The 72,089-nt window shown below is 47.2% G+C and overlaps 1 protein-coding gene across 1 annotated transcript; it reads right to left on the bottom strand.

Moving 5' to 3' along the window:
* Positions 1-30,152: 30,152 nt before the first annotated feature.
* BMP4 (bone morphogenetic protein 4) lies at positions 30,153-35,690 on the bottom strand. Its single transcript, XM_063147684.1, has 3 exons — positions 35,400-35,690; positions 33,754-34,181; positions 30,153-31,056 (listed from the first exon to the last, which is right to left on the bottom strand). The coding sequence occupies exons 2-3, from the start codon at positions 34,172-34,174 to the stop codon at positions 30,176-30,178; spliced, it is 1,302 nt and encodes a 433-aa protein (XP_063003754.1). The 5' UTR covers positions 34,175-34,181; positions 35,400-35,690; the 3' UTR covers positions 30,153-30,175.
* Positions 35,691-72,089: the final 36,399 nt, after the last annotated feature.

The raw sequence follows: 72,089 nt of genomic DNA, 5'->3' as shown, positions 1-72,089 counted from the left end.
AATAGGGCATATAGCTCTCCTAAAGAAATCCACACAAAAGTTAAGGATAGCACGAGGATAATTAAAGGAAGACCAGTTTGATTGTGTATGGGAGAAATTCACTGAATTTGTAAGTACAGTAGAACATGGGAGAATGCACATGCATGGTTATGGAGACCATAGACCAGCCTTCCTCAACCTGGGGCGCTCCAGATGTGTTGGACTGCATCTCCCAGAATGCCCCAGGCTGGGGCATTCTGGGAGTTGTAGTCCAACACATCTGGAGCACCCCTGGTTGAGGAAGGCTGCCATAGACCCAGGGAAACAAGTCTTCCTTTCCAACATGTTTGAAAGAAAACTTGGTCTATAAATAGGTGATCTAGGGATTAAGAGTTGTGAGTAATGAATAATAATAATAATAATAATAATTTATTTGATATCCGCTTCTCCCTCCGAATCGAGATAAATGCAAATGCCATAAAATACATATAATTAAAACATTTAAAACTAATACATTATTAAAAGCAGCACATTATTAAAAAGGCATCTAAAAATTCAACTGGGTAGGCCTGCTGGAAGAGGTCTTTAAGCTTTCTTAAAATCCAGAAGACTGTTAAGTTGATGAATCTCTCCCGGTGAGCCATTTCACAAACGGGGAGAGGCAGAAGAAAATGTCCTCTGGGTAATGGTTGTCAGCCTTGTTTTTGTTGACTGGAGTAAATTCTTCCCAGAGGACCTGAGTGTGTGGGGCAGATTGAATGGGAGAAGGTGATCCCGCAGGTAGCCTGGACCCAAGCCATGTAGGGCTTTAAAAGAAGAGTCAGAAGCGAGTGAACGAATAAACAACAACAAGGTGCCTTAAGCTAGCAAACGAGTGATGGATATAAAAACTAGGCAGAAATTGAAATTGAATGTCAATGAATGACAATATTATTTGACCAGAACTAAAGAGAAATAAAATTATTTTCAAAAACAACATCCAAAGGATTGTGATAGCATGGGATGCTGCAAACTTGAGGAAGCTAAGCAGGTCTAGGCCTGGTCAGTTTCTGGAAGGGTGAGTTTCAGCAATACTACACACGAGAAGGATCTTGGAATTGTTGTAGATCGCAAGCTGAATAGGAGCCAACAGTGCGATATGGCTGCAAGAAAGGCCAATGCTATTTTGGGCTGCATTAATAGAAGTATAGCTAGGGTGACCATATTTGGGAAACCAAAAAAGAGGACACCTAGTGTGTGTGTGGGGAAGCAGCTTTCTGCGTCCTGCAGAAAGTACGTTATTCCCCCGCCACCTTAAAGAATCCGATTGGAGTGGAGGAGGGGAAAGGATTTCATTCTGCACCACCACCATCCACTCCAATTGGGGCCTTTTCTATAATGTCCATGAATGACCCACTTTCCCCTTTAAGACCTCAATTGGAGCTCGGGGTGGGGGAATGATGTGCCTCAAGAAAACATGTCACTCCCTCCTGCCATGCTAATGGCAGCCTTAAAGGGGAAGGTATGTCATTCCAGGACATTATTGAAAATTATAGAAAATCCCCCCTGACACCATGGAAAGAACAAAAACCAGGACAAATCCGGGCAAATCCTGACAGTTGGTCACCCTAAGTATAGCTTCCAAATCACGTGAGGTACTGGTTCCTCTCTATTTGGCCCTGGTTAGGCCTCATCTAGAGTATTGCGTCCAGTTCTGGGCTCCACAATTCAAGAAGGATGCAGACAAGCTGGAGCATGTTCAGAGGAGGGCGACCAGGATGATCAGGGGTCTGGAAACAAAGCCCTATGAAGAGAAACTGAAAGAACTGGGCCTGTTTAGCCTGGAGAAGAGAAGATGGAGGGGAGACATGAGAGCACTCTTCAAAAACTTAAAAGGTTGTCACACAGAGGAGGGCCAGGATCTCTTCTCAATCCTCCCAGAGTGCAGGACACGGAATAATGGGCTCAAGTGACAGGAAGTCAGATTCCAGCTGGACATCAGGAAAAACTTCCTGACTGTTAGAGCAGTACGACAATGGAATCAGTTACCTAGGGAGGTTGTGGCGTCTCCCACACTAGAGGCATTCAAGAGGCAGCTGGACAACTATCTGTCAGGGATGCTTTAGGGTGGATTCTTGCATTGAGCAGGGGGTTGGACTTGATGGCCTTATGGGCCCCTTCCAACTCTGCTATTCTATGATTCTATGATTCTATAAGGAAGCCCCACTAAGGACATAGGCACACTGGAAACTGCCAGACTGAGTCAGACCATTGCTTTATGTAACCCAGGATTGTCAACACTGACTGGCAGAAATGGCTCTCTGGGGTTTCAGCCAGGATTCTTTCTTAGCCCTACTGGGAGAAACTGGAAACCATCTGTCAGTGATGCTTTAGGGTGGATTCCTGCATTGAGCAGGGGGTTTATTTATTTATTATTTATTTATTTATTTATTTATTACATTTTTATACCGCCCAATAGCCGAAGCTCTCTGGGCGGTTCACAAAAATTAAAACCACAGTAAAACACCCAACAGTTTAAAACACAATTACGAAATACAGTATAAAAAGCGCAACCAGGATAAAACCACACAGCAAAGTTGATATAGGATTAAAATACAGAGTTAAAACAGTAAAATTTAAATTTAAGTTAAAATTAAGTGTTAAAATATTGAGTGAATAAAAAGGTCTTCAGCTGGCGACGAAAGCAGTACAGTGTAGGCGCCAAGCGGACCTCTCTGGGGAGCTCGTTCCACAACCGGGGTGCCACAGCGGAGAAAGCCCTCCTCCTAGTTGGGTTGGACTCGATGGCCTTGTAGGCCCCTTCCAACTCTGCTATTCTATGATTCTATGACTACCAGGGAATCATATGTACATTGTATGATGTACATATCCCATGTACATTGATTCCTACCTTGGGCAGGGGGTTGGACTCGATGGCCTTGTTAGGCCCCTTCCAATTCTATGATTCTATGAAATCTATAATTTGAACAACAAAACCCAACCCTCGTTATTGTTGCATATATTGTTTTCTAAGCTCCTGATTTTAATGCCAATTTGAGGCAGCAAAGGCAAAGCGCCCGGCGCTTGTAATGGGTTGGGTTTTTTTAAAAAAATCATTTACCAACCTACAGGGAAACAGGATTTTAGGAATTTTCCACTCTTTGGCAGGCTGCTAATTAAGGTAATGGGGGAAAAAAATCTGAACACTAAATCTCCTGGAGTGAAGATACCTTGATATCAGCCAGTGTTGCCTTTAAGCAATGGAGAATCACCGTGCAACCGGCTGATCTGTGGACTGATGAAATTATCTACAAATGGATGAATGGGTAAATAAGACAGGAAGGAGAGATAGAAGATACGTCATAATTAATATTATTGTTATTATTATTATTATTATTATTACTACAATAAATCAACTTAAATAGGGATTAAAGGGGGAAATTAATAATCATCATCATCATCATCATCATCATCATCTCCCTTTAATCTCCCTTTAAACTATTTTATTTTTATTTATCAAATTTTTACTTTGCCGCCCCTAAGCTGTGGAGTGACCTGCTGGTTGAAATGGGCCTGCTGACTCCTTTGTATGGGCTCATCTACAACAAGCAGATATTCCACTATGAAAGTGGTATGGAAATGGTATATAAAATGCAGGAGCCGCACTACTGCTTTATAGTGGTATTGAAGTGCACTGACAACTGTTGGGCCCCATTGACACATATCATATACTGCTTTCATACCACTTTCACAGTGCTATGTCCTGCTTGGTGTAGTTGTGTCACGGGCCCCACCAGTTGTTAGTGCATTTCATTATCACTATAAAGCAGTAGTGTAGATCATAGAATCATAGAATCGTAGAATAGCAGAGTTGGAAGGGGCCTACAAGGCCATCGAGTCCAACCCCCTGCTCAATGCAGGAATCCACCCTAAAACATCCCTGACAGATGCTTGTCCAGCTGCCTCTTGAAGGCCTCTAGTGTGGGAGAGCCCACGACCTCCCTAGGTAACTGGTTCCATTGTCATACTGCTATAACAGTCAGGAAGTTTTTCCTGATGTCCAGCTGGAATCTGGACTTCAATACCGCTATGAAGCAGTCGTGTGGCTCCTGCCTTTTATATACTGCTTTCATACCACTTTCATAGTAGAATATCCTGCTTGGTGTAGATGAGCCCAGTGTCTTTAAGCAGGCATTAAACCATTTATTTATTAATTTATTTATTATTACATTTTTATACTGCCCATCAGCCAAAGCTCTCTAGGCAGTGCACAATTAAAAAACCATTAAAAATATAACAAGAACAGATAAATTTAAAACTTTAAAAGTTAAAAAAGCAATATAAAAACCAGCTAAGGTACAGCCCAGGGAAAGCCTTTACGAAAAGGTATGTTTTCAGGAGGCGTTTAAAAGACGTTAACGTCTTCTGTTTCCTGAACCGCACAAGGGAGAGTTTTCCAGAGGGTGGACAGACACTACTCCAGAGAAGGCGTCACCACCGAGGTTCTTCATCCGTTCGTTTCATTTTTAAAAAAATTATTTTTCTATTGAAAATATACAAGAGGTACAATGATAATAATCAACAAAACAAGAAACAAAAAGAGAAAAAACAGAAGAAAAAAAAGCGGGGGAAGGAAAAAAGAAAAGAAAACAATATTCCACTATAATTCAGACAGCATATGGCGATTTAGTACGGAACATTTCAGAATGGCCATACGTATTCCGGAAGGCCTTCCCTTTTTAGAATCTCATTGCAGACCGTTATATGTTGTTTTTATGCTGTATGGTTTTATTAATTGTTTTATCTTTTAAAATTGTTTTTAGCATGTTTATGCCAGCTGTTGTATTTTGTTGATCGTTTTTATCCTGTTTAAATTGTTTTAGCTTTGTATGCCACCTAGGGTATTTTGTAGATGGGCAGGGAATAATAATAATAATAATAATAATAATAATAATAATAATAATAATAATAATAATATACACCACTGGCTATGGATTTTAAAGAACTACTGCAACCTTCTTCTCTCTGGCCTTCCCTCGTCTCACATCAGTCCGCTGGTCTCTGTCCACCACTCTGCCGCTAAGATCATCTTCTTGGCCCGCCGCTCTGACCATGTCACTCCACTTCTGAAATCTCTTCATTGGCTTCCAATTCACTCCAGAATCCAATATAAACTTCTCCTGCTGACCTTCAAAGCTTTTCACGGTCTAGCTCCTGTCTATCTCTCCTCTCTCATCTCACACTATCGCCCCGCTCGTGCTCTTCGCTCCTCTGATGCCATGCTTCTCGCCTGCCCAAGGACCTCCACTTCCCTTACTCGGCTTCGTCCTTTTTCTTCTGCTGCCCCTTACGCCTGGAACGCTCTTCCAGAACACTTGAGAACTACCAACTCAATCACAGCTTTTAAAACTCAGCTAAAAACTTTTCTTTTCCCTATAGCTTTTAAATGTTGAGTTTGTTCTGACTCTATACTGTTAGCCTCACCCTACCCGGTGCCTGTTTACACTTCCCTGTGCCTGTTTGCATTCTCTTTCCCTCCTTATTGTTTACTACAACTTTATTAGATTGTAAGCCTATGCAGCAGGGTCTTGCTATTTACTGTGTAATCTGTACAGCACCATGTACATTGATGGTGCTATATAAATAAATAAATAAATAAATAAATAATAATAATAATAATAATAATAATAATAACTATGGCAACATGAAAAAGTCACAATTATTCCGTTAGTCACATCAGTCACTGGCATCCCATCAAAACACTATACAGAAAACCTTCAGAAACTGGGGCAGGATCTACACTACTGCTAAGCACTTTAAAGCAATAGTGTAGATCCGGCCTGGGTCTACCAAAATACATCCACACCAACATCCAGAAAGCAGTCACACTCAAAACAGGTTCAATAGTCAAAACAGGTTCAATTTTTTGTGAACCGCCCAGAGAGCTTCGGCTATTGGGCGGTATAGAAATGCAATAAATAAATAAATAATAGTCAGGAAATTCCTGAATCAGTAAAAGACAGCATGACTTGGCAAAGCCCATCATATCCATCTAGAAAAATGAGCGAGAAAAGAGAGGAGAAGAAGGAGGAGGAGGAGGAGGTTATATATTGCAGCTTTCCACCCAAAATTGTTCCCAAGGCAGCTAACATTAGTACACGACAACACAGAAAGCTGCCTTGTACTGAGTCAGAGACCCTTGGGCCATCTGACCCAGTATTACAGGCGCTGACCAGCAACAATGTCTCCCCAGGGTTTCAAGCCGGCACCTAAACCTGGGACCTTCTCCTTGTGAAGCAGGTACTCTGCCACTAAGCTGGGGTTCTTCCCTACTTACAACCACTAGTAAAATGTAGGGGTAAACACAGAATCTCAATTAAAACATGAAAACAAATCCATTAAAACCGTAAGAACAAGTCAACTGCTTCAAGAGACATAAATGAGTAAATAAATCTAACAACTGAGATCTAGGCAGGATCCTTCTCAGGAGCAAAATGAAACACACACCCTGACCCGACCCCTAGTGCCTCTGAGCATGCCAGAATTTCTCCACGAGGAGATCGCCCAGGGTGAGCAGGTTCACTTGAAGATCCCCAACCCAGTACCCTCAGATTACAACTCCCATCCTCCCTAACCATTGCTGTGGGTGATGGGAGTTGTAGTCGAACACGTCGTTGGGGCAGCAGGTTGGGAAAGGCTGGCGTCGATTCTCAGGCTCGGACCGGAGAGACCCAAGTTTGAACCCCCGCTCAGCCGCAAAGCTCACTGGGTGATCCCGGGTCTGTCGCTTTCTCTCAGTCTAACCTACCTAGCAGGGTTGTTGTAGGGAGAACCAGAGGGAGGGAATGAGCCATGTGCTGCACTACCAGGAGCATCTCCAGGGGCGTAAACTTCTCAGTTCCGCGGGAGGGAGCGGGGCCTGGAGCTAAAGCTGGGAAAAGGGGAGTGGTAGGCTTATTTGTTTACATTTACGTACATATTTCTATTTCTGGAAACCATCCTTCATCAATGGATCCTAGAGTGTTTAAAGCCACATGTTAAAATAACCAGTACTCAACGAAAATATTTCCTTTTATTTATAATATTATGATCGTTTTCACACTACCCCCACCATCCATAGTCTTTATATTGTATAAAAATCAACGAACACTTTTTATGAATTACAGCTAACCCGAGGGAGCACTGAAGGGTAGATAACTAAACAAAGCACTGCGGAGAATCATAGAATCATAGAATAGCAGAGTTGGAAGGGGCCTACAAGGCCATCGAGTCCAACCCCCTGCTCAATGCAGGAATCCACCCTAAAGCATCCCTGACAGATGGTTGTCCAGCTGCCTCTTGAAAGCCTCTAGTGTGGGAGAGCCCACAACCTCCCCAGGTAACTGATTCCATTGTTGTACTGCTCTAACAGTCAGGAAGTTTTACCTGATGTCCAGCTGGAATCTGGCTTCCTTTAACTTGAGCCCGTTATTCCGTGTCCTGCACTCTGGGAGGATCGAGAAGAGATCTTGGCCCTCCTCTGTGTGATAGCCAGTCCTTCTTTCCATAGGGTCACCCTAGGCAGTGAGGCCCAAGTGCCCTGGCCAACGGGCCAAGTGAATTGGGCTGTGCCCTAGAACACGTCCCAGAATGCTCTGCGGCACCCAGGGCTTCCCCGGGTTCCTTGGCAGATCATTGAGTATGGAAAGATTCCCCTGCAGGCAGAAACGTTGAAAAACACTGGAAATTTTTCCCCCCCTTCCCCCCCCCCCCTGTTGCAATCTAAAGCTCTTAAGTCCCGATCTGGTCCTAAAGTGAATCCCGTTGCAGCAGCACCATCAGCGACCCACCGACTTTAGGGTTATCAGTGGAAATGTGTGTAATTGCCCTGTCAAACAGCTGAAAAGCTCTCCCCTTTGGCTTCTACCACTTCAAAATGAAATTCTTTCTTTGGCATGGTTATGCCTGAAATGCAGGCATCAAAGGAGAGAGAAGAAGGTCACTGCTGCTGCCCCAGGTGATACATCTACCTTCTAAAGAGAGGGAGGAATGAGTGGGTGGGTGATGGGGGGAGATCCAGAGACAAAGAGCAAACAGCGGGAGAGGGGGCCGAAAGAGAGAGAGAGAGAGAGAGAGAGAGAGAGAGAGAGAGAGAGAGAGAGAGAGAGGAATCCTTGAGAATGGCAAACCTGGAGAGTAGCGTTTTCTTCCTGGTGCTCACTCAAGTATTAGCACGGAGAGGCTGCTAGGCCAGCTGGCCAAATTTTCAAGAGTGATGGTGACCTGCAAGACTAAATTACAGAACTGGCGTAAAGCGGTGGATCTTATATACTCCTGCCCTGCACTTCTGTTTGACTGCCTGTTCTAGAATGACCCTATGAAAAGGAGGACAGGGCTCCTGTATCTTTAACAGTTGCATAGAAAAGAGAATTTCAGCAGGTGTCATTGGTATATATGGGGAACCTGGTGAAATTTCCTCTTCATTACAACATTTAAAGGTGCAGGAGTTATACTAGAGTGACCAGATTTAAAAGAGGGCAGGGCACCTGCAGCTTTAACTGGTGTGATGAAGAGGGAATTTCACCAGGTTCCCTATATATACAAATGACACCTGCTGAAATTCTCTTTTCAATACAACAAAGATACAGGAGCCCTGTCCTCCTTTTCATTGGGTCACCCTAGCCTGTTCTCATCCTGAATTGTCTCCTCTTCTGCAAGCAGGAGAAGAGAAGAACTCCCTGAAAGCTGAGAAGGAGGTGACCTGGCTGTCTTTAGGAAACATCCTATTAGAGAGAAATCCTCCTTTCTGCCTATCTCCCAGACTGGGGAACCACTCACCCACAGGGCTTCCATCTTGCCAGGATTCAGTTTCAGTTTATTGGCCCTCATCCAGCCCATTATTAAGCATAGGTCCAGGATTTACAGAGCCTAACCGGATTCAGATGTCACACGGAGATAGAGCTGCGTGTCATTAGCATTTGGCTCCAAGTCCCCTAATGACCACTCCCAGCATCTTCATATAGATGTTAAACAACACTGGGGACAAGATGGTGCCCTGTGGAACCCCATAACTCAATTGCCAGGGGCACAAGGAACAACTTCTCTGACAACAACCCTGTAGGTAGGACTAGAACCACTGCAGCGCAGTGCCTCCAAGGCCCATCCCACGGAGTCAATCGAGGCGGATTCCATGATCGATGGTAACAAAAGCCGACGAGCGAACGAGCAGAATTAACAGGGTCGCACTCCCCTTGACCCTCTCTCAATAAAGGTCATCCATCAGGGCAACCAAGGCTGATTCAGTCCTGTAACCAGATTGAAACCCAGACCAGAATGGGTCTAGATAATCAATATGCTTCAAGGGTACCTGCAGTTGCTCCTCCACGACCTTCTCAAGTACGTTCCCTAGAAAGGGGGAGTTTGCAACTGGGCAATAGTTGCCTAGTACCATTGGGTATAGGGTCGGCTTCTTCAGAAGTGGTCACACTACTGCCTCCTTAAGGACAGCAGGGACCACCCCTTATTTATTTATTTATTTATTTATTTATTTATTACATTTCTATACCGCCCAATAGCCGGAGCTCTCTGGGCGGTTCACCCCTTCCCAAAGGGAAGCATTTATCACTTGCAGGACCCAAGATAAATGAAATTCAGTAGCTATGTGAACAGACGATGAGCTAGAAAATCCAGTATAGTCAGATTTCATCCTACACAGGAGCTGTTGTTATGGTGTTATTGTTGTTGTTTTAAGAGAATTGGTTTAAAAGAAGTTGAAGGATACAGTGAGGAGGGCGAGGTCACTTCAGGAAGCTTCAGGTTTACACAACCACGGAAGCTACGGTGCGGCACAGGTGTAAAACAGCCTGCCCGTATTGGGTGCCTTTCAGATACGTCGTACTACATCTCCAATCATCTCCTAGCCAGCATGGTCAATGGGAGCTGTAGTAGGGTGCCGGGTTGGGGAAGGCTGGATCGTCCCCTCCCGCATGGACTTGCTCCTGCACCGTGTTCTGCGACCTTCAGAGGTGCGCTTGTTGGGTATATATTTATACAGCAGCAGCACTATGCATGGCATTTTAGGATGTGCAAAAGAATAGGTCCCTGCCCCAAGGAGGTCCGCCTGGCGCCTACACTGTACTCCTTTCGTCGCCAGCTGAAGACCTTTTTATTCACTCAGTATTTTAACACTTAATTTTAACTTAAATTTAAATTATACTGTTTTAACTCTGTATTTTAACCTATATCAATTTTGCTGCGTGGTTTTATCCTGGTTGTGCTTTTTATATTGTATTTTGTATTTGTATTTTTAACTTGTTGGTTGTTTTATGATGGTTTTAATTTTTGTGAACCGCCCAGAGAGCTTCGGCTATTGGGCGGTATAAAAATGTAATAAATAAATAAATAAATAAGGAGCATACAGTCTAAAATTCATAGAAACATAGAATCACAGAATAGCAGAGTTGGAAGGGGCCTACAAGGCCAATGAGTCCAACCCCCTGCTCAATGCAGGAATCCACCTTAAAGCATCCCTGACAGATGGTTGTCCAGCTGTCACCACCGCTGGACAACCATCAGATTCACACCGATGGCAATGGGATTAAGTAACATGCTTTTGGAAGGACTGGAGAAATGGATTATGCAGCCCTGACCAGCCCTTCTCAAGGTGGCCATCTGTCAAAGAAAGTTGCTCTCCTAAGTGGTACAGCTAAGTGGTAAAAAAATACATTCTTTTAACCTTTTCAGCACCTGGCATAACCAATCCGTGATGGAACCTCCAGATGAGCTGCCAGATGTTTTGGACCTACAATTCCCACCTAAAACAGGCTGGGAGGGAGTAGGGTGGCCATATCAAAAGGAGGGCAGGGCTCCTGTATCTTTAACATTTGGATAGAAACGGGAATTTCATTGGTATGAATGCAGCACCTGGTGAAATTCCCTCTTCATCACCACAGTTAAAGCTGCAGGGACCCTGTCCTCCTTTCCATATGGTCACCCTAGGAAGGAGTATCTATGTGAGTCTCCCGGAGCAATGGATCCCACCTAGAAAGCTCTAGAAAGCACCCATCTAGAATACTTCTGACAGTGGTGGGAATGGGGAAAAGTCTCACCAGAGCATCTCAGCATGCAGGTAAGTCAATATGGGAGGAGGGGGTTCTTCAGGCAGATATGACATAAGGCCATCTCCAGAGGCCCTTCTCCAAATGAGGAGACGTGGATGACCTTTTCTGTGGTGGAACCTCAGTTGTAGAATCGCATCCCAACCCCCAAGAGGCCCACCTGGAACTGACACTGTGAGCATTTCAGCACCAGGAGAGAGAGAAAATATTTCCCCATGCTTTTTAATGTCAGGATTTTTAAACTTGTTTGCACAAGAGTTGTATACTGTTGCTGGTTTCATTCTAGTTTTATTCTGATGCTGTTTTCGCTGTTTGAGATTCTATCTCTATATTTTATCTTTATGCTTTATGGGGTTTTAAAACATTTATTTGTGAACCTCCTTTTGTTGATGAGGGGGTATTAAAATGTGGTAGGTAAGTAAAGTACATGCGGTACAAAAATATATTATGAAATTTTACTCCTTCCTTCTTCTAGACCAACAGCCACATAGTTACATAAAAAACATGCATGCACCTAATATAGTCTATCCATGTGCACACGCATATGTTTCCACAGAACATTATTATTATTATTTATTTATTTATATAGCACCATCAATGTACATGGTGCTGTACAGATTACACAGTAAATAGCAAGACCCTGCCGCATAGGCTTACAATCTAATAAAGTTGTAGTAAACAATAAGGAGGGAAAGAGAATGCAAACAGGCACAGGGAAGTGTAAACAGGCACCGGGTAGGGTGAGGCTAACAGTATAGGGTCAGAACAAACTCAACATTTAAAAGCTATAGGGAAAAGAAAAGTTTTTAGCTGAGTTTTAAAAGCTGTGATTGAGTTGGTAGTTCTCAAGTGTTCTGGAAGAGCGTTCCAGGCGTAAGGGGCAGCAGAAGAAAAAGGACAAAGCCAAGTAAGGGAAGTGGAGGTCCTTGGGCAGGCGAGAAGCATGGCATCAGAGGAGCGGAGAGCACGAGCGGGGCAATAGTGTAAGATGAGAGAGGAGAGATAGACAGGAGCTAGACCGTGAAAAGCTTTGAAGGTCAGCAGGAGAAGTTTATATTGGATTCTGGAGTGAATTGGAAGCCAATGAAGAGATTTCAGAAGTGGAGTGACATGGTCAGAGCGGCGGGCCAAGAAGATGATCTTAGCGGCAGAGTGGTGGACAGAGACCAGCGGACTGATGTGAGACGAAGGAAGGCCAGAGAGAAGAAGGTTGCAGTAGTCCAACCGAGAGATAACCAGTGCGTGAACGAGAGTCTTGGCAGAAGAGACAGACAAAAATGGTCGAATCCTGGCAATATAATATAATATATATTATATTATACATTATAATATTATACAATATTATAACATGACTCCATCATGGTGCCCAAAGTCCATAGGAAAAAGGGAAATTCTTTTGTTTGCTGGAGGCCTCTTAAGCCCTATTTTTTTAGCTAGGTAAATGCAATTTACAGAATGTCATAGTAAATCCTCCAGACCAAATATCTGGCTGAATAAATAAACAATATAAGCTATCCCTTGAAAGATGCTGTACAAACCAGAGATCACCCCCTGTGGGAGCACAGTGCAGACGGAGAGGCTGACAAGCTAAACCACGGTGTTGAAGCATTTTGAACTAAGCATTATGGCTTAGCGTGTTGTGCGAACTATTCCTAACCATGGTGGCATAATAATAATAATAATAATAATAATAATAATAATAATAATAATAATAATAATAATATCATCTTACCCGCCTCTCCCTTTGGATAGAGGCGAGGAACAACATTAGTACAGGAATCAACACATCTTAAAAATTCTTGATTTTACATTGATCTGGGAAGGCCTGCCGGAAAAGGCTAGTCTTCAAAGCTGCCTTAAAATCACAGAGTTAATTTTACGAATCTCCTCCGGCAGGCCGTTCCATAATTCAGGGGCGACAGAAGAAAAGGTCCTCTGGGAAACTGATGTCAGCCTAGTTTTGGCTGACTGAAGTAAGTTCTCCCCAGAGGACCTGAATGTGCAGGCAGACTGTACGGGAGAAGGCGATTCCGCAGGTAGAATCATAGAATCATAGAATAGTAGAGTTGGAAGGGGCCTAAAAGGCCATTGAGTCCAAACCCCTGCTCAATGCAGGAATCCACCTTCAAGCATCCCTGACAGATGGTTGTCCAGCTGCCTCTTGAATGTGGAAGAGACCACAACTGGTTCCATTGTCGTACTGCTCTAACAGTCAGGAAGTTTTTCCTGATCTCCAGCCAGAATCTGACTCCCCGTAACTTGAGCCCGTTATTCCGTGTCCTGCACTCTGGGATGATTGAGAAGAGATCCTGGCCCTCTTCTGTATGACAACCTTTTAAGTATTTGAAGAACCTGGACCCAAACCATTTAGGGCTTTAAAGGTAACGACCAACACTTTGTACTTCGCCCGGAAACTAATTGGCAGCCAGTGGAGTGACCTTAATGTTGGGGTAATATGCTCACCCCTAGATGTACTGGTGACCAACCTGGCTGCCATATTTTGAACTAGTTGAAGTTTCCGAACTAGGTACAATGGTAGCCCTGTGTAGAGCGCATTGCAGAAGTCAAGCCTTGAGGTTACCAGCGTGTGCACTACTATCTTTAGGTCTTCCAACTCTAGAAAAGGTCGCAGACCTTTAAACTGTATATAGGAAAGGAAAGGAACCTCTCGTGCAAGCACTGAGTCATTACTGACTCTTGGAGGGATGCCAGCTTTCGCTGATGTTTTCTTGGCAGGCCTTATAGCGGGGTGGTTTGCCGTTGCCTTCCCCGGCCATTATTACCTTTCCCCCAGCTAACTGGGTACTCATTTTACCGATGAGTAAAATGATGGAAGGCTGAGTCGACCTGAGCCGGCTGCCTGAAACCAGCTTCCACTGGGATCGAACTCAGGCCTTGGGGAGAGTTTCGGCTGCAGAAACTGCTGCTTTACCGCTCTGTGCCACACAAGGCTCTTAAAGTTATATACACACTCACTAACCATTTGCTGCAAAGGGGTTAGTGGCCTAATGGCCCACTGACAATACGTGAGAGTTGGTTCCAGTGATATGTCCAAGGCTGATTTGCCCAAATCCACTGCTCAGCCTCCAAGTGGTCAACTCTTGTAAACAGTGCAATGTGGGAGCAGCAAACCTACATAAGATTTTTAAAAAAACTCCTCTTCAGTAAATGCGATGAGGGGGATGTACAGAGTTTGTTCAGCCCATCCGTCTGTGTTTCCTGGCTTGTCAGGCTTCTTTTATTCCATCATCCACTTATTGATTGAATTAGAAACTGGGGTGGGGGGGATGTACATGAATGAGCATGTAGGATAATGCGCAAATGCTCACTGGCAAACAGGAACAAATCCCGCCCCCCAAAGCAAAAAAACAACAACCCTGGCCCACAAGTCCACGTGACTCCGACAGCGCGCTGTTGTATCTGCAAGCCAAATTCACAGAAATTCAAACTTGTTTGGTTCCATGGGGAAACATCTCAAGCTGCAATTTTGCCAGTCACGGAAGGAAAGGATCAGTTCACACGAGTTGATCGGTCAGATATTACATTGCTCATGCAAAAAAGGCTAGTTGGTATAAGCTACCAACTTGTGGCTCTCCAGATGTTTTGGCATAGCCAACAGGGAAGGAAAAAAAAGGAACCTCTCATGCAAGCACTTGAGTCATTGCTGACTCCTAGAGGGACGCCTGCTTTCGCTGACGTTTTCTTGGCAGACTTTGTAGTGGGGTGGTTCGCCATTGCCTTCCCCAGTCACGGTTACCTTTCCCCCAGCTAGCTGGGTACTCATTTTACTGACCTCAGAAGGATGGAAGGCTGAGTCTACCTGAGCCGGCTGCCTGAGAACCAGCTTCCGCTGGGATCGAACTCAGGCCGTGGGGGGAGTTTTGACTGCAGTAACTGCTACTTACCACTCTGTGCCACACGAGGCTCAGCCAACAGGGAGGGAATATTTTTTATTTATTTATTTGTTTATGTTTTGGGGGCCTCTGTGGAAGAGGTAGACATTTTCCATTGGTGTACTGACTCTGATAGCAAGGGTAAGATGTATGCGTATTTTAAGAATTCTTGTGTAAGGACGTCACTGCACATCCATTGACTATTAAGCTAAGCCATGCAACCATCAGTCATGCAACTGATACACAGCTTACTCCCTCTGCTACTGGGGGTAGCACATAGCCATCAGGACAAATAGCCATTGATAGCCTTCTCCTCCAGGAATATATCTAACCCCCCATTTAAAGCCATCCAAATTTGTGTTTTAACTAATTTGTTTAACTCTGCGCTGCATTAAGAAGTCCTTCATTTATCTGTCCACAACCTCCTACCACTCAGCTTCATGGGACTGACCCCACTGGGTCCTAATATTATGGGAGAGAGAGAGAAATGTCTCCCTATCTATATTCTCCACACACCATGCATGACTTTGTACACCTTTTTATGTTCTGTGTCTTTTGAAGGAACAACAACAGAGTTCTGGGGCACCTTAAAGACTCATAAATACACCACAGCACAAGCTTTCAGTCTATATTTTGAGTTTGGGGGTCTGCTTTGTCAGCTGCAGAGACGCGAGTTCAAATCCCTACTCAGCAGTGGAATTCCCTGGGTGGCCTTGAGGCAAGTCTAATCTACACCAAGCAGGATATTGCACTATAGAAGTGGTATGAAGGCGGTATATAAAAGGCAGGAGCCACACCAAGCAAGATATAGTGGTATGAAAGCGGGATCTGGTATGTGTAGGGTGACCATATGAAAAGGAGGACAGGGCTGAAAAGGGAATTTCAGCAGGTGTCATTTGTATATATGGAGAACCTGGTGAAATTTCCTCTTCATCACTACAGTTAAACCCACTTTTAAATCTGGTCACTCTAGTATAGCTCCTGCGGCTTTAACTGTTGTGATGAAGAGGGAATTTCACCAGGTTCTCCATATGTACAAATGACACCTACTGAAATGCCCTTTTCTATGCAACTGTTAAAGATACAGGAGCCCTGTCCTCCTTTTCTTGTGGTCACCCTAACTTGTCTTGATGGCTATGTGCTGCCTCCAGTATCTGAGGCAGTAAGCCTATATACACCAGTTGCTGGGGAACATGGGTGGGAGGGTGCTGGTGCTCCCATATCCTGCTTGTGGGTTCCTGGTCAACTAGGGTGACCATATGAAAAGGAGGACAGGGCTCCTGTATCTTTAACAGTTGTATTGAAAAGGGAATTTCAGCAGGTGTCATTGGTATATATGGAGAACCTGGTGAAATTCCCTCTTCATCACAACAGTTAAAGCTGCAGGTGCCCTGCCCTCTTTTAAATCTGGTCACTCTAGTATAGCTCCTGCAGCTTTAATTGTTGTGATGAAGAGGGAATTCCACCAGGTTCTCCATACATACAAACGACACCTGCTGAAATTCCCTTTTCTATGCAACTGTTAAAGATACAGGAGCCCTGTCCTCCTTTTCATGTGGTCACCCTAGGTATGTGTCAATGGGCCCCAACAGTTGTCAGTGCACTTCAATACCGCTGTAAAGCAATAGTGTGGCTCCTGCCTTATATACCACTTTCACACCGCTTTCATAGTGCAATATCCTGCTTGGTGTAGATTAGGCCCCTCTCTCAGCCTAACCAAGTCACAGGATCCTTGTGAGCATGACAGGCAGACAGTGGTGTAGCGTGGGGGGGGGCCTCAGGGGCAGTTGCCTTGAGCACAGAATTCTTAGGGGCGCAAAAAAAAATTTAAAAAAGAAATTAGTAATAGTAAATAAAAAAATTAAAATCTGTGTAGATCCAACTGTGTAGACGGGGCGAATAAACGTTGCCACGTAACATTTTACAGCATTTTTTCTTGTTGCACACGCCTTGCAGGCTGCATTTCCTCCCAAACGGGCCTCTCTAGCACACGCGTTGCTGCTCTGGCTACCTTCTAAGTCAGTGGTTCCCAAAGTGGGCGGCACTGCTCCCTTGGGGGCGGTGGGATTGCATAGGGGGGCGTTAAGAGGCAAGGAGGCGGCAGGGGGGCGTTCGAGGTGGTCTTTTCCGAGAAGCGCTTCTCCAGAAGATCTTAAAAACCAGGGACATTTTTATGGGAGAAGGTAGTTTGGTCCCAAGCCATATAGGGGAAGAATCCACACATGTATTAATACCGTTTAAGAAGAGTCCTTTTAATGGTGAATTGAAATGTTTCAAAAGCACCAAAACGTTAATGAAGAGACATAACCTGCTTGGTGTGCCACGCCACGCCGGCTGCAAAACAGAGGCGTTCGCTCTGTTTTCCCTCCGTCCCTCGGCAAGCCTGCGGCAGCTGCTTCAAATTTTGAATAAATATTCAATTAATTTTTACTGTTTTGAATTTTATTGTTGTTATCTTCCTTAGTGAGTCGTTGAAAACGGCTATTCTGAATAATGATTTTTATAGGGTAGGGTAAGGGGCACTGGGCATGAGTTTGTGGAACCAAGGGGGCGGTGACCTGAAAAAGTTTGGGAACCACTGTTCTAAGTCATCCAGAAGGAGGACAGAGCAGCGATGACACCTGTGCTAGAGAGGCCCGTTTGGGAGGAAATGCAGCCTGCAAGGTGTTCGGTTATCATATCAAGGTCATCATATCAGCCGTGATGCTCAATAAAAAAGAATCAGGTGCACAATGCATGAAGAGGAGGAATACTGTCAATTGAGAGAGCTTCAGCTATTGGGCGGTATAAAAATGTAACAAATAAATAAATAAATAAATAAATAAATTTCAATGTAAATTTCAATACTGTTATTGAAAAAAATTGAACATATTAAAACCAGGTACCGGTATACTAGTATTAAATTAATTTTACTTTAAATAGATCAGTGTTTTCTTAAAATATAATACATGTGCTTGGGGGGTGGGGTAAAGGGTTCAATACCGGACTGGTGGAAGGGACTCAGGGAGTGCGAAAGGTCCATGGATTGGGGCGCAATACTTGCCTTGCCCTGGGCGCTGGCAACCCACGCTACGCTCACTGGAGGCAGATTCTTGATGCGTGCTCCCCAGTCTCACTGGAGACAGGGAGGGTAGTCCAACACACTTTGGGGGGGTGGAACCAGGTTGCGGGAGGCTGCATTTTTTAACGCAGTAACAACAGGAAAGGATTTAGAAATCAGATGAAACAAAAGGCAGGCTAGGGGACGTATTGCCCCGCTCGTGCTCTTCGCTCCTCTGATGCCATGTTTCTTTTTGCAGCATGGGACTCACACAACGTCGTAACTGTCCTGAGTTCATCTCGCCTCTTCCCCTCCCTTTTCCGTCTTATTTTGGAGCAGGGAAAGTCCAGTCCCACTCCCACCCACCCCGTGCACACTAAAGCTGCTTCTCTAACCATGTTTGATAACCCCTCTGACCATGTTACTCCACTTCTGAAATCTCTTCGTTGGCTTCCAATTCACCTCAGAATCCAATATAAACTTCTCCTGTTGACCTGCAAAGCTTTTCACAGTCTAGCTCCTTCCTATCTCTCCTCTCTCATCTCACACTATTGCCCCGCTCGTGCTCTTCACTCCTCTGATGCCATGTTTCTCGCCTGCCCAAGGGTCTCTACTTCCCTTGCTCAGCTTCGTCCATCTTCTTCTGCTGCCCCTTACGCCTGGAACGCTCTTCCAGAACATTTGCGAACTACAAGTTCAATCGCAGTTTTTAAAGCTCAGCTAAAAACTTCTCTTTTTTTCTAAAGCTTTTAAAACTTGATTTTGATCTTACTTTTATACTGTTAGTTTTACTCTACCCTGTGCCTGTTTGGTGCATTCTCTTCCCCTTCTTATTGTTTTATTATGATTCTATTAGAATGTACGCCTCTGCGGCAGGGTGTTGCTATTTTATTGTTTTACTCTGTACAGCACCATGTACACTGATGGTGCTAAATAAATAAATAAATAAATAAATAATAAAGGAAGCGCCTTACTCCTTGTAGAAGGAGAGCTTTGGCTTCATCCAGAGAACTTCAGCTATGGGATGTTTAATAATAATAATAATAATAATAATAATAATAATAATAATAATAATAAAAATAGGACTTCTCCCAGTTCCATGCAATGGGAACTGAGTGGGGTGGGAATAGGAGAGAGCCAACCAGCCTCTTTTTTCCCCCTTTCCACAGGGAGGTTTTACAAAAGAAATGCAAAGGGGTGTGTGTGTGCGCGCGTGTGTGTGTGTGTGTGTGTGTGTGTGTGTGTGTGTGTGTGTGTGTTTTGCTTTCGCCTCAGGCTCTCATCTCGCCTCTCCACCTGCACTCTCCAGGGAGATGAGGCTTTTGGCAACCTTTCCACTTCTATTTTTATTGGTTTCAACTAAGCTGCCCTTTTGGAGGCTTGAAGAGCTCCAGTAATGAAAACAACAAATGCAGTGTGGATTTCTCTCTTATTTCCCTTCACTCCCTTCCCCCAGTCCTGGGGAAAGAAAGAAAGAAAGAAAAAAACATCATGCATAATTTGTTTTCATGCAAAAGATATTCAGTGATTGCTCATTTCTCTTTCACACACACACATACTGAGAGTCAGAGAGAGGAGGAGGAGGAGGCTTTCTCATTTCTAGATTGGTTTAAACTCAACCATAATAAATAACTAGACTTTTTTTTAACAAAAAATAATAATACAGTTTTTTATTATTTTCAATGGCATTGCTTTGTCCAGATCCTGCTCCTTCAGTCATTGGCTTTAAACCTCTGGCGGGTTTTGAGAAATGCTTCAGATGTACGTTTGTATGTGTGAGGGTGAAATAGGAATCTTTTTGCCAAAGGGATAACCTAAATTATATGGTATCACATAATAATTGGGAGAAGGGAGAAGGGAGAAGGGAGAAGGGAGAAGGGAGGAGGAGGAGGAGGAGGAGGAGGAGAAGAAGAAGAAGAAGAAGAAGAAGAAGAAGAAGAAGAAGAAGAAGAAGAAGAAGAAGAAGAAGAAGAAGAGAAGGAGGAGGAGGAGGAGAGGGGAGGGGAGGAGGAAGAGGAAGGAGGAGGAGGAGGAGGAGGAGGAGGAGGAGGAGGAGGAGGAGGAGGAGGAGGAGGAGGAGAATTATTACTTCAATGGAATGGACTGCAAAACAAAATCATGCCCTCATGGATCAAAGATCCACCTACAGTGCAACCCTACGTCTACTCAGAAGTAAGTTCCAGTGAGTTCAATGAGGCTTGCTTCCACGTCCGTGTGTGTATATAGGATTGCAACCCGAGACAACATTCTGCTTCCAAACGTGGCTGGCCAGATGCATCTGGGGAGCTTAGCTGACACGCTGGGCATGAAGGGAAGAGTTCTCTGCAGCACACCGTGTTCAGAGGGAGACCGCCTTCCTAGGCGGACAGCCTTCGTGGGTTACCCTGGTCAGCAGAATGCGCCTTCTCCTTCTAAAAAGGCGGTCCTAAGTATGCACAGGTGTGCCTGCCATCCAAGCTGCTGGCGATGACCACATCTTGCGATAGTGGGCTCCATGCGCTGCAACCCAGAAGGAGGATCCCTCAATAGTGCAGAGCAACTCTTGGGGCCATGTGCTTCTGCACACTGCATCTAGCAATGCTCCCTGAAGCTTCCAGTGTGGGTTGCTTGTACCACTGAGATGTCCCTTTACACACACACACACACACATTGCTCCTTCCAATTCCAGTTCAATTAAACTTGAAAGTTCTCTATCATTGCCACAGTGTGCACACATGGAAGAGGAAGAGGAAGGTAGACTGTTCACTGTTATATGGGGCTGCGGGATGAGGCCTGTGTGAAACTCAGACGCAGGTTGGAAAACCTTCTTGATTTGTTGCCTGCTTAGGACTGCTAAAAGAGGTGAGAGATGTCAGGAGAATAGAAGAAGAGCTGGATCAGACCAAAAGTCCATCTAGTCCAGGGTTCTGTTCCCACAGTGGCCACCCAGGTGCCTGTGGGAAGCCCACAAATAGGACAACAGGACAACCAGGATGATCAGGGGTCTGGAAACAAAGCCCCATGAAGAGAGACTGAAAGAACTGTGCATGTTTAGCCTGGAGAAGAGAAGATGGAGGGGAGACATGAGAGCACTCTTTAAATACTTCAAAGGTTGTCACACAGAGGAGGGCCAGGATCTCTTCTCGATCCTCCCAGAGTGCAGGACACGGAATAACGGGCTCAAGTTACAGGAAGCCAGATTCCAGCTGGACATCAGGAAAAACTTCCTGACTATTAGAGCAGTACGACAATGGAACCAGTTCCCTAGGGGGGTTGTGGGCTCTCTCACACTAGAGGCCTTCAAGAGGCAGCTGGACAACCATGTGTCAGGGATGCTTTAGGGTGGATTCCTGCATTGAGCAGGGGGTTGGACTCGATGGCCTTGTAGGCCCCTTCCAACTCTGCTATTCTATGATTCTATGAACAGCACCCTCCTGCCCATGTTCCCCAGCAGCTGGTACACAGAGGCATACTGCCTCCAATACTGGAGGTAATACTATACAGGTCAGGAAGAAGAGAAACACGTTCTCAGGATGCAAAATGTTCGTTTTCAGGAAGCCCGATGCATTTCGGCCTGTCCTTTATTCTAAAGCCTTCCTTGGCGGCTGTAATTGTTAGAAGGAAGCGTCTGCAGAATTTCTTATAGCGAAAAGATTGTGGTAATCTACGACGACTGAGCAGGTCAACTGGAAGGACAGAATAAAGGTCTAAAGCAGGGGGAGGTCAGTTTGGGAGGCCAGGGGCATATTTGGCGATTTGAGACAATGTCCTGGGCCCCACCACAACATGGCTGCCATAAGGGGGTGTGGCTAAGGACAAATAACCTGCCCCAAAGACTGAGTACAAGGCAGAGGCGGAGTCTGATCCGCCACACATTCAACAACTCTGTTGAACCTACATTTCCTGTGCCAACAAAAAAACGATTTCTCACCACCCATGTACACGTGTGTGGTGTGTGGTGGCAGCCGTGGCCAGAGGCCTTCTCTGTGCTTTGAAACCTTCCCAGTGGCCAGTAAGAACATATTTTTCTAACAGAATGTTTTAAGAAATTAAATTTGGGAGGGAGAGGACAGCTCCGTGGGCACCAAGGAAGGGGTCTGAGGAGACATGGGCGCCCGTGGTTACCATGTTGCCCACCCCAGGTGCAAACAAAGGCACACGACGCAACGACCCCCTAGATTCCGCATGTGCACTGATGTGCATTCTGTTGAAGACGGGCTTGCAGGTTTCCCATTGGGGCGGCTGGTTGGCCGCTGTGTGAACAGAACGCTGGAAAAGGAATTGAGAATAAAACGGCCACTATCCTACTGCCCTTATAGAAATCTATGGTGCGACCACACTTAGAGTACTGCGTACAGTCCTGGTCACCACCCCTAAAAAAGGATATTATAGAGCTGGAAAAGGGGCAGAAAAGGGCAACTGAAATGATCAAGGGGGCTGGAGCATCTCCCCTACGAGGGAAGGTTACAACAACTGGGATTGTTTAGCTTGGGAAAAAGGAGGCTGAGGGGAGACAGGAGAGAGGTGTACAAAATTATGCATGATATGGAGAATGTGGACAGGGAGACATTTTTCTCCCTCTGTCAAAATACCAGAACCAGGGGGTCATCTCATGAAGCTGATTGGTGGGAGATTCAGGACAAATAAAAGGAGGCAATTTTTTTCTTTCTTTCTTGACACAGCACATAGTTAAATTATGGAACTCACTACCACAGGATGTAGTGATGGCCACCAATCTGGATGGCTTCAAAAGAGGGGTGGATAAATTCCTGGAGGCAAAGGCTATCAATGGCTACTAGCCCTGATGGTTGTGTGCTATTTCCAGTATCCAAGGCAGTAAGCCTGTGTGCACCAGTTGCTGGGGAACATGGGTGGGAGGGGGCTGTTGTACCATGTCCTGCTTGTTCATCCCAGGCTGATGGGCCACTGTGTGAACAGAGTGCTGGACTAGATGGACCCTTGGTCTGATCCAGCACACCTGTCCTTCTGCTCTTCTTTTCATGTGTGTGTGTGTGTGTGTGTAGGGCCACAGTGATGGAGAAATCCATGTCTGGTTTCTCATTTGTCTGCCCACTCCATGTATAAAGCAGACAGGGATCTCCTTTTAACCTAAAGGGGTTCGCTGCCCTACTATCCCATAATCCATCACCCCAGATGTTTTTCTCCCAGCTCAGAGCCAGCTGGGAGAAAGGTACCGGTGACAGACCATCTGGAGATGGATGAAGGCAGGGGAAAGTTCAGCATCTCCCACCCAGGCACTGCTTTTGATATTCAAATTGGTTCTCATTCACTGGGCGGGGCTGTGGCTCAGTGGTATTGCCCCTGCTTTGCATTCAGAAGGTCTCAGGTTCGAATCCAGGTAGGAGAAAAAGACCCTTCTCTGAACCCCTGAAGAACCACAGCCAGCTACAGCAGGGGCGTTGAATGTCTTTCAGGCTGAGGGACCACATTCTGCTGCAGAGAGGCTCTCGGGGGCTGCATTCCAGTAGTGGGTGGGGCCTAAGGCAAAGGGGCGGGGCCAAAATGCCAGCCTGCTCTTCCTGCCAGTAATGAAGCCTTACAAGAGGCGGATCATCGAGGGAGAGGTTGCGAAAAGGTTGGGGAACCCCCAAACAATAGGCAGCCGCCGTTGGGGGTGGGGAGCAGGAAGGGGGCGTGTGACATGAGGAAACCCAAAGGGCTGGATCGGGACCTCAGATCAGCTGGATTCGATCCCCATTCCTGAGATTCAAGACACACACACCCCCCAAGTTAGATGGAACAGTGGACGGACTTAGTATGAAGTAGCTTCCTTTGTTTCAGTGCTTTACGAGTGGGCAAATGTTTCTCCTTGCCCCAGTTACATCTGACCTATGGGGGCTGGGGGCTTCAATGTTCGGGGGGGGAACTGGAAAGGATTTACCACCCCACTGACATCAGAGCCACCAGCCTCCATTGCATCTAACGATGGCCTCACCTGCCTTCAGCATCTTCGGCCTTAGCTAGACCTAAGGTTTATCCCGGGATATCCTGTGTGTCATTTACATGAACAGGGATGACTCCGGGACGATCCCGGGATAAACCTTCGGTCTAGCTAAGGTCTCATTGTAGGTCAGCCTTCCTCAACCTGGGGCGCTCCAGATGTGTTGGACTACAACTCCCAGAATGCCCCAGCAAATGGGGCTTTCTGGGAGATGCAGTCCAACACATCTGGAGCGCCCCAGGTTGAGGAAGGCTGGTGTAGGTGGTCACAAGGCTGTCCTTGAAAAAGAGGCTGCCCAAAGGACTCTCTGCCACTTGCAAGCCTGGACCCACCATGGGTCTCAGTCTCTCTCTCTCTCTCTCTCTCAATCATACCCACACCGATTCCAATTATTTTGGGGGCTTCAAGTCTACCCCCTCCCCCAAATTCATTGATAGCCCCGATTGTGATCAATGATACAGCACCATCTCTGTACACGGCATTTTACAAAGACGCGGTCCGATAGTTCCCTGCCCCCAAGGGGCTTACACTCTAAAAAGAGACACAGGAAAATTGCAAGAGGCAGGGAGAAACAGAGGCACGGGCGAGGACGAGGGATGCTTTCCATTACACCTGCTTTGGCTTAGTAACAATAAGGCAGCCTTTCCCCAATCTGACGCCCTCCAGAGGTTTTGGACTTCAACACCCATCAGTCATAGGCCATAGCTAGACCTAAAGTTTATCCCTGGATCGTCCAGTGGTCAAACCTGTACATCTAGGTGACACACAGGGGATCCAGTGCTCAGGCAGGGGTGAACCCTGGATGATCCCAGGATAAACCTTAGGTCTAGCTGTGGCCCCAGTCATTGCGGCCCACAGTCAGGAATGCTGGCAGTTCTAGTCCAAATAGCTGAAGGGCACCAGACTGGGGGAAGCTGCAATGAGATATAGGGACGAGGAGGAAGTCCAAAGGCTGCCAGTGAAGGGAATGGGGTGAGTTAGGGTCAAATGGATGCATTCTGGAAGGTGATCCATGGCGTAAGAGGCAGTGAGGGAAGGTGGTTGGAGAGGTTTCAGGGAACAGGAGGAGACCTTTGGACAAGTGGTGGAGCTGGACAAGTGAAGGACGCAGGAAGGGAAGCAGAGGGATAGAAAGGCAAGGAAATAAGAGGGTGGGGCAAGGCCGTGGAGAGCTTTGACCGTGAGGACTAGGAGCTTGTGCAGGACCCAGGGTTGGACAGGAAGCTAGGGAAGGGGCTTAAGAGTTAGAGCCACAAGACAGGGCAATATTTTGGCATCAGAGTGCTGGATGGACATGAGCGATTCCATCCCTCCAAATTAACCCGCTTAGGAGACTTGAAAAATCAAACCATTTGGACACAAGCCCCCAAGAGGTTCTCCTGCACAAAACCCCAAATGACAACTGAGCAAAAACTTGACCATTACAAGGGATTGGGCCCATCGTTTTCCAAAAGAGGCTTCTCTGGACCAGCCCTTTATTTCTTTTTATTTCTTGCGTTTACATCCCGCCTTTTCCTCCAAGGAGCTCCCAAGATGGCATACGTGATGATCAGGATGATCAGGGGTCTGGAAACAAAGCCCTATGAAGAGAGACTGAAGGAACTGGGCATGTTGAGCCTGGAGAAGAGAAGTTGGAGGGGAAACTTGATAGCACTCTTCAAAGACTTAAAAGGTTGTCCCACAGAGGAGGGCCAGGATCTCTTCTCGATCCTCCCAGAGTGCAGGACACGGAATAACGGGCTCAAGTTAAAGGAAGCCAGATTCCAGCTGGACATCAGGAAAAACTTCCTGACTGTTAGAGCAGTACGATAATGGAATCAATTAACTAGGGAGGTTGTGGGCTCTCCCACACTAGAGGCCTTCAAGAGGCAGCTGGACAACCATCTGTCAGGGATGCTTTAGGGTGGATTCCTGCATTGAGCAGGGGGTTGGACTTGATGGCCTTGTAGGCCCCTTCCAACTCTGCTATTCTATGATTCTATGATCATCCTCACAACAACCCTGCAAGGTAGGTTAGATGGAGAGTCAGTGACTGGCCCAAAGTCTCCCAGGGAGCTTCCGTGGCCATGTGGGGACCAGAACCCGGATCTCTCAAGTCGCAGTCGGACACGCTTAACCACTACGCCACACTGGCACGACCCTGCCCCCCTGGTTCGTTTCGATGAAGCATCCCTTGGTAGATGGTGAGAAAGAATGCCAATAGAGCATTCTGAAGCCCCTTTCCCTGTCTACTTGGGAGCAAATACCAGTGAGATCGCTTGCTTTTGTTTTCACTTGAAAATTCCCCCCTTCCTCCCCACCCTGCCCCACCCCCTCAGCTGGACAAGTCCTTTAAAAAAGAAACCCCAAATAGCCATTTAACTTCCAATCCATATTTAACTCTTTTGAAATTCCCCCTCTTCTTAGGACATCATAATTGCCAGATATGATCTTCAAAGGCTTCTGCACACTTTGAAGCAAACTAAAGTGCCTGCCCCATCACTTTTCTCTTCCAAAATGTTAATAGCTTTGAACCTGAGGGCTACAGGCAAGAGAGGGTTAAAATAAAAAGGGAAAAGAGAAACCCCCTGGGGGTAAGCATTATCCTCCCCCAGGTAAACTCTGAACCTCTTTTCAAATGCATCTCTCTCTCTCTCTCTCTCTCCTCCCCTTCATGGAAACACTTCAAATGGTTAGCAATTCAGGCAGACCTTCCCAGATGGGTGGGGGCGAATTTGGTGTGGCCAGCCAGCCTGTTTATTGCACCTGCTGCTCCAGGGCAAAAGGAACAAGTAGCTTTCAACAGTCAAGACTTCTTTTCCCAGGCTGGATGGATGGCACTCACTGGAGCCAGGCCTCTGCCTCAGAATCAATGGCAGTGTTTCCAGGCCAGAGTTCCGATGACACCTGAAAAGTGATCCTGAGCATAGGCAGAACTTTTCTGGCCTGCCCCATTGCGAATTAATCACAGCCTGGCTTCATAGCCAGGTGGGGGTTAAAAGACAGGTATAGCAGCCAGGTAGACCTTTATCCTAGAAATTAGACAGGCAATAATGAACGTAAGACAACAGGAAAAACTTTCTGACTGTTAGAGCAGTACGACAGTTACCTAGAGAGCAGTTACCTAGGGAGGTGGTGGGCTCTCCCACACTAGAGGCCTTCAAGAGGCAGCTGGACAACCCTCTGTCAGGGATGCTTTAAGGTGGATCCCTGCATTGAGCAGGGGGTTGGACTCGATGGCTTTGTAGGCCCCTTCCAACTCTACTATTCTACGATTATGTGATGCCCAACACACACACACACATGGACAAATATAGTCCTTAGCTAGAAGTTTTTCCTGATGTCCAGCTGGAATCTGGCTTCCTTTAACTTGAGCCCGTTATTCCGTGTCCTGCAGGACACGGAATAACGGGCTCAAGTTAAAGGAAGCCAGATTCCAGCTGGACATCAGGAAAAACTTCCAGACTGTTAGAGCAGTACAACAATGGAATCAGTTGCCTGGTGAGGTGGTGGGCTCTCCCACACTCAAGGCCTTCAAGAGGCAGCTGGACAACCATCTGTCAGGGATGCTTTAGGGTGGATTCCTGCATTGAGCAGGGGGTTGGACTCGATGGCCTTGTAGGCCCCTTCCAACTCTACTATTCTACGGTTCTATAAGAAGTGTAATGCTGGATCAGACCAAGGGTCTATCTAACCCAGCACTGTTCACACAGTGGCCCACCAGCCGCCAACCAGGAATCAACAAAGCAAGACATGGTCCAACAGCACCTTCCACCCATGTTCCCATGTGCACACAGGCTTACTTACTGCAGCACACAACCATCAGGGCTGGTAGCCATTGCTAGCCTTCTCCTCCAGGAATTTCTCCAACCCCCCCCCCTTTTAAAGCCATCCCAATTGGTGGCCGTCGCTACATCTTGTGGTAGTGAGTTCCGTAATTTATCTATGCACTGTGTGAAGAAGTCCTTCCTTTTATTTGTCCTGAATGATCTCCCACCAATCAGCTTCATGGGATGGACCGACCAGGTTCTAGTATTATAGGAGAGGAACAAAAATGTCTCCCTATCCACTTTCTCTTTTGTACGCTTCTATCAGGTCTCCCGAGCCTCCTTTTTTCCAAGCTAAACAATCCCAGTTGATGTAACCTTTCCTCCTAGGGGAGATGCTCCAGCCCCTTATTCATTTTAGTTGCCCTTTTCTGTACTTTTTCCAGCTCTTTTTAAGGTGTAAACAGTAAAGAGAGACGTTTGAGAGAGAGGTTTTTAAAAAAATAGCCTTGGAAGGGAGCTTGAACATGCATCTTTTGAAAACAGTGACAATCTGTTGAGCAAAACTTACACTAAGCGTATGCCCCCACCCAAAAGCAAACACTGGAGAAACACAGAATGTAAACAGGAAAAGGCGGCCACCCACAACACTCTTAAACTGAAGTCTTGGATTTAAGCCCAGGGCAACACAATGCACCACTCGTTTTGAGACAAAGTAGTGATGGCATTCTAAAAAAGAAAGGCGCCCAGGTGTGTGATCCTCAGAAAGTAACCCGGTGGTGACAGAAGTGCATTTTGCATTTATTCAGATTATTCACACTTTCCACGGCTGAGCTGGGGAATACGCTCCAATTGAGCCGCTGGGCCAAAAAAATTTAATCAGCAGAGCTTTAATGGGTTCAGCTCAAGTTATGTCAGCATCCTTGGCTTGTAAGGCAGCCTGGACCACTAGAGTCTGTGATGGGGGAGAGAGAGACATGTGCCCTACACAGGGGGCATTCCCAGCAATGCAGAAGGCTGATCAAAAGTACACACGTGTGCAGTGGAGAGTGGAGAGAGAGAGAGAGAGAGAGAGAGAGAGAGAGAGAGAGAAAATAAGAAGAGCCCTGATGCTGGATCAGACCAAGGGTCCATCTAGTCCAGCATTCTGTTCACACAGGGGCCAACCAGCCATCGGCCAGGGATGAACAAGCAGGACATGAGTGCAACAGCACCCTCCCACCCATGTTCCCCAGCAACTGGTGCACACAAGATTACTGCCTCGGATACTGGAGATAGCACACAACCATCAGGGCTAGTAGCCAGGGATAGCCTTTGCCTCCAGGAATGTATCCAACCCCCTTTTAAAGCCATCCAAATTGGTGGCCATCACTACATCTTGTGGTAGGGAGTTCCATAATTTAACTATGCGCTGTGTGAAGAGGATGCATCCGAATTGGGTCCTATTTAGAATAGACCCATTGGAATCAATGAAAGGATTCCGCCCTTATAGACGGCCTAGAAATAATTTTAGATAGATGTAAAGGGCTTAAGGTAGTCAGGAGTAACTTAAAGTCCCATTGATTTCAATGGGGCTACTCAAAGTAAGCCTAAATCTGGGTCCCAGCCAAGGTCATTTCAAAACAGCAGAGCAGAGCCCTTTCGCTCTGGTTCTCTGCCTGGATATTATATCCACAAAGCACAAGGGTGGAGCTAATCAGTCAAAGCAACAATTTAAATCCTCAATGTGTTCATTTAAAAATACATGCTGAAAGTTACAGAGGCGTGGAGAAAGAGGAGGTTGCATTTAAGGCCGGGAGGGGCGGGGGGGGGGGAGTTGGAAGGTTGTCTAATCCTAACCATTCCCAAAATTGCATTCAAAAGAGACTGGGGACAGATCTGGCAGGAGGGTGGGCAATTGACAATCTAAAAACCACAGGGGAGGGGGGATTACTCCCACTGCCTGGGGGGAGAAGAGAAGAGAAGGCAAGGGAAGGGAAGGGAAGGGAAGGAGAACCCTAACCCTAACCCCTAGCCACTTTCACACAGGACTTTCATACTAATACTAATAACAACAACAACAACAACAACAACAATAATGTAGCATTTACCTTTAAAATAATGACTCGCTTTATTTTATTTTTTTATCTTTTAATATGTCGTTATAAATATATTTTGTCAAAATATATGATCATTATTGTCAAAACATTTGCACGTAAAGTCATAAATAAGGTCGATGGAGGGATCTGTACTGGTTTGGGCTGGCGCGCCTGTTTGTGTGTGTGCGTGTGTGTATGTATGTATGTACCGGAGAAAGAGAAGTTGGGGGTATTTTTTTTTCCTTTTCTTTTAAGATAAAAGACCCGCGCCCCATCCTAGGTGAATGTCGGGGGGGGGGGAGGACGGCGTTCCCCCTCCCCCTGTGGATGCCGGAGGGGGGTGGGGGCTCGGGGGCGGACAGCTGGGAGAGGGCGGGGGGGAGGCGATCGGGCTCCCCCCCCCCCCCGCGCCTCCGGCCCCCTTCAGCGACACCCGCAGCCTTCGACCACCATCTCCTGGTAGTTCTTCAAGACCACCTTGTCGTACTCGTCCAAATAGAGCATGGAGATGGCGCTGAGCTCCGTGGGCACGCAGCAGGCCTTGGGGATGCTGGCGTTGACGGAGTTGACCAGGGTCTGCACGATGGCGTGGTTGGTGGAGTTGAGGTGGTCGGCCAGCGGGAAGGGGCAGTCGCCGTGGCAGTAGAAGGCCTGGTAGCCCGGCGGGGCCACGATCCAGTCGTTCCAGCCCACGTCGCTGAAGTCCACGTAGAGCGCGTGGCGGCGGCAGTTCTTCTTGTTCTTCCGCTGGCGCGCGTGCTTGGGGCTGCGCTTGGGCCGGCGGCGGCGGCGGGTCAGCGGCGCGTGGCCCCGGCCGTCGTGGCCGAAGGTGACCAGCAGGGGCCGCAGGCGGGCCCAGTCGCCGGCCCCCAGGCGGGCCCCTTGAGGTAAAGAGCGGCTAATCCGGACATGCTTGCCCTGGTGAGTCTGCGCGGGGTGGAGGTGCAGCGCCTCCACGGCCAGCCCGTGGTTGGGCTGGCCGCCTGCCGTCCATCGCGCCACCGCGGGGCTCACGTCGAAGCTCTCCCAGCGGCTCACGTTGTGGTGCACCACGCGGGTGTCCAGCAGCCGGCTGACCAAGGCCCCCCCCGGCAGCGGCTTCATCACCTCGTAGACGTTGATCCGGTGGAAGCCCTGGGGCCAGGCCTCCGCCCCCGCCTCCTCGCGGATCTCCTGCCGGAAGAGGCGCAGCTCGGCCGAAGAGATCGCCTCGTTGGACGGCACGCTGCTGAGGTTGAAGAAGAAGCGCAGCCGGGCGGCGGCGGCGGCGGTGGACTCCGGGCCGGCCACGTGCTCCAGGTGCTCTGCAGGAAGGGGGGGGGGGAGAGAAATGTGCGACGGGAGACGTGAGCCGAGGAGCCACCAACGCCGGAGACGGCACCCTTTGGCAAGCCCAGGCAACGCAGGCGGAGACGGGGCGGGGTGGTGCCAGGGGTCACGGGGAGGGTGGCGGATCCACCTGCTCTGGCATCCAGGCCTGGGGAGGGGAGGAGAGGGGAGGAGGGAGAGGAGGAATGCCCCTCCCCGCCCCCCGACAAAGCACACACTGCGCCCCTATTTGGGTCACTGTCGCCTGCCTCTAGGGACAGCGCCCGGGAAAGGCCTCTACGCTACCTCGCAAGGAGGGGCGGCTCGCTTGCCTGCATCGACGTGCCCGGGATTGTAGCCCGTCCTTGGGCCTGTCGACGCGGAAATCCCGCCGAGGTTAATGGGACGGGATGCATGCCTTGGCCTCGCGGCCTTGGCCGCCGTCTGCTCGCGAAGAAAGCGAGGCAGCGTCTGAGGCCGACGGGCTGTAATCCGGCGCCCTTACTCACGAGTAAAGGCCACTGGGATTCGTGGGGCTGCCTTCGGAGTTACCTTGCATAGGATTGGGAAGCAAGGTAACTGGGGCAAAGGGTTTGCACCTCTAACTCCGTTTATCTTGCACAACCCCTCCCCTCCTCACTCCACCCCCTTCCCCCCAGGGAAGACCTTCAACGCCCTCCGGTTGTCCTGGATGGATTTATGACTTGGCAAGGCTCAGCCTCCAGACCTACCCTCTGCACGAGCACGTGCAGAGGGCCAATCCCTCACCATAACCCCAATCCTATGCGAACCCCCAAGTAATAAATTGGTATTTATCATTTGGCGCTTTACAGAACCACAGAAAGAGTCTCTGCCCCCAGGAGCTTGCAATCCGCACGGTTAGGATTCCTGAGCAGAACTTCCCAGGGGATAGTTCTGATTCCCAGCAAGGTTTAAGCCCCCTCTTCCCCCCCCCCCGTGTGCACACATGTGTGTGTTTATTGAGAAATGGGGAGCTCTTCGTTCAGGAAGCAAAGCAGTTTAAGCCACCGTGAAATTCCCCACCACTGGGTTTCAAGCCCTGGCACAGGCGTCTTGTAGCCCCCCCTTCCCCGGGGTCCCTTGCATGGCCCCTCATGCCAGTTTCAATGAAGTTGTTGCCCCTCTCTTATCCTGGTCTCCTCCCCCCCCCCCCGTCGTACTTGCACTAGCAGTGTGCAGCATCCCCCCCTTCCTTCAGAAGTCTAGCAAATGGGATCTGCACATTCTCACTCTGTCTAACACACTTTTGCTTATTTCTACCAGCAACAGACAGAACGGGTCCACAGTACACTGAAAACCAGCTGGGTGGACTGAAACAGAATGACTCTTGAGGAATACAGCAAATGCTCCTTTACCGCAAAGGGAATAACAACAACAACGAGGGACAGATGTGTTTGAAGGCTACATTTCCTCCTTAAGTTTTCTGTAAACGTTCTGCTTTGGAAATCCATGCACACAAATGCACCCCTTTTGGCGGCCCCCCTCCCTCAAGCCTTGTTAAACTCAAGGCTCCCTAGTTTAAGTCAGGACGCATCTCTCTAGCAGGTTGAGACTTCCGATTTTCCTTTTGGGGGAGGGGGGGACAGACAAACACCGGCTAGGAAACGTTTTGATCCAGAGGGGCAGAAAAACCCTTTTGGGGGGGGTCTTTTTTCCAAACAGACGCAGCTGTAGAAATTCCAAGTCGGTCATTAAAAAGAAAAGAAACTTCTCTCTCTCCGCCCACCCCCCTCCCAAAACAAAAGAACGTGCCTGACTAGTCTTGTTTTGTTTTTAAAGGCGGTGACAAGGGCATTGATATTTCTACATAAAACTCCTAGGTTTGGGCTGAGAAAGGGAGGAGGAGGAGCAAGGTGGGGGTGGGAGCAGGAGCGACAAAACCGGAGTGAAATCTGGATGGAATGCTTAGAAAGTGTGTGTGTGCGAGGGAGAGATCCTTAAGTCTGTACACAGAGAGAGAGAGACAGAGTACTCTACCCAAGGATTATTATTTAATAATATTGATAATCACTATTTGTAGAACAGAAATGTCTACATTTCGTTTCAAATAAAAATCCAAAACCAAATGGACTGGTTTTTGCCTGTTCCTCCGATCCCGGTGTCTGTACCCCCCAAGTGTGCGGTCTGAAGATGGGCATGCAAAAGAAAGAATGGGGGGGGGGGGAGAACCCTCATCAAGTCCCTCCTTAAAGGTCCACACGCTGGAATAATCCACCCGAAACCAGTTTCGGTCCACATCCATCCTATCCAAAGCTCACAGAGTTTCAGGGGCAAGTTTCAGGGAAGACGAAAGAAAACTTACAGAGGATGGGAGAGGAAAGAAACTGTTCAGGAGATGGAGGTTTGCCTGCCCTCACCTAATGCCCCCCCCCAGCGCAACCTGTAAGGCCTCCAAGCAACGCCTTTTGCCTTAATGCATCCCTCTGCAGGGCATGGCTACTCGGGAGTAAGCCTGGGCATGTCTACTCGGGAGTAAGCCGAGGGGGTGCGACGGCCTGGGGGCTGTTGTCAGATGCCACCCCCTTCCTTTTCTGGAATCCCATCTCTTCCCCACCCAATAATAGTCTACATCAATACCTCTACGTTGCAACCCCGCCTCGCTGCCTCCATCCTCCGCCCCCCCCCCCGTGAGCAAAAAAAAGCCATACAACCCCCCAACTCCTGCCACGCACCTTCGTGGTGAAAACTTCTCACGGTGTTGGCGCGGCTGGTGGATTTCTCCGGGTACTGGAGGCTGAGGTCGTGCAGGTTTTCCTCCTCTTCCCCGGACTGGAGGCGATAGAGATCCAACATGTAGGATGGGATGACGGCCGCCGGGCCGGGCTGGGGCCGCCGGCGGAGGCCGAACATCTGGAGGAGGGTGGCCTCGAACCCACGCAAGAGTTCATGGTTGGGGAAGGGGCGGCGTGGAGCGGCCGAGGCGCCCTGACGCTCCCCCTGGGCCCCGCCTCGCTGCTGCTGCTGCTGCTGTTGCTGGTCGCCGGGCACTTTCTTCTTGCCAGTCTCGGTGGGTATCAGGCTGGCACGGTTAGTGCCTCCTAACAGCACTTGGCATAATAGAACGACCATCAGCATTCGGTTACCAGGCGTCATGGTGTCTCTGGGGGGGGGGGTGGAATTGAAAGAGGGGGGGAGGAGGGAGGGAGAGAGGGAGAAGGAGCAAGCAAACAAGATTGGTCAAAGATGACACCCAAAAACTTTCTTCTTTTTTTCTTCTTTGGAAAGGGAGAGAAAAAACTCACAAACACACACACACACACAGCAACTTTGAAAATAAAAAAAAGCAGAGGAAAGGGACATATGGGCGATCTTGCATTTACACTCGATTATTTGGGGGGGGTCTGCAATTAAAGCCCCCCTTCCCTCCCCCCCTCTGTTTTTAAGTCGCCGCTTATCTGACCAACGATCTCCGTTTAAAAAAATAAAAAAATAAATCGCGATCATATTCGCACGCTCTTAAGTACAAAATCCAGATCTGTTTTTCCACCTCGTAAAACTCATTCAATCCATCCCTCCATCCCAAGCTGGGCTTTTCCTTCTTTTCGAAACGAAACAAAAACACATGAAAAAGGAATAAGGAACGCGGAGCGGCGGCGGGGTGCGTGAAGGGGGGGGGGGGGACACGAGGATCCCTCGTTTATTGTTAAGCAATTCCCGTGCCGAGAGGTCTCCCTTGAAGTCAACGCGCGTGACTTTCCAAACCAGTCTGGGTCGAGTCTTGAAAGCTGCTAGTCGCTAACCACTAGGTCCCGGGGAAGGGGCACCATCCGCGGGGGTTGTGAGGGTTTGCTCCAGCATTTTTCCGGAGTAAGTGCTTTGTGGATCGCAGCGGGCGGCCAAAGTGGGGTGTGGGTGGGTGGGTGCTAGGCTGACCCCCGCCTGTGCCTTAAAGCTGTTTGGACCAACATTTCTAGAACAAGAATCCAAGAGGTGGGGGAGAAACCATATGTTTTTCTTTAAAATAAATAAATAAATAAATAAATGCAGCCAGGTCCTATGCATCTTTACTCGGAAGTAAGTCCCACTTTGTTCCACAGGGCTTACTCTCGAGTAAGTGAGAAGAGGGCTGCAACCAAAGTCCTCCCCCCAACAACAACATGAACACCATTCGTTTTTCAGGTGGCGAAGAAATTGACGACAAACTTGAGAATCCACAACAACAAAGACTTTTTTCCTCTCTCTCTCTCTCTCTCTCTCTCTCACACACACACACACACACACACACGCAACTCACACGCGCGCTTGGAATCTTTTTTCTAGCACCGGGATCGGCATTTGCTTTACAAGGAGTCGCAAGGAATGAGGAAGCTCTACTCACTGACAGAAAGCAAGGCAGGTAGAAACAGTCCATGGTTCTTGACAGCCAGTGTGGAACAGGACTCGTGTGAAAGCTCGCGCGGGGAAATCCGGAGTCGGGCTGGCCGAGAGGGGCTCGCTGCTGCTGCTGCTGCTGCTTGCTAGTTGCTGGTTGCTGGTTGCTGCTGGCTGCTGTTTCGGGTTGCTTCTTGGAGCTGCTGGCTGGAGCGATCGCCGCGTCTTGGTGCTCCGGAGTGGCTCCTGGAAAATGAATATATTTGAATATAATGAAACTCCCAAGCAGGCTGCCTTCTGCTTTTCTTCCAGCCCCGGGGAGAGTCACGTGGATCCGAGAAGTCACTCCTCGCACCGTCCTGTCAATCAGCAAAGCGCAAGCTCCGCCCCTCCTCGTCCTCCTCCCGGTCCTGGGATTTGCAAGGGGATGTCCCACCCCCTTGGACTCTGTCAATCTCTCTCTCTCTCTCTCTCTCTCTCTCTCTCTCTCTCTCTCTCTCTCTCTCTCTCTCTCTCTCTCTCTCTCTCTCAGACACTGGTTGGGGAAACGATCTTGCGCGTGGCAGCTGAGCGCTCAACAGGAGTCTGCATTGAACATCTGGGGCTTTTCCAGATGTTCAGTCCAAGCCGTCTCCTTTGCCTTCGAGGAGTCCCGTAAGAGCCTATTCAAAGGCGATTGGGTGTTCTGGGCTGGGCTGGGCTGGGGGGAGCTGTCCAGTCCAGCCCAATCAAGTCCAGTCCTTTTCTAAATGCCCACCTGTGCAGGAGATCAGCCAGAGCGGGGGTGGGGGGGGCAGCATGTAAAGGGGAGATGCATGACTAGACCTAAGGTTTATCCCAGGATTGTCCTGGGGTCAAACCTGTTCATCTAAGTGCCACACAGGGCATCCAGCGCTCAGGCAGGGACGAACCCAGGATGATCCTGGGATAAACCTTAGGTCTAGCTACGGCCAGAATTGCATGGCTCACCTTAAGGCAAAGGCTCAGTCCACTCAAGACACGCCCATCACTTGATGAAGGCACCATCGAGGGACCGCTCCCGCGCACAGGTAAATAACGGACATGAGCAGGTAATCCTTCAATGTTGTGGTGGTCAGGGATGAACCTGCCTGTGCTCAGGTAAAGCTGGCCTTGGACTCGGTGCTCCATGGATGCCCTACTCAGATATGTGGAACTGTTGCACCCGTGTCCTGCTTGTGGTTCCCTGGTCAACAGCTGGTTGGCCACAGTGTGATCAGAGTGCTGGACCAGATCTACATCAAGCAGGATATAACACTTTGAAAACGGTACATATAATGTGGCCTGGGCCCAAACAGTTGTCAAAACCATTATAAACTGTTATAAACCAGCAGTGTAAGAACCTAAGAAGCACCCTGACGCTGGATCAGACCAAGGGTCCATCTAGTCCAGCACTCTGTTCACACAGTGGCCAACCAGCCATTGGCCAGGGATGAACAAAGCAGGACATGGTGCAACAGCACCCTCCTACCCATGTTCCCCAGCAACTGGTGCACACAGGCTTACTGCCTTGGATAGTGGAGGTAGCACAGAACCATCAGGGCTAGTAGCCATTGATAGCCTTTGCCTCTGCCCTGATCTAGCTGGAACCTTGGTCTGATCCAGCATGGCTCTTCTGATGTCCTTATGTAACTACAACTCTCATCTTCCCCAGCCATCTTTTGTGGGAGTTGTAGCTCAGCACCTCTTGAGGTTGCCACATTGGGTACATTTGCCTTACTCTCTGCTCCCCCTGGCTGAAGAAGAGAACTACAAGCAGTTCAAAGTAAGGGATCTTAACACAGCCCAGCCCGGGTTCACACCATCACAGGGGAGAAATAAGCCACAGCAGCTCATTTCCCCTCCCTGATCACATGCTGGAGGTGGTGATGGATTACCATGTGTACCCCCCGGCAGTGCAGCTGGTCGTGTGCCCCTGGGCACGATTGCTGTGGGTCACAAACCACCCAGAACCCATGGCCTGCTGTGCTGTAAGGTCACTTGGTCCCATGGTACAAATTGTATGAGGTACTGGTTCCTCTCTATTCAACCCTGTTTAGGCCTCATCTAGAGTATTGCATCCAGTTCTGGGCTCCACAATTCAAGAAGGATGCAGACAAGCTGGAGCGTATTCAGAGGACTACACTAGAGGCCTTCAAGGGGCAGCTGGACAACCATCTGTCAGGGATGCTTTAGGGTGGATTCCTGCACTGAGCAGGGGGTTGGACTCGATGGCCTTGTAGATCCCTTCCAACTCTGCTATTCTATGATTCTAGGAGGCCAACCAGGATGATCAGGGGTCTGGAAACAAAGCCCTATGAAGAGAGACGGAAAGAACTGGGCATGTTTAGCCTGGAGAAGAGAAGATGGAGGGAAGACATGATAGCACTCTTCAAGTACTTAAAAGGTTGTCACACAGAGGAGGACCAGGATGTCTTCTCGGTGCAGGGCACGGAATAATGGGCTCAAGTTACAGGAAGCCAGATTCCAGCAGTACGACAATGGAACCAGTTACCTAGGGAGGTCGTGGGCTCTCCCACACTAGAGGCCTTCAAGAGGCAGCTGGGCAACCATCTGTCAGGGATGCTTTAGGGTGGATTCCTGCATTGAGCAGGGGGTTGGACTTGATGGCCTTATAGGACCCTTCCAATTCTACGATTCTATGGTTCTGCAGCATCCCACAAAATGCCCAGATCGCTCTAGTCCATGGAAGAAGGCCATTTGGCCTTGCCAGCTTGTGCTCTAGCATTGGAAGACCTTCTCCTTGGGATCCAATGAGAAGGTCGTTGCCATTTGCGGCTAAGCAGCAGGGAGTCCTGCTACAATCTGAAAGAAGAGTCTAGTAACGGCTAGCCTCTTTGGCAAATGCACGCTCTAGTACAAACACACACACTATGTGCCTTGAGTGGTTTTGTCTCTAGAGCCAGAGAGCCACAAACCAGCAAACAGCCCTTCCTCCTCCCCAGGAATGTTATTTATTTATTTATTTATTTATTTGATTGTTTTATTTATTACATTTAGATACCACCCATAGCCAAAGCTCTCTGGGCAGTTTAAAGGGTTAAAAGAATGGATTAAAAAGACTGAACATTAAAAATCAATATACAAAATTTAATAATAAAAAACCAGTTAAAATTTAAAACAATTTTTAAACACTCAGCCAGGCCAAAGCTATTGGAGTCAGTTAAAACTCAGCATGTGTGTTGAATGCCTGGAAGAAGAGAAAAGTTTGACCTGGTATCAAAAAGATAACAATGTTTGTGCCAGGTGAGGCTCGTTGGGGAGATAATTCCATAATTGGGGGGCCACCACTGAAAAGGCCCTCTCCCTTGTTGCCATCCTCCAAGCTTCCCTCAAAGTAGGCACTCAGAGGAGGACCTTAGATGTTGAGCGTAGCATACCGGTAATTTCATGTCAGGAGGGGCGTTCCGTCAGGTATTGTGGTCCCAAGCAGTGGAAGGCTTTATAGTTTTAAACAAGCACCTTGAATCGGAAATGCCTTGACCATGTGTGCACCATCATCTGCTACTCAGAGTGTGAAGGCTACTGGTTGGAAGGTTAAGCCTGCAACATTCCCCACCACACGTTGCCTTCAGATGACTCTATGGCCACAGCTAGACCTAAGGTTTATCCTGGGATCATCCAGGGTTCGCCCCTGCCTGAGCACTGGATCCCTTGTGTGTCACCTAGATGAACAGGTTTGACCCCTGGACAATCCAGGGATAAATCTTAGGTCTAGCTATGGCCTATTTCAGCTCTGGTGGCATCCCCGCTGCAATCCCTTCCATGAGAAGTACGACATGGCATGAATGTGTGATGGGGCAGGGGTCACCTCCTCATCGGTGAGGTCACCAGCATTAGCCAATAGGTACTGACAATACTTGCATCTCATCACGTTTCAAACACTGGAGGATGGTGGCTCCGATGTCAGTGGGCGACGAATCCACTCCAGGGTTCAGTCAGAACCAGTCAGAGCTCTAAAAACTGCTATCCAAGGTGCTGAAGCAGCTTGGGTAGCTCTTTTAGAGCTCTGAAAGGTTCTGACTGAACCCCGGAGCGGATTCACCGCCCCACTGACATGGGAGCCACTATCTTCCATGGGTTTGGATAAGAACTGGATTTCCCCCACCCGACACCATATTATGGTGGGGTACAAGAGATATAATAATCGCATTTGTATCTAGACAGAAAGATGGAGCATGTCAAATGTTGACAGCACATACGTGACGGCAGTAAACCTTGTCACAACACCTTTGGAGAGTAAGCCAGTATTATTATCCTCCCCAAACTGAAAGTGGTGAGCTACAACTGAGATTAGAGAGGCGTGACTTGGGCCATCCCATAGTGCAGGGGTGCAGAACAGCTTTCCACCCGAGAGCCGAATTCCATTTTAGAGAGGTTTGGGAGGGGGGGGTCATTCCAGTGGTGGGCGGGGCTGAAGAGGAAAGGGCGGGGTCAAAAATACCAGCCTATTTTAGCTTAATTTTTTTTACTGCTTTAGGAGAAATATTTCAACCTTTTGAATGGGGTTGGGGGGTTGAGGACTGCTCAAACACACAATGATTGGTGTTTGGGGGGAAGGGGTGGGGCCAAGGAAAGAGGTGGAGCCAGGGAAAGGGGAGTGGCCTCCTGGAAAACCCAAAGGGGTGGATTTGACCCCCCTGCACTGTAGCTTCTGCACTTCTGCTATAGTGAATGCATAACAGAGCTGAGATTTGAACGGGGGACTCCCATATGCAAATATATGCAAATTTAATCAAAAAGTTAAGTAACTAAAAACCATGCACTTAAATGATTAACATTTATTTAATCAAGTTGTAGCCCTAGGAATGTTTCATATCTGACAACATTTGACAGATTGTATGCAAAGGTATTCAGTATTTAACGGCTGATAGTTTACGAGATTTCATGTTAGATGTCAGCCAAAACTATCAGGAGACGTCAGCCTCTGAGGCACTTGCGCTTTCAATCCTAAGCTTAAAATTCCATATTCAAATGTGGAGGTGAATTTGAAATCAGCAGCAGTGCAGAAATTCAAATTTCAAACACACATTTAAAACAGCAAAGTTAAAATTAAGTTTATCGACTGTTAAAATGGATACCGTTGTTTTATACGGTTGTTTTCATATTTTTGATGGTTTTAAATTTTGTATACTTTTTAATGTTCACTGTTTTTAACGTTTGTAAACCGCCCAGAGAGCTTCGGCTATGGGGCGGTATATAAATTTAATAAATAAATAAATAAATAAATAAATAAATAAAATGGTGAGAAAATAAAAAGGTCTTCACCTGGCATCTGAAAGAATATAGTGTAGGTACCAGACGAACCTCTTTAGGGAGCTCATTCCACAGCCGGGGTGCCACAGCAGAAAAGGCCCTCCTCCTGGTAGCCACCTGCCTCACTTCCTTTGGCAGGGGCCGTAGCTAGACCTAAGGTTTATCCCAGGATTGTTCTGGGGTCAAACCTGTTCATCTAAGTGCCACACAGGGCATCCAGTGCTCAGGCAGGGACGAACCCGGGATGATCCTGGGATAAACCTTAGGTCTAGCTACAGCTATCATTTCCATCATTCATAATAGGGGTCATCCAATGAAAATGATTGATAAGAGATTCAGGAAAGACAAAGGAAGCTGCAGCTCATGCAAAATGCAGCGGCCAGATTGATTTCGGGAACCAGAAGGTTTGACCGTATAACACCTGTTCTGGTCTGCTTGCACTGGCTGCCTGTATGTTTCCGAGCCCAATTCAAGGCGCTGGTTTTGACCTATAAAGCCTTACACGGCTTGGGACCACAATACCTGACGGAACGCCTCTCCCAACGTGAATATACCCAGTCACTACGTTCAACATCTAAGGTCCTCCTCCGGGTGCCTACTCCGAGAGAGGCTCAGAGTGTGGCAACGAGGGACAGGGCCTTTTCGGTGGTGGCCCCCAGACTATGGAACAATCTCCCTGACGAGACTCGCCTGGCGCCAACGCTGCTATCTTTCATGCGCCAGGTTAAGACTTTCCTCTTTGCCCAGGCATATGGCGGCGCATCTTAATTACCCACATGTTTAGTTTTTAACGGCTTTTAATGCTTTATGTGTGTATGTTCTGTGTTTTAGAATTTTAAATTTTTATCTCAATTTTTTAGAATTTCTGTAAACCGCCCAGAGAGCCCTGGCTATGGGGGCGATATAAAAGTGTAATAAATAAATAAATAAATAAATAAATAAATAAATGTACTCCTTCACACCACACACAGTTCACTTGGTGGAATTCACTATTGCAAAGTGTGGCAACCGCCACCAACTGAGCTCCCCTGAAAAGGGATAGATCCATGGAGGACTGTTGTGTCAATTCCGTAGCAAGCTAAGTAGAATGCTGGAGTCAAACCACAAAGGAGGCCACATACCACAAGTATCCAGGTGGCCATGGCTGGAAAGCAGACAATGAACCAGATGGGTGTTTGGCCTGATAGAGCAAAAATTATTTTATTTATTTATTTATTTATTTGTTACATTTCTATACTGCCCAACAGCCGAAGCTCTCTGGGCGGTTCACAAAAATTAAAACCCTAATAACAGAGCAAAATACATGCTTTGATCCTGAATATTCCTGAATATTGTTGTATAATTGTAGTTTTAAGATGTTACTGATAAATACTTTGAGAGCCTGGCTAAGGATGAGCCTATAAGTCTAAGCAAGAAGTACAGTTTATATGATTTCTGCTGTTCTAAATAGGTATTTCTGGTTTCCGTTTTGTCGCGCTTTTATATTTGGGTATTTGTTTTATAAGTGATTTAGAGGGAATCTACACGTCGTACTGAAGGCGCCTGCGTGCGCCTCCGGTGCGCCGTTAAAACGATGGTGTAGACAGAGAAAGAAGAGACGGAGGAAGAGGCGGAGGAGGAGGAGGCTGAGGAACCGGCCGCGTCCTTGCCGCCGCCACCTCCTCCCCGCCAGCCTCCTGTTGCCGGGGTAAGAGCCACCCGGGTCGGAGAGCTCGGCTTCCGCCGAGCTCTCCGACCCGGGTGGCTCTTACCCCGGCAACAGGAGGCCAGTGGGGAGGCGGCGGCAGCAAGGACGCGGCTGGTTCCCCAGCCGCCTCCTCCTCCGCCTCTTCCTCCGTCTCTTCGTTCTCTTACACCATCGTTTTGGACGTGTAGATTCCCTCTTATTTTAAGCTGCTGTGTTTTTTTACTGTTCTTATGTGTGGGGTTTCTTTCTCTTTGCCCACATGTCCCTGCTCAATCCACAGCCTACGTGTCTGTGAGAGTAATATTTAAAGAGATGGCATTTTTTTTCCTGTGGGTTCCGGTTAGAAAGTCCTGGAGCTCAACTCTTGGATAAGATGTAGAATCTCTCTCTCTCTCTTTTAAATATGCAAGAGCTTAGAACTTTTTAAAACTCGGATGATCTCCATCCACCGCTATCACCACCCTGGAATGACTGGAAGAAAGATAGGTAAATCCCACTTTTGTGGAAACGCCTGACCTCAGTGACATGACATTAAAAATAATAATAGGATACTCAGAAAAGGACAAGTAATAAGGGCAAATAATGAGATTTTAACTTTGTTCCATGCTTTCAGGTTGACTCTCCTCATCCAAATTGTTTTCCATCCCACGTGTTCTCTTTTTTCCAGAATGGGTTTCCTATAATTCTCATAAAACTTTGCTACCTGCGTAAAGAAAAGGGGAAAAAAAACCAAACCTTTCTGATCTCTTTATGCTCAGCAGAGAGCCCTTTGCACAATCCAGTCACTGGAAGAAACAAGAATTTTTCCTCTCTCCCACCCCCCCCCCCCCCGCCTCTGGCCACCGCTTCTAAACTCAAATAGGATTAGAAACTTAATCACTCCAAGTGAAGTAATGCAAATATATTGGCTGCTTCCCTTTCACAGGAATACTTTTTTTTTGTTTTTAAAGAAAGGGGGTGGTGGGGAAGAGAGGTGGGGAAATGAATTGTATTTTGGGGCTCAACAGAATCCTATCCATATGGGCTCAGTTTAACTAATAGGAAAGGAAAGGAACCTCTCGTACAAGGCTTCCACAGGCTCTTCTTTCAGTTAAACTATTACTCCTATTGGCTGACTGGGTGTCCAGTGCAGGAGGGGCCAGGGATAGTTCTGTCCAATAGATCTGGAAGACACCAGGTTGAAGAGGGAAAGGAAAGGAACCTCTCATGCAAGCACTGAGTCATTACTGACTCTTGGAGGGACGCCAGCTTTCGTAGACGTTTTCTTGGCAGGCCTTATAGCGGGGTGGTTTGCCGTTGCCTTCCCCGGCTGTTATTACCTTTTCCCCAGCTAACTGGGTACTCATTTCACCGACCTCAGAAGGATGGAAGGCTGAGTCGACCTGAGCCAGCTGCCTGAAACCAGCTTCCGCTGGGATCGAACTCAGGCCGTGGGGAGAGTTTCAGCTGCAGAAACTGCAATAATTAGACTATAAAGCAATGCATTTCAAATCCTTATTTCAAAGAGACATACTTTCATATATGATATGTATTGATTTCTTTTTCTACTAAACACACTGAAAGCCTTTTATGTTATAATGCAATGTAAACAAAAGTTGATCTAACACAAAACTGTAATAACCATTACATCAAATGAATTTGGGAATTCCTCCCCCTGTAAAACAAACAAGCCACCCTGCATGTACTAATCTAGCACTTCAGGAAGAAAGGTTCTATATAACCCTCTCCTTGTTGTATTAGTTTACTACAAGCATTTTACCTGGGGGAGAATTCTAAATTGGGGGGGAGTCATATCTGTAGTCAAAAGGAGAGGGCCTTTTCAGTGGTGGCCCACAATTTTGGAACAATCTCCCCAATGAGGCTTGCCTGGCACCAACATTGTTATCTTTTCAGTGCCAGGTCAAGACTTTTCTCCCAGACATTTAACAGCATACGCTGAGGGGTTTTTTTTCTTCTTAACTGACCCCAGAACAGTTGTTTTTAAATGGATATTGTCTGTTTTTATGCTATTTATTTATTTATTTATTTATTACACTTATATACCGCCCCCATAGCCAGGGCTCTCTGGGCGGTTTACAGAAATTCTAAAATTGAGATAAAAGCCAGTATACAAAATTTAAAATTCTAAAACACAGACCATACACACATAAAGCATTAAAAACCATTAAAAAAAACTGAACATGTGGGTGATTAAGATGTGCCGCCATATGCCTGGGCAAAGAGGAAAGTCTTAACCTGGCACCGGAAAGATAGCAGCGTTGGCGCCAGGCGAGCCTTGTCAGGGAGATGGTTCCATAGTCTGGGGGCCACCACCAAAAAGGCCCTTTATGGTTTTAAATTTTGTATATTTGTTTTTAATGTTCACTGTTTTTAATCTTTGTAAACCTCCCAAAGAGTTTCAGCTATGGGTTGGTATATAAATATAATAAATAATAAATAAATAATCATAAAAGTGGTATGCTCCATAATTCTACCATTATCAGAAATTATTATTATTATTATTATTATTATTATTATTATTATTATTATTATTTATTTATATAGCACTATCAATGTACATGGTGCTGTACAGAGTAAAACAGTAAATAGCAAGACCCTGCCGCATAGGCTTATATTCTAATAAAATCATAATAAAACAATAAGGAGGGGAAGAGAATGCACCAAACTGGCACAGGGTATCTATCAACATCAACATCCCTTCTATTTCCAGTGTTTAGAGGCAAGTGCAGGTCCTTATGGAGCCAAAACAGCAGCACCCATACACAACGCAGGCTTGGGAATCCCACAAAGTTTGCAGAATTACAAAAAAATAATCATCATGGTGTGTGTGTGGGACACACACCTCACAATAGCCCAAATAAGAACAGAGCATGTGCACCAATGGCACGGAATGGTGACTGGTGGTTGGGTAGGAGAGAGAATGGAATGGAGTGCCTTGGGGGAGGGCGTGGCTGTTGGGCTGGCTGGAACACTGCGCAGAAGTACTTCATTGATGCAACATCTTGTTGCAGGTCCAACTTGTATATACGAACAGTAAAATTAATTCTCCAAGGGCTGCTCTTTCTGTAATGAAAACAGCAATATCCTCACACAAGTGGAAGACATCAGCAAGCTCAGAAGAACCTCAAGGTTGGAAGAAGTACAAAAAGTTTTTTTGCCAGGGGAACCCTAAATGGGGTGGGTGGGTTTGCAAATGGTTCCAGTGAGCATGCGCAGCGGTCACGGAATGCTGCATGTCTGTTAGAGGAGAAACACACGCACAAAAAAACAGGGAAAGGGGAGGGGGATGGAACGGAGTTTTCTGAAAGTGAGCATGGCTGGCTAGTGGAATGGAAGCCTGAACAGTAGCACTTCGCAAAGCAATGTCTTAGAATCATAGAATAGCGGAGTTGGAAGGAGCCTACAAGGCCATCGAGTCCAACCCCCTGCTCAGTGCAGGAATGCACCCTAAAGCATCCCTGACAGATGGCTGTCCAGCTGCCTCTTGAAGGCCTCTAGTGTGGGAGAGCCCACAACCTCACCAGGCAACTGATTCCATTGTCGTACTGCTCTAACAGGAGGTTTTTCCTGATGTCCAGCTGGAATCTGGCTTCCTTTAACTTGAGCCTGTTATTCCGTGTCCTGCACTCTGGGAGGATCGAGAAGAGATCCTGGCCCTCCTCTGTGGGACAACCTTTTAAGTATTTGAAGAATGCTATCATGTCTCCCCTCCATCTTCTCTTCTCCAGGCTAAACATGCCCAGTTCTTTCAGTCTCTCTTCATAGGGCTTTGTTTCTAGACCTCTGATCATCCTCGTTGCCCTCTTCTGAACACGCTCCAGCTTGTCTGCGTCCTTCTTGAATTGTGGAGCCCAGAACTGGACTCAATACTCTAGATGAGGCCTAACCAGGGCTGAATAGAGAGGAACCAGTACCTCCCATGATTTGGAAGCTATACTTCTATTAATGCAGCCCAAAATAGCATTGGCCTTTCTTGCAGCCATATCGCACTGTTGGCTCACATTCAGCTTGCAATCTACAACAATTCCAAGATCCTTCTCCTTTGTAGTATTGCTGAGCCAAGTATCCCCCATCTTGTAACTGTGCCTTTGGTTTCTATTTCCATCTTGTTGTGGGTCCTTCTCAATTTATTCTCGTAAGGGTGAACGGACCAAAACAACTCACCCAAACAAGGCTACGTAGCTGCAGTAGAGGCTGGGGGCTCCAATTCCAGTGGGATGGTGAATCTGCTCCACGTTTCAGTCCGAACTCTAAAGGAGCTCTCTGAGAGGCTTTGCTTAGCACTTTCGATAGCTCCTTTACAGTTCGGACTGAAACCCGGAATGGATTCACTGCCCCACAGACATTGAAAGAGATGGGTCACATTGCCCTCCAGATGTTTTGAACAACTCTCGTCAAGCCTAGCTGTTATGTCCAAGGGTTGGGGATTATGGGAATTGTAGTTCACCCAGTTGCCTATCGCTTTGGTTAAGCGGTCTAGGTTCACAGCAATCCATAAACATTTCAAGGAGAGAAAAGGGTGGATAATAAATGCCTGTGCCCATAAAACAGCTAGCCTGTGTGCACCAGTTGCTTGGGAACATGGGTGGGAGAGTGCTGTTGCACCATGTCCTACTTGTGGGTCCCTGGTGGACAGCTGGTTGGCCCCTGTGTGAACAGAGTGCTGGACTAGATGGACCTTCAGTCTGATCCAGCATCAGAGCACTTCTTACGTTCTTATGTTCTTCATTCACTTTTTTTCCCCACAGTGATCATTGACAATTTTTTAAATTTTTGTTTTGCTGTCAAGCGTAATTTCTTGCAAATCTTGGTGCAGCATTTTCTATTGTTTCAAGCACAAGACTTCACGGGCAGTCCCTGACTAAAAGGAAAAGCAAAATCATCCCTTCAAATACTTCATCCCTTCAAATACTCTTCAAATACTTAAAAGGTTGTCACACAGAGGAGGGCCAGGATCTCTTCTCGATCCTGCCAGAGTGCCGGACACGGAATAACGGGCTCAAGTTAAAGGAAGCCAGATTCCAGCTGGACATCAGGAAAAACTTCCTGACTGTTAGAGCAGTATGACAATGGAATCAGTTGCCTGGTGAGGTGGTGGGCTCTCCCTCACTAGAGGCCTTCAAGATGCAGCTGGACAACCATCTGTCAGGGATGCTTTAGGGTGGATTCCTGCATTGAGCACGGGGTTGGACTCGATGGCCTTGTAGGCCCCTTCCAATTCTGCTATTCTATGATTCTATGATCCCAAGATCCCTTTCCAGGGAAGCAAAGTTCTTCTGTCTGCCGGTACAGATTCACAAGGGGTGGTTGGCAGAACCTTGCACAGTGAGTGGCTTGGATCTGCAGGTAAGTTAACTTAAGGAAGACCTTGGAAGGAAAGCCTCCAGTTCCCTCCAGGCTTATCCCTGCCACAGGGCCCAGCAACAGGGAATGGACCAGATACCCAGTGCAGCCCGAATGTTGACAGTGCTGAGATCTCACCCTGAGCACTTCAAAAGCAGGCTCTGGGCCACCATGGCCGCTTGCTGCTCTGCAGCGCCATCAGTACAGGTGGTCAGAAGATGGTATGGCAGCTACAGACGCAGCAATGGCCTGTTGACACTCAGGGTCCATGAGGGTTTCATATTGTCCTGTTAAGCCCCTGACTTTGACCTGGCTCTTCGGTGTGAACAGCTTGCCACTCAGGCACTGGCTGAGCTTCTAAATGGACCATCCATCCTGACCCAGGTTATAACAGACCCGACACATAGAGGCAGAACACCCTTTGGACGGAGAGTTTTACACTGGCCAGAGTTCTGGTGATTTGAGGGCTGGAGGATTAGCTCTGGGCCACGGTTGGGCCATTGGCATCTTAAGACACACATGGAAACACACATGGGGTGGTCCCTGCTGTCCTTAAGGAGGCAGTAGTGCGACCGCTCCTGAAGAAGCCCACCTTCGACCCGATGGTATTAGGCAACTACCGCCCAGTTGCAAACACCCCTTTTTTAGGGAAGGTACTTGAGAGGGTTGTGGCAGAGCAACTGCAGGCACTTTTGGAGGATACTGCTTATCTAGACCCATTCCAGTCTGGGTTCCGATCTGGTTACGGGACTGAATCAGCCTTGGTCGCCCTGATGGGTGACCTTTATTGAGAGAGGGACAGGGGGAATGCAACCCTGTTAATCCTGCTCGATCTCTCGGCGGCTTTTGATACCATCGACCATGGTATTCTCCTGGATCGATTCCGTGGGATGGGCATCGGAGGCACTGTGTTACAGTGGTTCCGGTCCTACTTATAGGGTCGTTTTCAGAGAGTAGCATTGGGTGACCAGTCCTCGGCCTCCTGGCAATTGAGCTATGGAGTGCCGCAGGGCACCATCTTGTCCCCAATGTTATTTAACATCTACATGAAGATGTTGGGAGCGGTCATTAGGGGATTTGGAGCTAAATGCCATCAATACGCTGATAACACGCAGCTCTATCTCCCTGTGACAACTGAATCAGGTGAGGCTGTGCAGGTCCTGGACCAGTGCCTAGACTCAGTAATGGGCTGGATGAGGGCCAATAAACTGAGACTGAATCCTGGCAAGATGGAAGCCCTGTGGGTGAGTGGTTCCCGAGTCCGGGAGACAGGCTCATTGCCTGTTCTGGATGGGGTTGCACTGCCTCTGAAAGACCAGGTTCGTAGTTTGGGGGTACTCTTAGACCCATTTCTGTCGTTGGAGGCTCAAGTAGCTTGGAGTGCCTTTTACCATCTTCGGTTGGTTCGCCAACTACGGCCTCTCCTGGACAGGGATAGCTTGACCACGGTGGTACAGGCATTGGTAACCTCAAGATTGGATTACTGCAATGCGCTCTATGTGGGGCTGCCCTTGAAACTGCTCCGGAAGCTGGAGCTAGTGCAGAATGCTGCAGCTCGGCTGTTCTCTGGAGCTGCCCCTTTCCAGCATGTAACTCCTCTGCTGAGGGAACTGCACTGGCTGCCTATTCGCTACCGGGCCAGGTTTAAGGTTCTTGTACTTGTGTACAAAGCCCTAAACAACTTGGGACCAGGATACCTGAGAGAGCGCCTTCTCCCTTACCAACCTTCCCGGTCACTGAGGTCATCCAGGGGCCTGCTCCTGGTGGTTCCACCTAGATCCATCCTCCAATTGGAATCCACCGGGGGAAGAGCCTTCAGCGTGGTGGCCCCCCTCCTGTGGAATTCCCTGCCTCTGGAGGTCAGGCAGGCTCCGACCTTGTACTCCTTACGGCGCCTCCTGAAAACATCTTTATTCCAAGAAGCCTTTCTTTAACATGCAGCCTTGGATTTCTGATTTTTGCTTCTTTTTAAATTTTGTTTTAACTGTTTTATTCTGTTTTTATTTTCACTTTACCTTGTACACTGCTCCGAAATTTTTCAATGGGGAGCGGTATATAAATATTTTAATAAATAAATAAATAAAATCTGAGGGCCTGGGCCTGGTGGTTCCACATAGACCCATCCTCCGATTGGAGTCCACCAGGGGAAGAACCTTCAGTGGGGTGGCTCCCCACCTGTGGAATTCCCTGCCTCTGGAGGTCAGGGTTTATAAATATTCTAAATAAATAATAAATATAAATAAATAAACCAAAGAACAGCTCTTCATCGATGGTAGGCCTATTAGAATGGTCCACCAGTGGTATACTGAGAGCCAGGGTGGTGTAGCAGTTAGAATGTTGGACTGTGAGTTGGGAGATCGGGATTTAGTCCACACTCTTCTATGGAAGCTCACTGGGTGACTTTGGGCCAGTCACAGACTCTCAGCCCAGCCAAACTCACAGGGTTGCTGTTGTGAGGATAAAAATGGAGGGGAGGACAATTATGTACGCCGCCTTGGGTTCCTTGGAGGAAGAAAAACGCTGGGATAAAAATGCAATAAATAAATAAATACTCAAGCTAAGGCTTACAGGGACACCGCTTTTTTATTAGCAGGGATGCCTCAAAACTCCAAGTTTCCTCTGAGCTTATCTACATTTCTCACAGAAGCTGGGTGAGGAACGATTTATTATATTGTTGCGAGCTACTATAAGTTTTGTGGCAATTTCATTTATTTTTTTATTACATTTCTATACTGCCCAGTAGGCGAAGTTTTCTGGGTGGTTCACTACAAGTAAAGCCATAACATGCAACACGTTAAAACATAATATAAAAGTTTATAATATGAAACCAAAATAAAACCCAAAATAAAACATAGCAGCAGTGCAAAGATCGAAAATACTAGGGGTGTTCACTCCGCACCAAAATTCCAGGGGTCCACCGGACCACCGACAAACCTCTGAAATCGCAGTGTGGTTAGGGGTGGTCTTCAAACCGTTGGAAACCCGCGGTGTGGTTAGAAGATCATTTTGAGCCCCGAATGGATCCGTAGATCCGAATGTTTTTTAGGCAACGTGAGGGCATATCACATGTTGATGGACGGCTAACTGAACACACTTCCCTATTAGGAAGACGCTGAAGGGGGACGGGGGAAGTTTTGAGATTGACATCTGTGGCTAACCAATAGTCGCAGTCTCCTCCCTGTCCACCCCCTCCAACCACAGTGCTTAGGGGGAGGAATTGCAAATGATATAACCCATTTTTCCCTGCCTTGGAATTCATATGTTTGCTGGCTCGTGGAGTGAGAAAGTGTCCAAGTTCCACTCCCATATGCACTATTGATGTTGGCTGAAAGGAAGGATTTTGGGGAAATGCCTCATATTATGAAAATAAGGAAAACCATTCCAGGTAGACAGGGCCGGCGCTTCCATAGAGGCCAGTTAGGTGGCCGCCTAGAGCGCCAAGGTAAGCGCCCCTGGAAGTTGCTCTCCCAGCCTTCTGCCCTGCTCCCCAGCGTCCCTGGCTTGGCTTCAGCTGGGCGCCCGCCCAGCAGTCGAAGCCAACCTGGGACACTGGGGGGCGGGGACGGGCGGCTCCACATTCTGACATCCGGCGCGCGCCGGACGTCAGAACATGGAGCCATCTGACCGCCCTCCCCCAGCTTCCCGGCTTGGCTTCAGCTGGGGGCTCCCAGCCAAAGACAAACCGGGATGCTGGGGGGGGGGGCGGCAAACGGATGGAATTGGAGCTGCCCGCCCACCCCACTGCAGCGTCCCGCCAAGCCAGGAGGACTTCAGGTGAGGGACAGGTAACCTGTCTCCGCCTACTTGGGGTGGGGGGGGGATACGGTGGGGGTGGGGGTGAAAGCAGCTCACCTTGCATAGGGCGCAAAAAAGCCTGGCACCGGCCCTGCAGGTAGATGAGTTGTCCCAGGAAGTGATGATGACTGGCAGGCAGTGCAGAGCCATACAAGCCAATGTTAGGGTACGGAAAAGAATCTTGTGCCAAAGGCTGATCTGTGCACTGCAAGTATGGACGCAACTCGGCCGGGCGTAAAGTCAAGAGAAGAAGGGGCGGTGGGAGAAAAGTTTGCTAGCATTGGTATATCTCCTGTTTTGAAGACAGGAGTCAAGTTTATATGCTTTGAAAAATATACATAAAAAATAAAGGTATTATGTTTATGTTTGTTCTTGTCTGACCTCTCATAGGGAGAGAACCCCCCCTACCACCATATCACCCCATTAGAGCAAACAGTCAGGGAACAGATCTCTATTTTTTTATAAACTGAAGCAAATTTCTAATTGTATAAATTGAAGATGCACAACTGTGAGCTGCCCAGAGACTTTTGTGAACCGCCCAGAGAGCTTTGGCTATTGGGTGGTATAAAAATGTAATAAATAAATAAATAAAAGTAAAGGATAAAAGGTCCTGCACAGTTTCATGGGAGGGGGGTGAGAGGGAAATTAAAAATTCCTAAAAATCAAGGGATGAAGAGATCTGTTTTAAACTTGGCTTGGCTAAGGCCCTACTTAAGAGCTACCAGGGTGCCAAGTTTTATTTCTTTATCTTTAAAAAGAAAGAGATGTATGCATTTTTGTTAATTTCCATTGACACTAATAGAGCAGTTCTCTGAAAATGGAGCAGTTTTCCACTGGGTAATCCAATGGTTAGACAGAGCAGCCCCAAAAATCAGGGCAGGGAATCCGAATTTCAGGGAGGAGGAGACTTGCTCTGCACACCCCTATAAAATATAATAACAGATTTGAAACAATGAACACTCAAAGTCTAAAAGGCCTTGTAAAATAAGGTCTTCACCGGGCACTGAAAACACCATGATGTAGGCACCAGGCAAGCCTCTCTGGGGAGTTATTTCACAACTGGGGTGCCACAACAGAAAAGGCCCTCTTCCTAGTAGTCACTCACTTTACTTCATTTGGTGGGAGCGCCCAGATAAGGACCACTGAAAATGATTTTGTCATCTGGGCAGGTATATATCAGAGGAAACTATCATTATTATTTATTTTATTTATTATATTTATACCCTGCCTTTTTTCCTCCAAGGAACCCAAGGTGGCACACATAGACCTTCTCCTCTCCATTTTATCCTCACAACAACCCTGTGAGGTAGGCTGGGTTGAGAGTCAGTGACTGGCCCAAAGTCACCCAGTGAGCTTCCATGGTTGAGTGGGGACTAGAACCCGGATCTCCCAACTCTCAGTCCAACTACGCCAAACTGGTGTAGTGGTTAGAGTCTGACTACTATGTCAAATGATCATAGAATCATAGAATCATAGAATAGCAGAGTTGGAAGGGGCCTACAAGGCCATCGAGTCCAACCCCCTGCTCAATGCAGGAATCCACCCTAAAGCAGCCCTGACAGAGGGTTGTCCAGCTGCCTCTTGAAGGCCTCTAGTGTGGGAGAGCCCACAACCTCCCTAGGTCACTGATTCTGTTGTCGTACTGCTCTAACAGTCAGGAAGTTTTTCCTGATGTCCAGCTGGAATCTGGCTTCCTTTAACTTGAGCCCGTTATTCCGTGTCCTGCACTCTGGGAGGTACCAGGTACCCTGGCCCCAAGCCGTTTAGGGCTTTGAATGTTTAAAATTGTTTTAGATTTATATGTGTGTGTGCTGCCTGTTTATATGTTTGTACATAACTGGTTTTTATACTATATTTTTAACGTTTTAATCTTTGAAAAAAGCTCCGAACCTTTGCCAAAGTTTTGTGGTAGTTCTGTGCTGTTCTGTGCAACAAATCCAGAGTTGTAAAGTGAGTTGTATGTAACTCATAAACGCTCATGCCAATTTATTAAAATATTTGAACAACTAAGGCCACAGCTAGACTGAAGGTTTATCCGGGGATCATCCAGGGTTCGCCCCTGCCTGAGCACTGGATCCCCTGTGTGTCACCTAGATGAACAGGTTTGACCCCTGGACGATGCAGGGATAAACTTTAGGTCTAGCTATGGCTTAAAACAGTTATTTTAAAAGGTGAAACTTTCCAATTATTCATGAGAAAGAAAGCCCCATTGAACTCAGCAAGACGTAAGTAAATAGCACATGCACAAAAACAGCACAAAACTTTGACACATGTTCAGAGTTGATATGGGAATGTGGGTTTTTTAGTAGGGGTGTGCACTCCACCCCAGAATTATCTGGTAACTGCAAAAATCCGCAGAACATTTGATCTTTCAGAGCAGAGAATGGCCGCTTCCAAACCTATTGATTAATATCACAGTGGAGACGTGCCCAATCTTCTAACGTCTCTGAAATTATATGATTGTTTTTCAGTGCTCTGTGTGTGTGTGTGTGTGAGACACACACACACACACACAGAGAGAGAGAGAGAGAGAGAGAGAGAGAGAGAGAGAGAGAGAATTGAATATCTTCATATTTGGAAGACGCTGAGTGGGGTGAGGGGTAGCTTTGATATTGACATCTGTGGCTAACCAATTAGGAATTGCCACGGCGCTGTCCCTGACCGTGTTCTCCTCCAATCACTGTGTTCAGGGGAGTGGGAAAGGGCGCATCTACACCAAGTAGGATATTCCACTATGAAAGTGGTATATAAAAGGCAAGAGCCACACTGCTGCTTTATAGAGGTTTTGAAGTGCACTGACAACTGTTGGGGCCCATTGAGACATACCATATACCACTTTCACACCGCTATATCCTGCTTGGTGTGGTTCCTGCCTTTTATATACCGTTTTCATAGTGCAATATCCTGCCTGGTGTAGATGAACCCTAACTGGCTGCTGATTCTAGCCAGGCGGAGGGGAGGGAATGCGTTTTTGCTTGGACTCATAGAAGTCAATCATCCACATTTCCACAGGCTCTTCTTTCAGTTAAACTATTACTCTTATTGGCTGACTGGGTGTCCAGTGCAGGAGGGGCCAGGGGTAGTTCTGTCCAATAGATCTGGAAGACACCAGGTTGAAGAGGAAAAGGAAAGGAACCTCTCGTGCAAGCACTGAGTCATTACTGACTCTTGGAGGGATGCCAGCTTTCACTGACGTTTTCTTGCAGGCCTTATAGTGGGGTGGTTTGCCATTGCCTTCCCCGGCCATTATTACCTTTCCCCCAGCTAACTGGGTACTCATTTTACCAACCTCGGGAGGATGGAAGGCTGAGTCGACCCGAGCCGGCTGCCTGAAACCAGCTTCTGCTGGGATCGAACTCAGGCCGTGGGAAGAGAGTTTCAGCTGCAGAAACTGCTGCTTTACCGCTCTGCGCCACACGAGGCTGGAGTAAAAACTTCCACCAGCAGCAGTGGAGCTCTGCATCAGCAAAGTAAAGGATAAAAGCTCCCTGCATAAATGCACATAGGTGGATTAGTGTGTGTGTGTGTGTGTGTGTGAGTGTGTGTGTGTGTTTAAGGGGGGATAATAGTTTGAGGGGGGATTTAAAAATTCCCAAAAAACAAGGCATGAATGGATCTCTTACAAACTTGGCATGCCAAAAACCCTCCTTAAAAGCTATCACCGTGCCAAGTTTCATCTCTTTATCTTTAAAAATTACACAATCTAAGCATTTTTGTTAATTTCCATTTTAAAACTTCCTAAAAATCAAAGCAGGAATGGATCTGATTCAAACATGGTGGGGCTAAAGCCCTCCTTAAGACCTATTCTCTTTACCTTTAAAAAATGAGGAAGCTGTAAACATTTCATTAATTTCCATTGACTAGAGTAGTTATCCAAAAACAGGCAGTTCTCCAACGGGTAATTCAACGGGGCAGAGTAAGGGGGCCCCGCTCTGAAATCAGGGCAGAGAATCACCACAACAGAGCTCTGGCTCAAATTTCGAGGTGGAGAAGACCCACTTTGCACACACACACACCCCTATTTTTTAGCATTTGCCATGCCACACCAAGGGCATGTCATTTGCACGCTTTTGGTGACAGTACAAAACTTTGGATTTGTGGCACAAAACTGACACAAAACTTTGGCATACGTTTGGAGGAGATGCAAGTTTGGGGCAGAGGGTTCATGGTTAACAGAGCCTTGCCTTCTCCAGACAAGAGCTAACGAGCACATGGAAGTTAAGCACTGTGCCAGTGGGAATCATCCCTCCGCTTTCTACATGTCCATTACATGGCGCATTTGACATTCGGAGAGGGTTTGTGCCTACACACTCATCCTGGGTCTGCACAATTAAATCCCTATTGCGAAAGCATTTGAATCAGATGTCACAGTTGCCTTTCTAATTTTCTTGTTCTCTTCTCCAAGTACATTCACATAAATAAGGGACCTTGCTTCAGGTACAACCTCCAGACGTGACCATAACGCAGACTCTAAACACGTTACCAGTTCTACTAAATCAACAAACAGGTATGGCCCAAATCCCTCTGCTAACCTCGCTTTTACGTACTTCTAATGGGGAGGAGCAGACATAGAATCATAGAATCATAGAATAGCAGAGTTGGAAGGGGTCTACAAGGCCATCAAGTCCAACCCCCTGCTCAATGCAGGAATCCACCCTAAAGCATCCCTGACAGATGGTTGTCCAGCTGCCTCTTGAAGGCCTCTAGGGTGGGAGAGCCCACAACCTCCCTAGGTCACTGGTTCCATTGTCGTACTGCTCTAACAGTCAGGAAGTTTTTCCTGGACATCAGGAATCTGGCTTCCTGTCACTTGAGCCCGTTATTCCGTGTCCTGCACTCTGGGAGGATCGAGAAGAGATCCTGGCCCTCCTCTGTGTGACAACCTTTTAAGTATTTGAAGAGTGCTATCACGTCTCCCCTCCATCTTCTCTTCTCCAGGCTAAACATGCCCAGTTCTTTCCGTCTCTCTTCATAGGGCTTTGTTTCCAGACCCCTGATCATCCTGGTTGCCCTCCTCTGAACATGCTCCTCATGCTTGGTTCCCTTGCTCAGCCTCCGCTAGCATCTTGGTTGGGTTTTGTTTTATGTTTTTTGAGGTTTATGCAGCTGTTCGGAATTTCAGCCTAAATATTCATTGAGGCCATATCGTTCGCCATTTCTAAGAGATAATAAGTAGCTTCAGATGATGAAATGCACATTCCTTGTGTTCTGAAATAGCAGTTGGCACAGAGAGAGAGAGAAAGAGAGAGAGAGAGAGAGATGTGTTCTGTTAGGGCGCAATCCACTTGGAAGTCATCCTGCACAAGCCTTATTATGGGAATGAACGGCTGGACTTTTGCACAAATCCTGTTCATTCCAATGTTGCACTCACAGGAAAACCTCCCGGTGGATTGTGCTTTGGATAAGAAGGTTCCTCAAGGATCCGTTGAGTGATGAGTGCTTTTTTTAGGGATCCCACAATGCTTTTGGCAGCGCACGCTGTCTCTGGCATCGAAGGGAGCACCAGAGCCCCACCGTCCAAGCTGGGCCTCTCTTGACTCTCGGCTTCCAAACTCGCTGCTTTGCATGAGCCAAGCCACAACACCACTCGAGGAGTTGACATCTGTGTCCATCCTTTAATTGTCTCTTGCGGATCTACTAGAGCGGAAGAAGGTGAAGGGATTTCAAGGCAGGGTGAAAATGCATTTCAGAGACGGGTGGCTAATTTGTCAGTGTGTCCGAGGCTACACATTTACATTTTTAAGGTCGGGAGAAATGGAAACCTCAGGGAAGGATCTAGCCAGGGCTAGATAAATAGTTGTGCTAACCACGCTATTGCCATTACCCGGGCACAGTAATGGACTGGATGAGGGCTAACAAACTGAGACTCAATCCAGACAAGACGGAGGTACTGTTAGCGGGTGGTTCATCTGTCTGGCGAGGTGATGTTTGCCCTGTCCTGGACGGGGTTGCACTCTCCCTAAAGGATCGGGTCTGTAGTTTGGGGGTGCTCTTGGATCCAGAACTGTCACTTGAGGCACAGGTGAACTCAGTGGCAAAGAGCACCTTTTATCAGCTTAGGCTGATATACCAACTGCGCCCTTATCTGGATGGAGATAGCCTAGCTACAGTTATCCATGCTCTGATAACCTCTCATTTGGATTACTGCAGTGTGTTATATGTGAGGCTGCCTTTGAAAATGGTCCGGAAGCTTCAGCTGGGACAAAACAGGGCAGCCCATTTACTAACAGGGACTGGCCGGCGAGATCACATCACGCCAGTCCTTTTAGAACTTCATTGGCTGCCAGTCCAGGTCCGGGCCCTATTCAAAGTGCTGGTATTAACATTTAAAGCCCTAAACGGTTTGGGGCCAGGCTATCTGAAGGAACACCTCCTCCCATATGTACCTGCCTGGACCCTAAGGTCATCCTCAGGGGTCCTTCTCCGCGAGCCCCTGCCAAAGGAGGTGAGGCAGGTGGCTACCAGGAGGAGGGCCTTCTCTGCTGTGGCACCCCGGCTGTGGAATGAGCTCCCTGAGGTTCACTTGGCACCTACATTATATGCTTTCAGACACCAGGTGAAGACCTTTTTATTCTCCCAGCATTTTAACAGTCTATCAATCAATTTTAACTTGGTGTTTTAAATTTGTAATTTTGCATTGCTGCTGTTTTTATCTGGTTGAGCTTTTATATTGTATTTTATATTATGGTTTTATACTGTTGTTTTATACTTTGAATGTTTTTAATTTTCGTGAACCGCCCAGAGAGCTCTGGCTATTGGGCGGTATAGAAATGTAATAAATAAATAAATAAATAAATAAATAAATAAATAAATAAATAAATGCTCTATGCATTCTGTTTGGAAGGGGCAGCCCACAACTGCTCCTCTTCAACTCTCTGAGTTCTAGCCAGTCACATGGCATGACAATATTCTCATGAGCGTGTTGATAACATCGCTAACGTGCCGCATTTTAACTCAGGGGCTTTTGTATTTATTAAGATGCATTTCCGTTTTTTATTTTGTAAACTGCTTAGATTATTCACACATATACCCGTTTGAATAGTTATTTATTTATTTATTTATTTAAAACATTTATATCCCGCCTTATATCATTAAGATCTCAGTGCGGCGTACAGATAAAAGCATACAGTATAAAACAATAAATATGCACAGTTAAAAACAAATTAAACCATGAACCAAGTTAAAACAATATATAACTTAAAAGCAGTAAAAGCAGTTAAAACTGTTAAAACAATGGTAAGGAGTATATAAATTGATTAAGTTGTTTATTTATTTATTTAAAATATTTCTTGGCTGCCTTTCAGGGCAAAAACTCTTCCAGTAAATCAATATATATATATATATATATATATATATATATATATATGAATTTTAACTCCATTTTAGGCATATTCAGAAAAGGAATTGAGAATAAAATGGCCAGTATCCCAATGCCTTTATACAACTCTATGGTGCAACCACATTTAGAATAATGTGTACAGTTGTGGTCACCACACCTAAAAAAACGACATTGTAGTCAGATTTTCAAATAGTAGATGTCTTCAAATAGAGGGCTTCCCTGTGTAAAGTAGGACACATAACGTAAGGCATGATAGAGGTGTACAACATTATGTATGGTGTGAACAGGGAGACATTTTTTTCTCCCTCTCCCAGAATACTAGAACCCAATGAGGGTCCTCCCATAAAGCTGATTGGTAGGAGATTCAGGACACATAAAGGGAAGGATTTCTTCACTCTGCACATAGTTAAACTATGGAATTCACTTCTGCAAGGTATGATTATGGCCATCAGTTGGGATAAATTTCTGGAGGAGAAGGCTATCAATGGGTACTAGTAGTGATAGCTATATGCTACCTCCAGTACCAGAGGCAGTAAGCTCATATATACCAGTTGCTGGGGAACATGGGTGGGAGGGTGCTGTTGCACCATGTCCTGCTTGTTCATCCCTGGCCGATAGCTGGTTGACCACTGTGTGAACAGAGTGCTGGACTAGATGGACCCTTGGTCTGATCCAGCCTCAGGGCTCTTCTTAGGTTCTTATGAACAATAAAATGAGTAACACAAATCATCTAACTTACTGCAAGTGCTTCCAAGGCGGAAGGTTCCTTGCTCCTTATCCAAAGGCCTTTTGCAGCTATTCTGACTTTCCCTGCTAAACAGATTTTCTGTGAAATGAAACAAGATGGAAGAAGTGGTGGGAAAACACAGGAGGTCCCCCAGGGCTGGGCAGAGGGGGGTGGGCAGTGGGGCCAGTTGTCATGGGCCTACGATTTTGAGGGGGCCTAGTCCAAGTCCCCCTGGTAGAGGCAAAGGGGGGCCCTTTGGTAAAGATTTATAATTAGGGTGACCAACTGTCAGGATTTCCCCGGATTTGTCCTGGTTTTTGTTCTTTCCATGGTGTCAGGGGGGATTTTCTATAATTTTCAATAATGTCCTGGAATGACACACCTTCCTCTTTAAGGCTGCCATTAGCATGGCAGGAGGGAATGACATGCTTTCTTGAGGCACGTCATTCCCCCACCCCGAGCTCCAATTGAGGTCTTAAAGGGGAAAGTGGGTCATTCGTGGACATTATAGAAAAGGCCCCAATTGGAGTGGATGGTAGTGGTGCAGAATGAAATCCTTTCCCCTCCTCCACTCCAATCGGGTTCTTTAAGGTGGCAGGGGAATAACGTAATTTCTGCAGGACTCAGAAAGCTGTTTCCCACCACACACACTAGGTGTCCTCTTTTTTGGTTTCCCAAATATGGTCACCCTAATTTATTACAAAGTAGCTCTCCTGTGAGTGAGCAGGACTGACTCCATTTTGAGACAGCCCAAAAGCCAAGGTGTCTTCACCACCACCCCATCTCCAGCAGAGATGAGACAAAAGCACATGAATGGAGCTGAGAGCTATCACAAAAGGCTAGATCAAGTGATTCCATTCCCAATAGACTTCATAAAATGCATTCTCCAGAGGCAAAGGTGGGATTACCATTACCATTTTTATAAATCGTTCTAGTTCATATGCATTTAGAAAAATATTTAATGAGCAGTTTGAAATGGGGCCTACATTTCCCATCTGGCCTGGGCCTATTACCAGCTTTGCCCGGCCCTGAGGACCACAAGTGGAAGGCAGCAATGTCTGGACCCCTCATAAAATTCCATGGATGAGGCAGGGGATTGCCCAAGAAACGCCTTATCTGCAAGGACCCAAGGTCTAATCTATATCTTTGGTGACCTGTGAGATTATTCCAGGGAAGGAGAGTCAGTCCCAGGGCAGGCGTAATGATGACCTCTTTACCTGCATCTCCACCGCTAGGTTGTGAATGGTGGAGAGATATTTCATTTGTTCCTTGATTTGCCTCCCACCTTTTGCAGAAAGTTGGTCCCAGCTTGCTTTGAGCAAAAATAAAATACATTTTTTAAAAAATAATAATATGACAATATGGAGCAGCAGCGTTCAATCAATCTTTACCTGCAGTTAACAGAATACCGTTACAGCATGTAAGTACACAGACGTTAATAAAAAATACATGGCAGTAAAAAGAAAAGATACAAAGGCCGTTGCTAGACGAGGACTTAGCCCGGTATGAGGCCCGGTCTCCATGCTGTGCATCCAGGTGACGCACAGGGGATCCCGGGGTCAGGCCGAGCGAAGTCCTCCCTTGACCCAGGATAAGCGGATCCCTTCCGTGGCTTTTCCCGGCTGCTCGCTTACTCGTGAGTAGCCGGGAGAAGCCACGCACTGGGCACAGCATTCCATAGGAGCACTGTGCCCATCGGGCCGGGGGGGGGGGAAATCACGGGGGGGAGATGGGGGATGGGGGAAAGAGCGGACTCGGCAGGAGAGATGGGGGGAAGAACGGAGCCAGGGGGGAGATCACGGACGGGGGGCGTGCAGGGGGCATCGGACATGGCAGGCGGGTGATCGGGTGGGCATGGCGAGTGGGCTGGCAAGCAGGCATCAGACATGGCAGATGGGGGGGAGAAGAACGGGGCCAGGGCATGGTGAGTGGGGACGGGCATGGCGAGTGGGGACGGGCATGGCGAGCAGGGGGAGGATGGGCGAGCAAGCGGGCGGGGGGGCATTAGGCATTGTGGGGGGAAACCAGGGGGAGGGGGAGCGGGAAACCCTTTTTTTTAAAAAAAAACACCTTACTTTTCCGTTGGTGCGCTCCTGCGCACGTGGCCCATTAAGTAAAAAAAAATGGAGGACGCGACGGGGCTTTCCCTTACCCCGTCGCGTGCTATGTGTAGAAAAGGGCGACGGCCCGTGCTAGCTGTAGCGCGGCGTCGCCCCTACGCCCCACCGGATTATCAAGTAGGTCTAGCAAGGCCCAACATCTGTAAAAATGCTAATCAGTAGGTTTAAAATAATGATCAGGCATCCATTAGACTCATCCAGTCTAATGAGAAGAGCCAGATTCAAAAATTTGGCCACTTGCTCAGTAATAGGCTTATTGGTGCCCTGAAGTAAAGTAATCATAAGAGACTCAGGAGAGCAACCGGGGAAACGCTGTATAATAGGACATATTAGGTTTTTCCTGGCCTCTTGATAGTAACTGCAGTAAAATAGTACATGCGAGATGGACTCCACCGCGACGTCATTACAGCAGCAGTGAAACCGCAACGTATAAGCAGCAGAGACTGCAGATAACAGAAATGAAATAATCTCAAAGACCATGTAAAGTACCGGATGGACTTTGCCTGGTGGTGCCTAAAAGATAGTACCGACTCTGTACTTTGAAGGGCCCTGGGACAAAGGCACCCTCAAGGGGCTCCCTTCCCAGGGCCGGCCCTGCCATGAAGCGAGAGGAGGCGGGTGCAGCAGGTGGCAGAGTATGAAGAGAGTGGCAGTCTCACCCTACAAAGGGCCTGCCATTTCTTGGGCCTGCCGGCTGCCTGCATGGCGGGCCGGCCAGCTGGCCGTGCAAACAGCTGCCAGGACCAAGAAGTAGGTGCTCCCTCCCTCCCTCGCAGGCTGCATCATGCTCCACTCACTGGCCGCGACTGCCTGGCTGCCAGTCAGCCAGCTGGCTGACTGTTCTTTGCACATACGTGTGCGCCTGCCTGCCCAGCACGCTGTCCATACAGTGTTTCCACCTTCAGGATCCGTGCAGCACCTGCGAGGGGGTGGGCAAAGTATCACAAGGGGTCCTGGAAATTCTGGGATCTTTCGCAATACTTTGCCCGATGCGCAGGTGCCACGAAGCTCCTGAAGTTTATTTATTTATTTTATTTATTTATTGCACTTATATACTGCTCCCATAGCCAGGGCTCTCTGGGCGGTTTACAGAAATTCTAAAATTAAGATAAAAATGAGTATACAAAATTTAACATTCTAAAACACAGAACATACACACATAAAGCATTAAAAACCATTAAAAAAACCTAAACATGTGGGTGATTAAGAAGTGCCGCCATATGCCTGGGAAAAGAGGAAAGTCTTAACCTGGCGCCGGAAAGATAGCAGCATTGGCGCCAGGCGAGCCTCATCAGGGAAATCATTCCACAGTCTGGGGGCCACCACCGAAAAGGCCCTGTCCCTCGTTGCCACACTCCGAGCCTCTCTCGGAGTAGGCACCCAGAGGAGGACCTTAGATGTTGAACGTAGTGACCGGGTATATTCACGTCGGGAGAGGCGTTCCGTCAGGTATCAAGTTGGAAACACTTTACAAGCAGCATCCTAGGGAGGTGGGCATGGGCAAGGAACAGTAAGCTAGCTGGTGGGCGAGCAGGTGGACTTTTGAGGCACATGCACAGAGTGCACCAAGAAGAATGGTAGAGCAGGTGGACTTTTGAGGCACATGCACAGAGTGCACCAAGAAGAATGGTAGAGCAGGTGGGCAGGCAGATTGGGAGGGCAGCAGGGGGGTAGGTCCCCTCCTCAGGCTGTGACCCACCTTGGGCTGGACCTGTCCCTCCCTCAGTGAGTCTACCTTCTCACTGCCCACTCTTCCTCTTCCTCCTCTTCTTCATTGCTACCACTTGCTTGTTTGGGCAGACAGAGAAAGCAGGGAGCATGCAACCCATGGCATCTCCTGCTCCTCCTCTGTCATCTGGGCCAAAGCATAGGGTGGCCTCCTATGAATCGCCCAAAAAAAGATCAGAAGAGGACACTGGCATATGCTAAAATTACATGTATAGAAGCACATTTAGGAATTAGTATTGCAATTTCAATAGAAATATGGTAGATCTCACCATACCGTGGAGGACCGTGACCAGGTGTGCCCACCTGTTCAATCTGCTGCCCAGAACCTAACTGTTGATGGGCTGTAGTTCTGATGGTTCATTATCATTAAACTGGAATGAGCCAGGAAAGCCCTTCAAAGGGAGGGCAGTCCTCTGTAAAAGAGGACACCCCAGGCATCCTACCAGAGCAAGAGACAGTTGAACAAGGCAGGTGAAGAGGAGAAGCAACTCCAGGAGTCTCTTTCTTACCTGAGAGAGCGCCTTCTCCCTTACCAACCTGCCCGGTTACTGAGGTCATCCGAGGGCCTGGGCCTGGTGGTTCCACCTAGATCCATCCTCCGATTGGAGTCCTCCAGGGGAAGAGCCTTCAGCGTGGTGGCGCCCCTCCTGTGGAATTCCCTGCCTCAGGCAGGCTCCAACCTTGTACTCCTTTCAGCGCCTCCTGAAAACATCTTTATTCCAAGAAGCCTTTCTTTAACATGCAACCTTGGATTTCTGTTTTTGCTTCTTTTAAATTTTGTTTTAACTGTTTTATTCTGTTTTTATTTTTATTTCACCTTGTACACCGCTCCGAAATTTTTCAATGGGGAGCGGTATATAAATATCCTAAATAAATAAATAATAAATAAATTATATTAAGAAAATTGCTTGCATATATACATACATACACATTAGGCAAAATTGCATAGAGAAATGCATGTACTAGGAGAAAAGCACACACAAATGTATCTGTATTTTCCTATGCCCTTTAAAACAAATTCTCAAATTTTGGCATGCGAATGTATTGGGAAAAATTCTCAACGTTTCGGATGAATCGAATTTCTCTATTGCAGCTCCCTAGTTGTGGAATGCTGTCCCCTTAAAATGTGGCTTTTTATCAAAGCCTTTGGGGGTTAAATTTGCCTAAAGCTGCACATAGTTTTATTATTTTGTTGTTTAAAATGTTTTACTGGTGTTAGCTTGTTCGTGGTTTAAAATGTCCTAGCTGTGCAAATTATTTGTTTTACACTGCCTGAATTGATTTTAGCCATACGTCGCCATGAGAGCCCAATGATAATAGGGCGGGCTAACAAAATGTTTTAATGAATAAAATAAATAATACGTAGATAAGATTTGAAAAACGAATCACCGAGAGGAAGCAAAATCAAAAGATTTGTCCATTCCTGGTGAAAAGTGATGGCCAAGTTGTTTGTACACAGCGCAAGCTGCATTTCGACCACAGAGGCAGCTATTGGGTGGTATAAAAATGTAATAAATAAATAAATAAATGAGCAAAGGGGTGAAGTGGGGCGGGAAGAAGCAGGAAAGACAGTCAGTAACTGCGATGGAGGGTTTGCGAGAGTGAGACCCACCCTGGAGGTTCATCATCATCATCAACATCATCATCATAATCATTTTATTTGGCCACAGCTAGACTTAAAGTTTATCCTGGGATCATCCAGGGTTCGCTCCTGCCTGAGCACTGGATCCCCTGTGTGTCACCTAGATGAACAGGTTTGACCCCTGGACGATCCAGGGATAAACCTTGGGTCTAGCTATGGCCTGTGTTACCCGCCTCTCCCTCTGGATCGAGGCGGGGTACAACACAAATAAAAACACCATAAAATACATAAAACTTATTCAAACGTTTTAAACCAGTGCATCATTAAAAGCAGCACAACATTAAAAAGGCATCTTAAAATTCAACTGGGTAGGCCTGCCAGAAGAGATCAGTCTTTATGGCTTTCTTAAATTCTGGAAGACTGTTAAGTTGACGAATCTCTCCCGGTGAGCCATTCCACAAACTGGGAGAGGCAGAAGAAAAGGTCCTCTGGGTAATAGTTGTCAGCCTTGTTTTTGTTGGCTGGAGTAAATTCTTCCCAGAGGACCTGAGTGTGCGGGGCGGATTGTACGGGAGAAGGCGATCCCGCAGGTAGCCTGGACCCAAACCATGTAGGGCTTTAAAGGTAATAACCAACACTTTATACTTCGCCCGGAAACTAATTTTTGTGAACCGCCCAGAGAGCTCTGGCTATTGGGTGGTATAGAAATGTAATAAATAAATAAATAAATAAATAATTGGCAGCCAGTGAAGGGATTTTAAGACTGGTGTGATGTGGTCCCCCCTAGGTGTACCGGTGACCAACCTGGCTGCCATATTTTGAACTAGTTGAAGTTTCTGGACTAGGCACAAAGGTAGCCCTATGTAGAGCGCATTGCAGAATAATAATAATAATAATAATAATAATAATAATGTCAAAGAACTATGGCAACAGGAAAAGGTCATGATTCTTCAATTACTCACATCACTCACTGGCATCACATCAAAAAACCACACCGAAAACCTTCAGAAACTGGGCCTACCAAAATACATCCACACCACCATCCAGAAAGCAGTCATACTTAAAACATGCTCAATTGTCAGGAAATTCCTGAATCTGTAAAAGACAGCATGACTTGGCAAAGCCCGTCATGTCCGTCTAGAAAAACCTCCATGAGCGAGAAAGAGACGAATAATAATAATAATAATAATAATAATAATAATAATAATAATAATAATAATAATTTATTACCCGCCTCTCCTTCCGGATCGAGGCGGGAAACAACATAGAAAACAAAAATATTATACAATACATAAAACTGATTAAAACATATAAAACCAATTGTTAAAATAACAGCCAGACTTCTTAAAATCCGACTGGATAGGACTGCAGGAAGAGATCTGTCTTTATAGGGTTTTTTTTATATTTAGAAAAACTGTTGAGTTGCTGCAACCCTTTGCAGGGCCCACATATTATTATTAACATCCTTAATTTTTTAAAAAGATAGAAACGTGATATTATTTTGCAGCTTCTCCCACACCTCTGGTGGCGTGTTCATGTCCAGGGTGGGTGGGAAGTATTTACAATTCCTAAACTTTGGTTCTCCAGCTCCAACATGAAGTCAAGAGAAAGGCTTCCATGCAAACTGTCCCCTAGATTTTCTTTGCAACGGAAAAACAAATCCTGAGATCTGTTTGCAGGCAAGCTCAGTTCCTTAGAGCCTTATCAGCCAAGCCAAACGCTTCTCCTATCTCCCTGTTCTCTCAAAACCCTGCAGTTGGAGCTGGGAATGTGTGTGTGTTTTTTTTAAGTGTGGGGTGTGGGGAACAGGAAAGAAGCCCGAGGCTTGCTTCTGGGTGTTCTCAAGTCTTTAAATGCTACTTCTTAAAGAGTTAAGGATCTAGATGGCTGGGCTAAGAGGAACGATAAACTAATCACTCATTCGTGGTTGGTGATCTGGCGTGTCATTTACCGAAACGTGGAATGCGTTTAACTATGTCAAGGGAGGGGGGTCGGGGGGGGGAACGTAGCACTGTGCGCCGAAGATCGATGTGTTGTCAAGGGCCACTTTGGAGAAAGTCCTCCAGTCTAATAATTAACTGTGCATACGCAATGATAGATAGATAGATAGATAGATAGATAGATAGATAGATAGATAGATAGATGATATATTTCTTAGCCATCTTTCAAGACTGCAATCTCCCCAAGGTGGTTCACAATATAAAGCATGCCTTCTGCTTGTTTTGCTTGCTCTCAGTCTCACGCTGCTCTTCCAAGAAGTTACACACTAACTTTCTTTGGAAATGTTGCTTAGAACACAAGGAAGGCCCACGGAATCTAAGAAGAACTACCTTCCCATGGGGGTGGCCATGTGTCCCCTTTTACAGAACCATAGAATCATAGAATAGCAGAGCTGGAAGGGACCTACAAGGCCATCGAGTCCAACCCCCTGCTCAATGCAGGAATCCACCCTAAAGCATCCCTATAGAATCATAGAATGGTATGACAGTATTTGAAGGGTTGCCCAAGAATCGCCCTCTATTTTGAAGGAGTCCTCTTTTTGAAGGTCTGTCCAGGCCAAGTCTGTTTCAACCCTACCCATTTGAAGGAATCATAGAATAGTAGAGTTGGAGGGGCCTACAAGGCCATCGAGCCCAACCCCCTGCTCAGTGCAGGAATCCACCTTAAAGCATCCCTGACAGATGACTGTCCAGCTGCCTCTTGAAGGCCTCTAGTGTGGGAGAGCCCACGACCACCCTAGGTCACTGTTTCCATTGTCGTACTGCTCTAACAGTCAGGAAGTTTTTCCTGATATCCAGCTGGAATCTGGCTTCCTGTAACTTAGAATCATAGAATAGTAGAGTTGGAAGGGGCCTACAAGGCCATCGAGCCCAACCCCCTGCTCAATGCAGGAATCCACCCTAAAGCATCCCTGACGGATGGCTGTCCAGCTGCCTCTTGAAGTCCTCTAGTGTGGGAGAGCCCACGACCACTCTAGGTCATTGGTTCCATTGTATTATTATTATTATTATTATTATTATTATTATTATTTATTTCAACCCTACCCATTCGAAGGAATCATAGAATAGTAGAGTTGGAAGGGGCCTACAAGGCCATCGAGCCCAACCCCCTGCTCAGTGCAGGAATCCACCTTAAAGCATCCCTGACGGATGGCTGTCCAGCTGCCTCTTGAAGGCCTCTAGTGTGGGAGAGCCCACGACCACTCTAGGTCATTGGTTCCATTGTTGTACTGCTCTAACAGTCAGGAAGTTTTTCTGATGTCCAGCCATTATCGGGCTTCCAGTAACTTAAGAATCATAGAATCGTAGAGTTGGAAGGGGTCTGTAAGGCCATTGAGTCCAACCCCTGCTCATTGCAGGAATCCACCTTAAAGTCAGGCTTTGAAGTTGACTCAGCAGGCAGCCAGGGCACCTGGTCACAATTTTCCATGCTACGGTGAGAAGTCCTGTATTTCTATTTAAATTATAGTTACTATTTCTAAAGTTGCACCTATACACAGACATTTGCGTATGGAAATGTTATACAAATTGCTGTCCTCTTTTGTCCACTTTTCGGTGATGCGTATTTTCTCTCTTTTGGACACTGTTGATCAGCATCTCTTCGGAGTGGCTGGTGAAGAAAGAATTTCATTAACTCCAGCTTTGTCAGCCCCACCCCCACTCCATGAAAACCCTGTAGTCAAATCAAATAGAAATGTCATATTAAAACAAACACCCCCAAATAATAATTGCAGCGAGGTGGTTTATCTATCACTCAGCATCTCGGACAAGTGCTACTACAACCCATGAGTCATTGGGCAGAAATGTCTAGCAAAATAGCCTGAAGTGACCTCAGAGCGTTCGATGGAAATCTCTTTCTTCGTTTATTTTGTTTTGTTTTGAACGGAAAAAGCCAGGCCCTGTTTTAGTATTGTCAAAGGGAGGGAGGGGGGGGCAATTTTATTGCATTTTGTTTTGCAAGGATAGTTCGTTCGAAAGCCTACACAATGGAATGAAAGCCACGTTGAAACGGATTTAATGTCACGTGGGATCCCCAAAGAATTCTGGGAATTGTAGTTTTGAGAAGGTTCCTGGGAGTACTCTATGGTGTGCCTGCATCCCTTCATAGAATGACACTTTTCTAGGGTTCTTTCATTGGGAACCAGTGAAAGGGGTTTGAAACTGGTTTAAAGGCTGGTTTAAATTGGGAAGTTTGCCTTGAGGATCCATATTTCGTGGTAGAGGTTTCGAATTGAGATGGAACTGGGGTTGATTCAGATTTGGATGATGGGGGAAAGGGATGGCGTTCCAGCACCTGGTGCCTGTTGGACAACAGTTCTCAACATCCAACCTATGTCCAGAATATCTAGAGGGCACTGGATTGGGGGAGGCTGACAGGAGAAGGTCTTCCTTACTTATCATAGAATCATAGAATCATAAAATAGCAGAGTTGGAAGGGGCCTACAAGGCCACTGAGCCCAACCTCTTGCTCAATGCAGGAATCCACCCTAAAGCATAGCTGACAGATGCTTGTCCAGCTGCCTCTTGAGGGCCTCTAGTGTGGGAGAGCCCACAACCTCCCTAGGTAACTGATTCCATTGTCATACTGCTCTAATAGTCAGGAAGTTTTTCCTTATGTCCAGCTGGAATCTGGCTTCCTTTAACTTGAGCCCGTTATTCCGTGTCCTGCATTCTGGGAGGATCAAGAAGAGATCCTGGCCCTCCTCTGTGTGACAACCTTTTAAGTATTTGAAGAGTGCTATCATGTCTCCCGTCAATCTTCTCTTCTCCAGGCTAAACATGCCCAGTTCTTTCAGTCTCTCTTCATAAGGCTTTGTTTCCAGACTGTGCTTCCTAGCGCAGGGATCACTGCCCTCTGGCCAATGGGCCTATACTGCCCTGCAAGGCTCCCCAATCCAGCCCTGGAATCAGTCCAAGTCAGGCAGATGCCCTTCCACTGCTTGCCTCTTTTAAGGACTTTGAACTCATCTTCAGAACTCCAAGTGTACAGTTCTGGTCACCACACCCAAGAAAAGATATTATAGAGCTGGGAAAAGTGCAGTAAAGGGAAACTAAATTGATTAAGGGGCTGGAGCATCTCCCCTACGAGGGAAGGTTACATCAACTGGGACTGTTTAGCTTGGAAAAAAGGAGGCTGAGGGGAGACATGATAAAGGTGTGCGAAATTATGCATGGTGTGGAGAATGTGGACAGGGAGACATTTATCTCCCTCTCTCATAATACTAGAACCCGGGGTCGTCCCATGAAGTTGATTGGTGGGAGATTCAGGACAGATAAAGGGAAGGACTTCACACAGCACAGAGTTAAACTATGGAACTCACTACCACAGGATGTACTGATGGCCACCAGTTGGGATGGCTTTAAATGGGGGTTGAATAAATTCCTGGAGGAGAAGGCTATCAAAGGCTACTAGCCTTGGTGGCTATGTACCATCTCCAGTATCCAAGGCTGTAAGCCTGTGTGCACCAGTTGCTGGGGAACATGGGTGGGAGAGTGCTGTTGCACCATGTCCTGCTTTGTTGGTCCCTGGCCAACGGCTGGTTGGCCACTGTGTGAACAGAGTGCTGGACTTGATGGAACCTCGGTCTGATCCAGTAGGGCTCATCTCATGCTCTTATATTCTTATGTCCCTCTGTCCCCCTCCACACACACACACACTTTTTCCTGTTTGCCAGAATGCAAGCTGAGCTTCTGCCATGCATTCCAATTCTGTCGCACTTCTAAGGCAGTGGAGGCTGGTGGCTCCAAAGTCCATGGGGCAGTGAATTCACTCCATATTTCAGTCCGAACTATAAAGGAGCTCTCCAAAGTGCTTTGCTTGGCACTTTGGAACTCTCCTTTAGAGTTCGGACTGAAACCCGGAGTGAATTCACTGCCCCACGGACATTGAAAGAGATGGGTCAGATTGCCCTCTAGATGTTTTGAACAGCTCTCATCAAGCCCAGCTATTAAGTCCAATGTTTAGGAAGGATGGGAGTTGTAATCCACCAAGTTGCCTATGACTTTGGTTAAGTGGTCTGGTCATGTGGTTCACAGCAAACCATAAAAGTTTCAAGGTAACTGTGGAGCCTGACAGAGGTATGGAGGCTGGTGACTCTGATGCCAGTGGGGTTATAAATCCACTCCAGGTTTCAGTCCGAGCTCCTTTAGAGTTCGGATTGGTTCTGACTAAAACCCTGAGTGGATCCACAGCCCCACTGACATCAGAGCCACCAGCCTCCACTGACCTCAGTCATCTGAGGTCATCTGGAGAAATTTGGAGCAAGCCAGAACGCAAGAGGGGACAGAGAGATCACATTCCGGCGTGCTCCTGAACTCAGAGCAGCATCAGCCATTACCACATGTATTGAAGCGTCTGGTCAGTCATGGTTAAAAATTCCACAGCTGTCTTCAGCAGAATTTAGGGTGGCCCGATGTCCAACTATTCAGAGGACAGTCTGCTATTTCGGAGAGCCAGCAAGGGGCTGCCACTATCTGAAAGTGCCTTCTCCAGCTGGACATCAGGAAAAACTTCCTGACTGTTAGAGCAGTACGACAATGGAACCAGTTACCTAGGGAGGTTGTGGGCTCTCCCACACTAGAGGCCTTCAAGAGGCAGCTGGACAACCACCTGTCAGGTAGGCTTTAAGGTGGATTCCTGCATTGAGCAGGGGGTAGGACTCGATGGCCTTGTAGGCCCCTTCCAACTCTGCTATTCTACGATTCTATAGCTGTTACTAGACAAGGAATTAGCATGGTGTGAGGCCCGGGCTCCCTGCTGTGCATCCAGATGATGCACAGGGGATCCCTGGGTCAGGCTGGGCTAAGTTCCCTTGACCCGGGATAAGCGGATCCGCTTATGGCCTGGCTTTTCCGTAGCCCCGGGCTGAGGCCGGGGCTGCGGAAGGTCTAGCGACTTCCGTGGCTTTTCCCGGCTTCTCGCTTACTCGCCAGTAACCAGGAGATGCCGCGCACTGGGCACAGCATTCCATAGGAGCACTGTGCCCATCTGGCTGGGGGGGGTCACAGGGGGGGAGATGGGGGCCAGGGGAAAGAGTGGACCCGGCAGGAGAGATGGGGCGGGAGAGCAGAGCCAGGGTGGGGAGATCACGGATGGGGGGCAT

This window comes from Elgaria multicarinata, chromosome 2, assembly GCF_023053635.1.
Source record: "Elgaria multicarinata webbii isolate HBS135686 ecotype San Diego chromosome 2, rElgMul1.1.pri, whole genome shotgun sequence".
In the NCBI taxonomy this organism is placed as follows: domain Eukaryota; kingdom Metazoa; phylum Chordata; class Lepidosauria; order Squamata; family Anguidae; genus Elgaria; species Elgaria multicarinata.
This window is presented reverse-complemented; position numbering and strand designations above follow the sequence as displayed.

What these genes read in the sequence shown, in the direction of transcription:
- BMP4 (XM_063147684.1), bottom strand. Translation starts at nt 34,174, where the DNA reads ATGACGCCTGGTAACCGAATGCTGATGGTCGTTCTATTATGCCAAGTG. An exon ending in GAGAAGTTTTCACCACGAAG is followed by an intron (nt 31,057 to 33,753) that starts GTGCGTGGCAGG and finishes CCCTTCCTGCAG; the next exon opens with AGCACCTGGAGCACGTGGCC.